Below are 72,089 nucleotides of genomic sequence, written 5' to 3'. Positions count from 1 at the left end.
CTCTTGGGCGAGGTCTCTGGGTGGAAGCCGTGCCAGATTTCTAATCTGTTTTTGGTGGTCACTTTCTCCAATTACTGACTCTACAGGGACTAACTTGCCCAAAAGTGTGTTGAGAGTAGAGGCCACGTCCACAGTCTCAGCGTCCCTCCCATCAATCTTCCCAATTAGACTAGACAAATACCGATCCGAACCCTTGACGGATTTTTCAATTGCGCTGTGGATTTCCCACGGGTTGGCGTTGCCCACATCTTTAACCCAATTATGCCAGGCAGCTCGTTTCGCAAGGAGAACCGCATGTTTGAAAGTTGCCCTGGATCTCCTGAGAGCGGCCTGGAGGGTAGCTGTCTCCTCCTCCGTACAGCATCCCCTCCTGGACAGTCCCAAGGCCCTATAGGCTCCTTTATAGGCCCCCTTTAGCGAAGTCAGCTCAGGTGACCACCACGGCGTTCTAATTTTCGTCTTTGGGTTTGATCTGCCCAGAGAAGAATTAGCCGCAGATACAACGGCCGAATTGAAAAAGTTCCCCAAATTGTCCGGATCCAGAGCAAAGAGTTAGATCAATGTTGCTCTCTCCCATTGTGTTTGAAAAGGTAAAGAACGAGCTCTGTTCGTTAACGATACAAAGGCCTTGCGCATCAATAAGGTCTTCAACGGCATCAGTCCGTGATCGTACTGAATGGTTTTTATTATTGTCAAACCAAAGAGGAGAGCGAGCGTTAAAGTCCCCTCCGATAACTACGTTACGACCTTTAAGCGCGTTTAGGGCGCGCGTCAGACTCAGGATATGTGGTTCTACCGGATTCCCCCATTTAAAGTAGACTGAGATCAGATAGATCTCAGTATCAGCAAATTTAATACATACACAGGTTTGGTACTCATTAGACAGCCCTGCCAGAAGGAGGGGGCTGATCAATGATGTATTGACCAGAACACCCGCCCCCGGCGATGAGCCGACTTCGAGTAAGGGCTAAGGTCAGAATAACTTTGTTATTCAACGGCAACCGTTTCACCATTGTTTCGAGCTTCTGGATAGATAACACTCGAAATAGTCTGGCAACATCGCAAAATGTTTGCAGTTACTCCATCTACTGCCACGGCTGTCATGCGTCACAGTCCGCACACTGCAAAGTGTGCATTTTTTTGTTATGTTATGTTGATTATCAGGTCATTTTAGATAGATTCGTGTCGAATTAATACATTGTTTCTTATTTTGAACACAATCAAATAATTCAGGGTGGATCATACAAGCATTCAAATTCATTCAACAAAATTCGACTCACTTCTCAGCTGTCAAACTCGGAATGTTTTGACGCCATCTTTGATTCGAGGAATAGCGCCTAACGTGAAGTTCGAGCACTGATTAGTCAAATCGAACTTTAACCCGAGCGTTAGCGTTATTCAGATATAGTGAAAACGAAAAAATGACTACTCCGCGGATTAGTGCTTAGTCAGAACATAATCAGAGATAGTGAAATAACCCCTTAGTCGGGCTAAATATCTGACTAGCTATCCGTTGGCTGGCTTTAAAGATCAGAATAACTTCGTTATTCAACGGCAACCGTTTCACCATTGTTTCGAGCTTCCGGATAGATAACACTCGAAATAGTCTGGCAACATCGCAAAATGTTTGCAGTTACTCCATCTACTGCCACGGCTGTCATGCGCCACAGTCCGCACACCGCGAAGTGTGCATTTTTTTGGTTATGTTATGTTGATTATCAGGTCATTTTAGATAGATTCGTGTCGAATTAATACATTGTTTCTTATTTTGAACACAATCAAATAATTCAGGATGGATCATACAAGCATTCAAATTCATTCAACAAAATTCGACTCACTTCTCAGCTGTCAAACTCGGAATGTTTTGACGCCATCTTTGATTCGAGGAATAGCGCCTAACGTGAAGTTCGAGCACTGATTAGTCAAATCGAACTTTAACCCGAGCGTTAGCGTTATTCAGATATAGTGAAAACGAAAAAATGACTAATCCGCGGATTAGTGCTTAGTCAGAACATAATCAGAGATAGTGAAATACCCCCTAAATCTGGCCAGTTCAAGAGAAGCAGTGTTCAATACTCAGCCCAACCAAAACATTTTTTTTTTTTCTTTCATAAGTGTTAAGTGCACTACAACTCCATCTATGTACAGACTACAAAAATAAACAATATTAAAATAAATTAATTCATCGAGTTTTAGTGTTATACTGACTAAAGTGATATCTTCATATCAGATTGCCTGCAAACAGGCGTCGGAGGTAAAAGTGATATTAATCTTGCCTACCAACAGGCGCTACAAAATAAATAAATACCACAGACATCAGCTGAAAACTTCTGCCAAGTGATATGCAACTACAATAAATCCTAAATGGCAGACCCCTTGTACCACTAGGTGTTAAAGATCCCTTCAAAAAATCGGGAACTACGCCAAGATCACCAATAATCCGAAGTCATAGCAGCCCAGAACTTAAGTCGCCAATACAAACCCGAGCTGAAAGCAAAAAAGTAGTGGACAAACAACAAAAGAAGGGAATTAAGACCAAACCAGCATCAAGCAAAAGACAAATGCCCGCGTCAACCAGCTTGTCCTCCGATGTACCATCTCAAATTGACATGCTAGTCGAGAAAATGGAAAAAGAAATGACAACAAAACTAGAAGCCTTTAAATTGGCGATTATAAAAAAAATTGACGATGAAAACCTAGAAAGTAGAAACTCGAGAGATTTTATCAGCAGACAATATGACAATCTTATGGCTAAAATGGAAACCATCACTAAATTGGTTGAGTCACTGAAAAATAGACTTGTCGAAAAGGACAAATAAAGTGCCTGGAAGTCAAATTGTCGGAAGTAGATCAAAGACCACAAGGTGCCTGGAATACGGTTGCTACTACCCACTCTCAGTCAAGTAGCCAATTTCCCCCCTTGCCACCTATAACCAGGAACAATGCTCTTCCTGGCCCTGCTAGACCTTCAGTTTTAGTTTTTCCAGCTGAAAATTCACAGTCCACTTCTGAAGCTACCCTAAAAACACTGAAAACTGCCACAAATCCTGCCAACCTGGGCATTCAAGTGACGGGGTTGCGTAAATTAAAAAGTGGTGGGGTGTTAATCCACCCTAGCACTTCAGCCGAAACGGAAAAATTGGCAAATCCTCCAGCGCTATCTGAAGCGGGCCTAAAAGCAACCATCTCCCCAAACCGCCTCCCTCGCATTGCTATCCACGACCTTCCTCATAATATTTCGCCCGATGAAATTATAAGTGCCGTCCATCATCAATCCTCCAACGATACAGGTCTATCTTTAGAACATTTGAAGGAGAATATGACCTTTTCTCATAAATCTGGCCCCCGCACAGGAAATTGCATCCACATTTTCAGAGTTCCTCCATCTGTGCGCCACTCGTTAATATCTCGCACTAAACTTGCCATTGACTGGCAGCTACACCGGGTAAGAGACTGGGTAGATAGTTTGAAGTGTGGCCACTGTCAATTGTATGGTCACATAGCCTCGAAGTGCCAAGCAGACTTACCAACCTGTCCTCACTGCGCCAAAGTTGGCCACAATCGAAATCGAAATCACAATCGAATCGAATCGAATCGAAATCGAAATCACAATCGAGCCACAATCGAAAAAGGAGAAATCTCCTGTATGTGCCATCTGTACTTTCTTTAGGAAACCGGCTTCCCACAACACTGGAGCTCAAGCCCCGCCCCGCCTGCCAAGCTGCAGAGAGACGTGAACTTTCTAGGACAATTTTTTTAGGATGAACCTGAACAATCATTCCGTGAAAAATTCCTTCTCGACGTACTACCAAAATGTCCGTGGCCTAAATACAAAACTAAACACTATTCACTGTAACGTCAGTGTATGTCATTATGACTTTTTATTCTTTACCGAAACATGGCTCTCTGATAATGTCGCATCTGCTAAACTTGGCCTGTTTGATTATAATATTTTTCGTAGTGACCGTTCTACTACTTCTGGGAAGTCGAAAGGAGGTGGAGTGATGATATGTGCAAACAAAAAATACCCTTGCCATATTCTAGAATCATCCAACAATGTTTGTGATCAATTATTCTTGTGTGTTCTATTTGGTACCAAAAAGCTTGTACTTGGTTGTGTTTACATTCCCCCGTCTTCCTCGTTAGAAGTCTACAAGTCACATACTGCTTTAGTTGAGCATGTATTTAGAAACGCTGGTTCATTTTTTATTTGTGGTGATTATAATTTGCCTAAAATATTGTGGCTAAATGACAATAAAGGTGTCAACACTCTCACTAGTAATCTTTCTTCACAAGCTATTGAAATTGTTAATTGTTTTGCCTATTTGAATATGTTTCAAGTAAATGCTGTCACTAACTGTTTGGGTTCTTGCCTGGATTTAATTTTCACTGGTATACAAAATGTCATAGTAAGTGAAGCTGATATCTTTTTGTTACCAATTGATAGATATCATCCAACTCTCTCGATTAACATCTCAAATTTTTTCAAACTCGCTTCATTGAAACCAAATGTCTCATATCACTACAAATTTCTCGATGGCGACTATCCAAATTTCAACAATTATCTTTCTCAGATTAACTGGTCAACATTTTTTTTAAATTCCGATATTAATGACGCTGTATATAAATTTAATGAATGTTTATCACGTGCTATTGATTTGTTTATTCCTAAGGGATTATACTGTCAACCTAACTTTCCAAATTGGTTTTGCTCGACACTTAAACAATTGATAATTGAAAAAAAAAGAAAACCCATAAGTTATTTAAAGTGACTGGAAACTTAAACTTTTATCAAAATGTGATGTTCTATCCTTCAGGATATACAGCCGTGGACTTCTTGCCACAGACTCCCAACACACCTTGGATGGAAGATACCTCTTTCAGTAATAAATAGGTTACTTGTTATTAACTGGTTTATTTAGAATATCGCGTGTACAATATAACCGCGTTGGTCAACCTTTATCGGTACTCGCTAGATTTGGTCTCTCAGTGGGATTCCAATCAAACCTAACCTAAAGCTGAGACGCCCTCTGTCGTCGGAGGCTAAAACTAAGAGCACTGCCATCTGTGTCTGAAAGCCCGAAGCTTTATACAGAACACAAAAATTCTCTCAGCTCAGGGAATTGTCCAAAATCGAATCAGCCAAGTGCTATAAATCCTTTGTTGAAGTTACAGAGACAAAACTAGTCAAAAATCCTAAACAAATTTGGCAGTTTGTTGCGCAAAATCGTGCTGATAATGATCTCCCTTCAAGTATGTATTATAATGAAACTCATGCTACTAATGGTCATGACATCGCCAACCTTTTTGCTAAACATTTCTCCTCTGTATATTCTGATGCGTCATGCACCATCCCTCCACTTAACTATGACCATAATATTGACTTAAATGATTGCCAAATATTACTTGTAGAGGTATACCAAGCCTTAAATAATCTTTCTCATAAAAAAACTTCCGGACCTGAAGGCATTCCAGAAATCTTACTAAAAGAATGTAAATATACATTATCTAACCCAATTTGTATGTTGTACAACTTATCACTATCATCTGGTCAATAATTACAAAGAAAATCACTCCTATTTTCAAAAATGTTCTGATTGAGGAACAGCATGAATTTAGATCGGCGAAATCTACAACAACTAATTTATTGTCTTTTACAAACATCATTGTTAAAGCTTTAGAAGACAACTCTCAGGCTGATGTCCTTTACACCGACTTCTCTAAAGCCTTTGACAAAGTAAATCATTCAATCCTCATAGCCAAACTTTATGCTATAGGTATTAGAAACCCTTTGTTATCATTTTTTCAATCTTACTTGAGTGATAGAAAACAAAGAGTTAAAATAAATAACTTTGAATCTTTTAACATTGATGTAATAATAATAATAATAATATTGGACAATTTTTATAGCGCCGCTTTTGTGAGTTATCACCTCAGGGGCGCTTTACGTCCGGTGTTCCCCAAGGAACCCATTTGGCACCGCTTCTTTTTAACCTTAACTAAATTAACTTAACTAAACTAAATTAACGACTTAACTAAAGTTTTTTCGCACACATGCTTCTGGCTTTTTGCTGATGATAATAAGATTCTTAAGATAATTAAATCCTTTCTTGACTGTTTACTATTTCAACTTGATATTGATTCATTTAATGATTGGTGCAAACTAAACTGCTTGGAACTTAATGTTGATAAATGCAAAGTTTTTTCCTTTTACAGAGCCAATAAACCTATTCAGTTTGAGTATAAACTAAATGGTGCTTGTCTATCAACTGTCACATCCATCAAGGACCTTGGGGTCACTCTTGATTGCAAACTCTCTTTTCGACATCGTAAATAAATCACTTAGGGGGTATTTCACTATCTCTGATTATGTTCTGACTAAGCACTAATCCGCATATTAGTCATTTTTTCGTTTTCACTATATCTGAATAACGCTAACGCTCGGGTTAAAGTTCGATTTGACTAATCAGTGCTCGAACCTCACGTTAGGAGCTATTCCTCGAATCAAAGATGGCGTCAAAACATTCCGAGTTTGACAGCGGAGAAGTGAGTCAAATTTTGTTGCGAATTATTATGGATACCGAGGTTTTTGATTTACAGAAGCAGGTGAAAGGGCGGCGATGCGAAGGCCGCGAGTTTTAAGAGCTCGAATGAATTGGAATGCTTGTATGATCCATCCTGAATTATTTGATTGTGTTCAAAATAAGAAACAATGTATTAATTCGACACGAATCTATCTAAAATGACCTGATAATCAACATAACATAACCAAAAAATGCACACTTTGCGGTGTGCGGACTGAAGCGGAAAACTGGATGACGGCGTTGACCACAGATCAATTAGCGTTGGCGCTAGCATTCCATAGACATTGCGGCAAAACATGACAGGCGTCGCAGTAGATGGGGTAACTGCAAACATTTTGCGATGTTGCCAGACTATTTCGAGTGTTATCTATCCGGAAGCTCGGCAACAATGGTGAAACGGTCGCCGTTGAATAACGAAGTTATTCTGATCTTTAAAGCCAGCCAACGGCTAGCTAGTCAGATATTTAGCCCGACATAGTGAAATACCCCCTTAAACTACTCGGGTTCATTCATAGAATTACCTCAGACTTTAAACATTTAAGAACACTTAAAACTCTATATTGTTCGTTGGTTCGCCCTCACCTAGAATATGCCAGTGTCATTTGGTCTCCTTTCTATGCTGTCCACATTAGTCACATCGAATCTGTCCAACATCGCTTCCTACGGCGAATTGCTTGGAGGTTAGGACTCGAAAGAGGCGATTACTCATATGAGGAAATTGAACAAACTTTAAACCTATCTTCTTTAGAAAAACGTAGAAAAGACTCCGATCTAATTTGCATATTTAAAATAATCAACAGTATAACCGACTCACCTGAACTGTTACAACTCATTCAATTCAACATCGTTGAATTGAATGAGTTGTAACGTCCATCACCACCCCCCACCCCCTTGCAATCACCACCAGCTAGTGATGGAAATGATCGAAATATTTATATAATCGATTTTTTTAAACCGAAACATCAAAAGAATCGAACGATCCATTCGAATGAATCGCTCGGAGTGCGGGAGCAATAGCTACGGACAGGGGCAAAAAATTTCCGTCGGGGGGGGGGGTAGGATTTGAAATAGAAAACTCGAATATCACGACTATTCCTATCGTTAAAAAAAATGTTTGCATATTCCGGTTGTAATTTATTTTCATTAGTATGGCAATATTTTTGTTAAGCAGGTACTAGCGATATTTCAATCACTAATTTTCATTCCTGGCAATGATTCCCTTGTTGTCTGCTAGCAACATTAGTATTATTCCTGTTAGCCACGAATTTCAAATATGTTTGCATATATATGCATATGCAATTAACATTTTTATAAATAATTAATAAGATTCGAATATCTACATACGTACAATTAAAATAAATTATTATACAAGTTTATTATATAAGTACAAAGAAAAATATTGTACGTTTTTGAACGAATTCTGACAGTTTGAAAACGATTGTCTCGGACTGAACATCCGAATGATTTCTGACATTACAGAGCGATTGTCTCGATTCCACTTTCGATGACATTTGAAAACGATTATTTCGGACCGTGCATTCGAATTAATTCTGACCAATCACAACGCTTGGCTGGCATCGATTATTTCTGACCAATCACAGCGACGACTTTCGATGACGTTTCAAAACGATTGTCTCGGAGTTGCATTCGAATTAATTCTGACCAATCACAACGTTTGGCTGGCATCGATTATTTCTGACCAATCACAGCGACGACTTTCGATGACGTTTCAAAACGATTGTCTCGGAGTTGCATTCGAATTAATTCTGACAATGAATCGAGATATTTCGAATGGTAAAAAAGATCGAGTAAACCATCGATGATTCATCGATTCCGCCCATCGCTACCACCAGCTAAGAGGAAAATGAAGACTAGTATTATGTCGAAGGTACTTTGTCTTATTAACATTTTATGAATATTCAAAAACCGCGAATAATGGTATATTTTTATAAATCATTGTAAATATTATAGTACAAAAAATGTATGCACATGCTCACTAATCGGAAAAACGCTGAATCTAAAAGACGGAGTTACGATAATTTCGTCTATGTTTAGAGTATTAGTGCTTCTAATTACTGTCCTAGATGCATAGTAAGTAAGCACTTGAAAAGGTTAGTATGGGTAAAGTCGCACACATATGGGATAGTGGTGAATATATTGTACAGGTGTACATTACACCTGGGAATCGATTCTCCAATCCAGGCCGTTCGAAATCGCCGCCGAAAGTACACACATTGGTCGACACTCTTATTCTCGATTCTCTTCGACCATACGCCAAACGTCAAAAGTCATTCCAGAGTGAGTTGAACCACAAATTGTTTGAGTGGAATGACTTCGTCGAGAATCGAGGCCAAGGTAAAAACCGGTAATAGGTAATACGACGCTTATACCTCATCATTAAATAATTTTATCTTAAGACGATGCACCACGTCCAGTAATATTTGGAAACAATAACACTCCTTATGTAGATGGCGATAAGGTTTAAATTCCCGCTTAACACCAGCCACCGGTTTTGATTTATGCAAGCATTGCTAAAATTGTGTTTTATTTATTTTGCGAAGTTCATTCAAAACCATTTAAATGTTTTATTACATTATTATTTTTTTTACATATTTACTCTAACATTCACTTTTACATAACTCCCTTTCAAACCATCTTCTCTTCTTTGGTAACACTTACTACGAAGCCTTCAAGCTGTTATTTGAAATAAGTATTCACATTGCTAGGTAACTAAAAGTAAATGTTCTGTGCTTGAAATGGAAAATAATTATGAAATCAATTTTTTTTCAATTACTCCATTTCAAGCACTGCCCTCACCTACCTAGCGCGATTCTATGTCAATTGGGTACCTCTGCAGATAATGTGGTGGTTGGATGTATGTCGGCATTATTATATTAATGCGGTTCGTATGGAGTACAGAGGAAATTGCTAGCTAGTTAACTCTTTACTAGTGTGGGAGAGGTATTGTCTGATAATATGCTAACCACCCGCCAGTGGTTATCAACTTAACAGAAATAATAACAAAAAAAATCTTTTTATGTTAGGTTAGGTTAGGCGTCGCCCTGTGGACCTCATCAATCCCTTGTGGGAATGAATGGAGCGGGTATTCGTTGTTCAAGTGTTCGCCGACATTTTAAGGCTCCGTTACAAGCGCTGAAAAAGAAGAAAAGGAGATAGGAGACAGGAGCGCGCTTGTGTAAAAAAATAGTATAATTAATAGGAGTAAGCGACTGTTGTGAAAATTTGTGATATAATATGTACGTACGTAAGTTGTACAAAGGAGTATAATGAGTGTGGAAATAGTAAATTCCATAATAACAGGTATGATATTAATAAGTATCTACGCTGTTACAACGTAATGAATAGCATTTTCCAAATGTAGCTTTATTATCATGAATAGTTATAAAAGTATTATAAATAAATATGTACCTATAAAACATGATAATAAGAGTATTGAAGAAGTATGTAAAAACCTTGGAGTAACAGTTGAGGAGACCCAGCGCTTTTCCGCCCCGTTATAAGTAACACACGGTTACTCCTTCAAAGCGAACTACAAAAAATCTATTTTTTTTTAAACTATACTAAATACTCGTATATGTAAAAATGACTCTAGACCCTCAAGTATCCTTGCACAGCAGGAATTAGTACTATGTATGTGTGGATGATGGATTATAATTTTACGCTAGTGAACAGTAATGAAATTTCAGCAAAAAACAAACGATATCTGTAATAACCTTAGAGTAACAATGTAGCAGGTAAAACCCGCTTCCAGTGAAAACATCAATAGTTTTATTTGAATATTATAGATGGCAGCACTTCCGTTCATATCGAGTAGGAGGAGAGAGTATGTACGATAGACGGTAGCTTAATAATTAAAATTATTCTTTAACAGTGTGAATTAATAGCAGGTAATCTGAAAAGCTAGAAGCAGATGGCGCTGGTGTGGTTGGATGTCATTTGCATGATATGACAATTGCGTGATTTAGAAGATGTGGTTTTAAGAATTTAAATGGTTGATAAATATGGTGGTTGGGGTCAAAGTCTTATTTAAAAAATAATTTATAAATATAATGCAAATGTAATTTGGAAAAGGCTGACTTGTTTTTAAATTCGGGGCTTGCGACCAAAGTAACTAAAACAGAAATAACAGAAAATTTTATTTACTAAAATGTTGAAAAGTGAGGTTAACTCAAGTTTTTAAATAATGCTTATTTATATCTATATCGCTATTCATATGGCTTTTGTTCAAATTAAACTATAATTAAGATTAGAACAGATTCCAGAGGAATCACATAGTCTGATAAAAACAAAATGTTTATTGCAAATACTAGAATTTTATATTGGTTTATATTTGTATACTTTTAAGGCAGAAACCATTTTTTCTTAACTGTTTATCGTTTAGAAACTTGTGTCCAGACGTTCTCGGGGAGTATAAAGGACAATACAACATTGAGACATTTTAATTACTACTATTATTAAACTTTTTAAATAATGGCTGACGTGACATCCAACTACACTAGCGCCAGCGGCTGATTCGAGCGTTATAGATTATCAGCCATTAATAAAAACTAGGATTTTTTTTTTTTATTTACTCTAATTTTCTCTTCTGAAGTTAAATAACAAGTGTGAAAAATGATCTATGCAAGCAATACACCTGCTTTATTTATTTTGGGTACCTATTGTGTTTAAAAAAAAACTTATTTAATATGCTGGTCCTCATCTTAAACGTGTTGACAACCCATGACCGTTCAGCATTTCGGCTTGCGTTGTTCATGAATCATGTGTGTAATTTAGTCCTATTTCAGTTCTTCTTCCGTTCACATCTCAAGAGAGGTAAGTTTCACAAACTACACTTTGTATTTATAGGTAAGACCTTGTTCGAAGACTTACGTAACCGCTTGTCACGATATTTTATTGTGTCACATATAATAATCTTAAATTGTTTTAATTACTAGTAAATAAAAATATATGTATATATTTATTAGCAATCGTGAAATCGCATGGATCAATATAATTATTCTTGTATTTTTATAATGCATTTTTTATTTGTTTTTTGATATTTTTCAAAATTAATATCATCATGGAACGATATGAGTTTCAAAATCAAGTCCCAAGATTATTTAAAATGAGGTATTTTTAAATAATAAAGAAATAGAATATTTAGTCCATGTGTAAACATCTGTATTTGCTTAAGAATGTATTTAACAGCATCCGTTTTATGGAAAACGGTTTTTCCTGCTGATTATTTATACATGGGTATCTAACACGGTAGATCGGTAAACAGATTTATCGATAATATCGATAACTTGTCGTGACTGCAGATCGCTAACCTACAAACAACAGTTCAAGTGAAATAACTGAAGAACACTGGGTTATTTCACAGAATTTGAACAGTTCATCTAATTTCAACGTTTATTTCAAGTTCTATAAAAGTTATTATTTCAATTTTGTGAAGCAATTGACCCATAATGATATAATAACAGAACTTTAAATTAACTGAACTGGAAAATTAACGTTAAAATTTTATGAATTGTTCAAATTTTGTGAAACAAAAACCGTCTTTAGTCGTTGTGAAACGTTGTTCGTTGGCGATCTGCAGTCACGCTTGGAAACGATGACAAGTTTACGACATTATTGATAAATCCTTTATCAGTCGGTCGTACTTGGTTCCCTGGACACTGCTAACTTTACAGCTTAAAGACAAATATTAAAATTAATTAATTAACGATTTGTTTTTCCGTTCCTCCTCTGGCCCCTTGCAAAGTTGAGCTTTTCAAGCAACAATAGTTTAAGTACAGGAAAAAAGTATTCTTACTATAAATAAAGTAGAGATCGACACAACTTTGCAGTCTGGGGCGTCGTCACCAATATACGGGTAAATAGCATTCGAAAAATGACGATTTAAAAATATTACTTTCGTTTGATAGTCTATCCTTTGACCGCCTGCAAAATTAACCATTATCAATCATAATAAATAATTCATTGTGATAAAAACCAAAAATTCAATATTTGAAATTTATAAGAACATACATTTTTATTATTTAATTACACAACCAATAAGTCATATTTTTAATGTGACAATATAGTAAAAGTTATGTAAGGTTTTAAAGAGAAAAAATAAATATAATCATTTGCGAAACCAAAGTCACATTCAGAGTACTCTAGAAGAGGAAAACGAAGGTGAGAAAAATATTTCAAGAAATTCAAATCTATCATTGTCATCAAATGGTCAATCAACGCCAATTTTTTTGACAGCTGAAATAACCCTGTTAAAGACGATTTGAAATCGATTTTAGCTTTTAAACGAATTGTGATTAGCAGAAGGGGACAATTATAATTTGTTAAGCTTCTCAGTTTATTTCGATTTGATAGAAAGCTAAAACGCACCTAGAATCGGTGTTTAACGGGACCTTTCAAATTTTGAAAAAACATCATTATGTTTTTTCAAAATTGCTAAATTGCGCCATTGCGCTGAACGGCCATTTGATGACTTTGTCACATGAATTTCAGATGATTTTCTGAAAAACAACGGCGCCTTATTAGTTATATACCAAATGGGAAAACCAGTGAAAATTGATGCACGAATCATTATTCTTAAGGTTTTGACATTATGGATTAAAACCAAAGGAAAACTAATGAATAATTAAGTCGCAATAAGTCCGGTATTAGGACAAAAAGAATCTAGTGTATTCAATTTCCTCTCAAGCCTCTGACAATATATTCTGTCAGAAGTTATTTGTAAAATTCTTAATATATCTGAAAACTACAAAAAATATTTCAACGACAGTGAAAATCGCTTGAAAATTTTATTATTAAAATAAACAAAATTATTGAAATGTTAAAATTTTAAATGCACACATGAAAAAAGTTAAAAAGGGCTCACCTTAAGTTTTTTCGTTTAAATACTGAACAAAAATTACTGAAAATCAAGACAATGTATTATAAATATCATTGTCACCTCATTTCATTCAGAAGTACACTGGAATATGCATCGCCTATTTGGAATCCACAATATAAACTTTACATAGATAGTATAGAACGTAACCAAAAGAAATTTATAAAATATATTACATACAAATTCAACAATAACTTTGACTGTACATGTGAAACTTTGCAGCGAAGACGAGCAGTAGCTGACTCAATATTTATACACAGAATTTTAAACAATGATATTGACTGTACTGAACTTCTGTTCCTTATTAACTTTAACATACCTTTGAGACGTACACGACATACAGTGCTATTTCACGCGATTAATTATAAAACAAATGCAGCATCTAATTCGACAATTAACCGAGCTCTTCATACTCTAAATAATATTTTTCTTAACTCTAACATTGACATTTTTTCGGATTCACTGCCCAAATTCAAACGTGGCATCATGTCAATAATTTAAACTATTCAATGCGCATACATACAGATAACACAAACAAACACTCACACATACATTACACACGTCACACACACACACACACACACACACACACACACCTATAAACTACACACGTCACCTGGTAATTAAGGAATAAACATACCATTTAGCAGACTTTACAAGGAAACATATCATTGGAACCCAACATTTAATATATTATTCCTGTATATTGTTTTATCTCTGTAAATTATGTACTGTTTTTTCTATAATATAAAATAAATAAAAAAATGTTCGTTTCATGTAAAGTTTTTATCAAATTGCAGTCAGAACCTTTGGTTTCACAGAGTTATACATCTTAATTATTCTGTGATTAACTTCTAGATTAGAATCAACGTTGTCTAGATCAAATTTCTAACCATGACAGTGAGGAAAAAAACGATTTCTATGGGACCATCTAAGATGTTTCCAAAAGCGAACATATTAGCCTGACGGGTTAACATTTATATTGTTGCCTAACAATGAATAATGAACACATTTTATAATCTCCTTAAATTTAGAATATTCGTACTCGTGTAACGATTTATTGGTTCAAATAATTTTAAAAGTAAATATTGTCAAATTTTATTCTGTAACATTAAGTTAAGCGAATTTATTCGCATGTATTCTTTTGTCTGAAATAAGACAAATAATCTTATCTACATTTTACTAAGGAAAAGTTTGTACCTCCTGATTCTGACACATTTTTTTTATCTATGTTTGTTTTTGTTGAGTATAAATATGCGATGACTGTAATTTACGAGAAGTTTATGTCAACAATGTTCTTATTATTAATGTTTTCAATTTAAGATAAGAATGTACCTACTTATAATTTTTCTGGTGTAACAATAGATATCTGCTTTTATAACTTGTTTTTAAATTTATTCGTTTACTTTCCATTTTCTAAATTTTATGTTATTGTTTTTTCTGTAATAATGTATTCCTATTTTTGATAATGTCCACTAAATGTTTTATTATTATACTGATTGAGGATATGACCTTCCAAATCATCAGCAAATAAGTGGCTTAAAGTCAATTGATAGAATGATAGAAATATGATAACCTTATTTCATATTCCAACCAGTCAGTGTACCTAATCATTTTTTTTAGATTTTCTGACAAAGTATGTTTCAAACGTTTCTCCTGCTTAAATTTATATTTGCACTTATTATCATAATTTGACCTTTGACGACGGAAACATGTTTATCGTGTCAATAACTATTTCATTCATAATTCAGAATATTAGTAAACAAACAATGAATGTTAAAAATCATTGAATGTTATCAGTCATCAAAAAAAAAAAATTAAAAAAATATGGCACAATTCTTCTAAAGATCTGCAGATTTCATGATATCAATTGAATAAGAAAAATTAACAGTAATTGTTTACTTAAAATTGTTTTAAATAAATAGATTAACAACATCAACATCAAAACTACTTACAATAATAAACCGTTATCGGTAAATCAATTAAAAAATATCATTCATCAACAAAATAAATAAACAACCAAACATGGCAGAATTCAAAAATAAACTGCTGTTTTTCAGGATATCAATAGAATAAGTATTTAAAAATTATAAGACAATTTCGCGTATTTTTTTAACGAGAATTTGAAATTTCTTATTCGAAGTATGATATAGTTATTGCAATATTCAATAATTAAATATTACAATTTTATCCTAGACTTGAATAAAATTAAATAGATGTCGCACATTAAATTGAATATGATTTTAAATACCAAGCTTATTTTTTATTCTAATTTAGGGTAGTTTTAAAAAAATATATTTTACTCCAAAGAAAATTTCCTGCGTCTTTAAAAAAGATGTTATGTTTTTTTTCTATTATTCCATTTCAGGAGTAAATAAAAAAATTTATATAAAATAACAACCAAAAAAAAAATTTTGGAAAATCTGAATATTTAATGCATGCAGCATAATCATCTCAGTTGAAACAACACCTCTGTCGTAGGTAATTCCAAGTGGTTTGCCACGTTTAGTAATTTAGCAGGGGTGCTCGGGTTCATGAGGGTGAGGCGTGTTCAGGATGCGCTTACCCACCACCTGCGTTTCGTGTCCGATCGGGAGATGTTAGTTTGGTGAGACCCTTTGATCTCTCAAACTGATCTCTCGACCCATCGCGTTGCGCCGTATTGGGAGGGATATATTCATATGTCCGTCACTCTTGGACACACCCTAGATCATACCCAACCCTCACACATTGTTCCTTCCCAGAATCCTACCCACTCCTCACACCTTTTCCTTCTTAGAACTTCTTGTGCTTCCTTTCCCTAAAAGGACCTTCCACACAGCTTCCCCATAGATGACATAGGTCTTCAGGGAATGTTGAGCTAATTTTAAAAGAAATCATTTCGAAATATCTGCCAATTTTCCTTCTCTCTCTCTCTCTCTCTTTTGCATGTTTTACCTATCTAAAATATTCATTGCCTTCATTGTAGATAATACCAATTCTCTCAATCATCAAAAGGGTTCTCCATTTTGTTTTTCTTGCATGTACCTATCATTAATTCTTTCTGCTTTATCCATACTCTTATAGGAAACTCCTAGAGAAATTCTCTTCAAAATGACTTACAAACCGATGGCGTTCGAATACCACGACTTATTAGTCGCGAAGAAAATAGTAGTCGAAGAACCAGTAATAGTTGAAGAACCGGTAATAGTTGAAGAACCATTAGAAGATGGGTAGGTACTTCTGTCAATGTTCTTTTCTAACATCGGCGCAAAGTCAACGGTGGACGCACTGATAAAGCTTTAAGACCTTTAACTCTTTTAACACTCCAGCACATTGATTTATCTTCTAAAACTAACGGTGATTGTAGCACTCTTAACAAATCTTAACCACATTGATACTCTGAAAATATAATTAAACAATTAACAATTTTTACTCCATAAATTAGGTGGTAATTGGGCCTCGATTATCGAGGAAGTCATTACACTCGAACAACGAGTGGTTCGACCCACTTGTTGTTCGAGTGGAATGACTTTTGACTTTTGGCGTATGTAAGTACATATGTACCTTTGACGAGACTTAGGAATAAGAACTTCGACCAATGTATGTACTTTCGACGACGATTACGAGTGGACTGGATTGGAGAATCGATACCCAGGTGTGGTCGTTTTCAAATATTGTGATCGATCACAATTTAATTTATTTTCTTGTTTTGGAAGCTAGTAATAATTATAACTAATTTTAAGGGTAGATTTAAACTGTTATTTTTTGTACTACAATATAAGTAACAAGCTAAGAATATAATGTGGTAAAGATGGGGAACACACATTCGCTATAATACGTTCTCATTCATACTTGGTTGTCTCTTTCATGCATTTAGATACACGTTTCTCTTGCATCCTTACATGGTTCAGGTTGTAAAAATTTATTATTAAAATCGGATCACCAACTTTTCCGAAATTCCCCTGCACCGTATCGTATCGCAAAATGTATGAGAGAAAACCAAGGCGCACAACTCATGCTGCTAGGAGGCGATAGTTTAGCATGTTGCTATCATAATGTATGGAAAATGTCAAAAGTTGGAGGTATTATTAATATCGTAGGGTATTCGCCATAGATCACATTTCTAGTTCTAGAAATTGTCTATTAAGTAAAATTTTGCTGTTAACCTCATTTTACGGCCATTAGCAATAAGATCTGTTTTTGTAACAATGATTTTTTTGTAAATATTCAATAATAATCTTCATTGAATAAAACATCTACATCCTTGACCCCATAAAATACAGCTGGAACCTCAAACTAACGATGTTTTTCATGGTTGTAATAATCCTTAATTAGTTCGAATCTCGGAATTTTTCGGAAATCTCTCTGTTAGCCGTTAACCTTTTGTAGACGACCCTAAAAACTGTATTAAATGAACAATCAATATTTTATTAATTATTTTATTTCTCAAATTTTCAGCCTGTTGCATAATTTTGTGTATAACCATTTTTTTAATATTGTCTTCACAATGGATAGTTAGTTAGAAAAACGTATTCCGTGATAGACAACATTATTTTCCGTGTATTTAATGCGTTATATACATGTGAAAACAATTACTATTTTAGAAACAAGAAAAAAGTGTCTTTCCGGTGTTTCAAAAATCTTTTCTTTAAAAGTTTTTTCAAAAACTCTTACCAAATTAAAAAAATATTTTTTTACTCCAATCGTAGAAAAATTGAAAGATTATATATTTGGGTATATTTAAAAATAACTGTAACTTCACTTTTATCTCGTTCACATAAAAAAAACAGCAAATAATTTTTGATGCGAAGTATGAATTATTTGTTTTCTATATTTTTGGTGTTTTATTAATGACATCCAGTATAAATGGCATTAATAAAATCCTAAAAATATCCAAAATTTTATTAATGACATTTATTCTGGATGTCATTAAGGCAAACTGGAAATAATTATTATTTCTCTTTCTAACGTCAAAATAACGTATTTCCGTTTGATGCAAAAAAGATAAAAATATCTTTTTAAAATATTGACGTCCGGTCATATATGACCCTAAAACGCTGGAGTGGTTAAAAGGTCATCGAATGGCCCTATTTCGTTTTTTGACAATTAAAATGTCCCCATTAAAAGCCGATTTTAGGTCCGTTTAATTTTTTGATCAAATTGCATCTTCACAATAAGCGTAACTGTCATATTGTTATGGTTGTCAGCTGATGGACAGCTAAATTTGATCCAAAATCTGCGTTTGACGAAAATCTTTTAAATGTCAGAAAAACAAAATGGTGCTGATTAACGACAGTTTCTGTGAAACACCCTAACCAAAGATTATCATTTATAAAATCACTCCATAAAATTATTCGATATTAGGCATATATCTATCGATGATTATTATAATATGACGCCTTGCACAACTTTACATCAGTCAATGTGGCCCAATTCAAGCCAATAGGTTGAACACCCATGCGCCAAAGCGATAAAAATTCATGCACTTATTACAGATACACAAAATATCAATTATACTTGCAGTTCACTGGAATTTGAACCCATAACCTCCATACCCAAATACAATGATAATATTCAGTACCGGCAGCTGTATTTACGGAAGCCGTCAATTGAATAATTATCCGTTAGATTATACAATCAAGATAATTATTGCACTTTAAACCTTCTTAGATTGGCATTATCTTCTATGATTATTTACTCGAATAACTGATAACCAGTTCAGAAACAAAATATACTCATAATCCAGCATTAGTCCGCGTGCCTTTACCGGTTTTGGTTTATCGAATTATTTGTGATTGATTATTTAAAACCGAATTTATAACATAATACATTCATCGTTCATTCGACATTTGTGTGGTTTAACATCTCAAATAAAGTGACAGGACGATTAGCAAACATGCAGCGCAGATGTTGGAGAAAACACAAACAAATTAAGAGGTATGTCAAGCTTGTGATGTTGTTTTATATAGTTATTAATGATGTACTAACGTTTCAGCTTTATTTCTTTATCTTTTAACTAACCTGTAGAGGTAATATTCAAAGGAAAGTATGCGTACAAGCCGACACTGCAGTTGCAGTGTATTAATTGTACTGCGGACACGATTTTTCGAAACTGCAAATGCAGGGGTTCGCCCCTAAAGGTTAACTAACGCCTGCTTGTAATCCGTTTTAACAGCAATTTAAACATAGCATCAAATCACGTTTTAAATATTTACAAATTTACAACTTACTAACGCCTTTTGATTTTTAAGAACTGTATACGTTGTTTTGTGACAATCACTTAGTCTTACATCTGTGATTTATATAAAAGTATCAAATTTGAAAAAGAAATGGTTTATACTTCAGTAAAAATTACTGTTACCTTTACGAGTCTCAAATGAGCATTGCATATTTTTAACTGAATTGTGAGAGTTTTCCATTTTGTTTTTTTCTGCTAGTCTCTTCAAAATCTAGTTATGCTTTTAGCACCAGAAAGCAGAGATATTTACTTAATGTGTGTTTTTTGCGTTATAAACAGTTTATTTACATTCAGACATTAACCGTTAGGAATTGTTTATAATTTTGAAAAAATAACCAAAATGATTAATTCATATTTCACGTCGCTTTAGTAACTTTAAAAATTATTATTTCTGTATTATATGAACGAGATAAAAGTGAAGTTAAAGTTATCATAAAAAATCCACAAATTTCTAAAATCGAGTTCTCTCAGTTTTTCTACTGTTAATGTGGTTAGCGTTTTAGACAACATTTTTTATATTAAAATTTTATTATTATAGAAAAAGTATTGTTTATTTCAAATGCGTACACCGGAATCATTATTTTTAGTTTCTAAAACAGTATTTGTTTTTAGGGAATGTGATAAAGTAAGATTATATAGCACATTTGAACTACACAGAACAAACGCGATGAAAGTTCTGAAGGGTTCGTACATCTGAAATTAATATTTTGAAATAGGTACGGACTATCAATAAAATTGTGAATTATCTTATATATCAGCGTTGATCGAGATTTTTAATATTCTTTGAGACATAATTCTCATCATTTCGCATGTGATAAGAAACATATTTCAAAAACTTTATCTCTGTTTGATGTATATGAAACAATGAGGGTTACACACTGATGTTGAAGCATACTTTAGGTGGGTTTTGAAGCAGGATATGTAGAGAATCTTAATTTTTTGTATATTTATGAAAACTTTACTTACTCGAAGTATATATATCCTAGCATTTTTAAAGCCTTTGACATGATATGCTCGGTGTGAGATTGAAAGAGAAACTTACTGTCTAATAGATTTCCAAGATCTCTAATTACATTAACACTATTTAAAAGATTGTTCTTAATTATAAACTGTATACAAATGTCCATTATTGTTTTGAAAATTGAAACTAGTTTAACGTCTTCCAAGTCACAGCCTGCTAAAAAAACAATACTGTACAACAGTCGATCGGAGTTCAGATATTTATTTCGATATCTGGTGATAAAAAAAAAATCTTTTTTTTTAATTCTTACGTCAAACAGTCACGAATATCACAGCCCACCTGCTATTTTATAAAAATGGTATCATTCATAGATATAACTTTAAAACAGATTAATGTTTTTTTATGTGATACCGTACATCTGCATCCCATCTGGTCGGAGCCAGTGAGACTCTGACATCCTCATATCTTCTGCGGTATGTTATGAGGCTGAATGGTCTAGGGAGGGGAAGGAGCTGTGAAAGGAGAATGTTTGGAAGTATCTGGCTATTCAGATCTGGTCAACCAATACGGTTAAAGCAATTTCAAGTAACCTTTCCATGAAGCTATGATGACTATCGATTATTCTTATGCACGCCATCCATCGAGTTTTACATAACTGTCACTTCTGCGGTGGTAGGCGTGAAGTTAATATGATCGATATGGTAATAAACATAATTAGTTTACTTAACTAACTAACCATATACGGGTGATAAGTAACGTGCTTCACTTATTTTAATCAATGATTCCTTATTATTTTGAGTGAAAAATGTAAACGAAATTTTGGAATCCGGTGATTTTATTATTTTTTTTCAACTTAAAACATAAAAATCAGTAGGTATTGGACAATTAGTATCGGGGTGACGGGTTGGTCGGTTACAGGGTTGGTTGACCAATGACTAAATGCGAAAGAAAGAAAAATTGCTAGGTTTTGAAAAAAAAAAATTTAAAATGATTAATAATGTCGGATTCCAAAATTATATTTACATCAAAATAACAACTCAAATAATATGTTCCTTAACACCCTGTAAATCGTCTCATTCTTACCTAAATACTTACTGTTATTCTGCTTCTTAATACGACCGATTCAAGCACTTATTCGATTCACTTAATCGTGTTATGTTTTCTTCCAGTTTAAAAAATTTTAATTTGAAAATTTCGGAAAGAATTTCGCCAGCAAAAAATATCCAGCTCTTTATTTGTGTGACTTTTTAGAATCAAATATTATTATATAGTTTAAACTTAAAACTGGCTTTTTAATCTGGCGTGTTTCTAATATATAAAATTATCAATAGTTAAAATATTTCACAGTTAGGAAAAAAACCTCTAAATATGTTAACGGCTGTAACGTGTTCGTTATTTTTTTTGATACTAAAAAATACAATTACAGAGTAGTGAATCTTTGACTGTCCAACTGGGAAAGTTTCGCGTTTCAGGAAAATCAATCAGTAATGTTAAATATATTTTTTGAAGATAAGATCCATGTAATAATCTGATAGTAAAATAGTTGATAAGCAATTAGTAGATTGCAGATCGAAATTCCTGTACATCTTGATTAGGAAATTAGTTGCTCACGTAACACATCTTACATAAGACCAAAAAATATATATTTTTAGTAAAGTCAGATAATTTTCAATACCCATAAGGAGAAAAATGTGTATTGCTAATTTACTGCTCCGTAATAAACGTTCGAAAAGAAATAGATGGTTTGAAAGGGAAATATATAAATTATAATGTTAGAGGGAGCGTGCTTATCAATTGCTTCCTAAAGGCTAGTTGCTTTACAGAACTGAAATAATAACAAACTTGAAAAAGTCTTTCAGAAAACTTGAAAATTAACTTTGAAGAATTGTTCAAGTTCTCGGAAACAACCCGTCCCCTACATCATACAAATTAAAAATAAAGATGAATAATGACAGATGGTATGTCAGAGTTGTTGAAAAATTATCAATAACGGTGATTTTGATGTCTCCGTGATAAAGTAAACTGAAAATTGAACCGGTTCTTTTTTCTCGAATTTCTCTATTATTTTTTTCACTTTTCATTTGCGTGCGTAGGTAGTTGGGATATAAGCCTATTTTTTCTGTGGAATGAATACGTTATTCCAGACCCCAATCAGTTTCATATTAATAAATTAATCATGCATCCGATAATTTCCAGGAAACCAACAATGGCAGACATTGTCGAAGAGATTCAAGCCGATTGTCTAGCCAAGATCCTCCAAAAGGGGGATGTAATAAAGCCTGTAGTGACAGAGGATTCCGTGAGAGCCTTGGCAGAGAGGTTGTACGGCATTTCCTGCCTGGAGCTAAAGGAACTGAACTCTTATGATGATAAGAACTTCCACATCACGGAGGATAACAACATGAAAAACCCCATCATCCCGGTGCATTGTCCTTATGGATATGTGCTGAAGATAATGAACTCGCTAGATTCGAAAAAACTGTCATTTGTCGAAGCGCAAACAGAGGCTATGATCTTTTTGAGTAAGTATAAAAAAATATTTTAATTAATGATTTTCTTATGTTTTTATCATTGCTGGACTTATTATTCTTTTCATAAACCTTCTTGAGTCCAGTATTGACAATGGGCGACACTTTAATGTCTTAGATGTTATTTATTTCAACATCTTTCTTTGTCTATTTCTATATTATGTTTGCATCCTTGTGGTACTCCTTTTTTCCTCTTTATAAGTCTTCTAGCTTTCAGATTTGACAATAGGCGTTGCTCTGATGTCTTAGATTTTGAAATCATTATGCTTACATCCTTGTTAGGTATATAATTCTTCATTCTTCTTCATAAATCTTCTGGCATCCAGTTTTGACAATAAACGTCATTCTGATACTATATTATATGTAATTCAACTTTTAGTATATTTGTTTGACGTTTTTAATACGTTTACTTCCTTTTGAGACGTATTACTCTTCTAAGCATTCGAGCGTCCAACGTTAGCAATAGACTTACATCAATCAATCAATATGTCACCAGTTCTGTCGATGATAAGGATTCTTTTCGTAAGGGGATAAATAAAAAACACCTTCCAACAACGCATGACAATTTTTTGTGGCCTTGTGCACAGTGGGGAATGAGTATTTTATTTGTGTTTTATTCTGGCATGGTAACATCCTCAAAAAGTTTTACACTTTAAACACATGACCATTACAAATAAATTAAATTTTTAATCTTATTACGGTTGAATTATCTCAAACAAACTATAATAAATATAAACTGACGATGTGAATATTTTGTTATCAACATCAATTTTGTAAAAACGTTACTTTTTTAGAAGACCAGCAAACAAAAAGTACTAAACATATCGAGATCATTTTCCAATAAAAGTAAAATAATAACAATAAGTTTATAAGAAATAATATAATAAGAGTTTATGTACATTAATAAATATTCGTATATTATGATCTGTTCAGTGATTTTTCACCAATAGGTACAAAATTTAATAGTGAACAAAATTTTACTACTAAATACCGCTTTACTAAAACTTAGTTATCATTAACTAATCATTCTTACTTGTAATATGACAATAATTGCATGTTAATTTTCAATCATCGTCAACCTACTGAAGGCGGTTTATATTTATTATAAAGACATGCCGGGCTTACCACAGGGTCACAGGATAGGGCTTGAGTTAAATTAATATGAAGTTGTTTTTTACAATGATGTTATGGCATTAATTTGTCATTTCATGTTTGTTGACATAGATTGATAGAATCTTTTTACGATGTATTAAGTCTTTATTCGTGTCTATCTAGAATCTAGACAATCGTTATAAATAGAAACCATGACATAGAAAATGCAAGTTGATAAACATGAGAAAAAAGATAAAGTTCTTATCTACGCTCGGTGTATTTATATCTTATGTGCGCCCATGAGTAAATAACAATAAATAATAAATGGTTTTCTTGTGATTGCACTGCAGTCCCTATAAAATTGCTACAGTTTATATTTATTTCAACTTTAACCCTTTCCGGTAATATCGCATTGTTACATATTTCGTCAGAAATACCTAAGCTTTGCTCTCGGCGACACGGGATATGAATAAATAAGCCATCAATTATAATCAAAATTATTTGCGTGAATTTTTAAAAATAGATGGAAATTCTAATACTATTCAATGTAGTTGTCACTTTGTGGCTATCCATTATAATTAAATGAAACATTTTAAATTTGTTTAAACAAGTATAAATATTAACGGCCGTTCCTTCCTCAAGGCAAAATATATACTAAAATAACTTGAAATGAATAATATTACAAAAACTATTAAAATTAATAATACAAATTATGTTCACCCATAATTCACTTCACTAATCCCTAGTCACGCCGCCACCCCCACTTCAGCACCGTTCGTCGTTAGTAAATAATATAGTGGTTTAAACAATGTTTCATTTAGGGATTGAGGGACCGGAAAAACTGTTATCTTGTCACTTGTTCAAAAGGTACACGTAAATGTCGCAAATGTGTTTTTTGTCAAACAAACATATTATAAACATTAAATTACGACAAAACTTCTTAAGACAGATATAACTTCTATAATAAAATTGCTAACATTCAACATTTCTTTAATTGACGGATGACCTTTGTGTCAATAAGCACTCAATAACGTTTAAAAATTGCTCAATAGGTAATAATATTTTGATCTCTGGAGATACCGAACAAACTTTATACAATATTTTGATTACCATCAAAATACGTCACGGCAAGATAAATAACATGCTACTTGTAATTATTGGATGTTTCCATTATAATTCATCGCTCAATTACACATCCGCAAACTGTATTTGAGATAAGCGTACGTGCTGTTTTAAGGTCTAGGTAATTCCCCCAAATTGGCATTATTTTTGCTATTTCGGTGCAAACCAATTAACTTACGAATCGGTCTAATTTGTTAGGTAAAATGATAACAGTCTTGTTGGTGTAAGTAGACACGTATAATCAGTGTCTCATGAGTCTGAAGATACGTACAAATGGGTAAACATAACAAGGCATAGTAGTTTTAAAAGATTTAGGTATGTAGTAATAAAGGTAAAGCAATATTTTTTCAACTTTGAAAAACTGATCTTTGTTGAAAGCATTGTTTAAAAGTTCGGAAGTTTTATTGTGAGATCGATGTATGATTTTTTTAAATTCAGAAATGAAAAAAAAAAAACCTTTCTTTTGTTATCTTAACCCAAATTTTGATGCGGGTATGATAATGAGAAGTGTGGTTTGGAAACTAGTCAACTAAAAATATACAAAAGTTCCAAAAATATCTGATAAAAGTTGTCAAAATGAAGACACACAAAAGAGATAAAGAAGTCACATGTTGTAATCTCAAAAGCCAAGAAATTAACATTCTTTCTCGCTTAGACAATTTTTTTATCAATTCAAAATTAATTTGAATTATACTTACTAATTAGGTACATTTATTAATTAAGTAAATATTAAGTTTTTTTAATTATTAAATTGTTAAGGCGATCCTATCTAACTATCTCGAAGGAAATATACCTGAGGCCAAAATTTATAACGGTATTCGGAAAATCGTACAACAAGCAAGAAGCTGGTGAATTTACGTCACATTTGGATTTGATTTTTTATTTGAGCCTTCGTTTTCGAGTAAATCGAGATCGAAGTTGGTATTTTTAGGTCAAATTTGATGGCTTAGGGTTAATATTAGATGTTTTTAAAATGCATCGAACTGGCCACAAAAGTTTGATTTAACCATTTAGTTGCCGAAAAAAATGAAAAGAAAATAGTATAATAACCAGTTTCCCGCTTGTACAATATTTCAAGGGAACCAAATTTTCAAACTAAAAACATGTACCTATTTTTTATTACTTCCTTGCCAACCTATTGTTTTTCTAAATATTAGCTAGTCGATTTCGCGTCATGAAATTTTTAAATACTACAAATAAAACAATAATATTTGCGTCAGCAAAACTGCAAATTCTTAGGAACAAAATTCTGTAATGAATTACCAGAAAATATAACATCCCAAATAATAGCTTAAAGTATTCAATACAAAATTTTTAAAAAATATGCTGAAATTTTAAATACAAAAAAAAATTAAATTAAATAATACTAAAAAAACAATAAAAATAAATGTCTTCTTAATAACTAAATAAATTAACCTTCCTTCCACACACACAAGGATAGCTTTTAACGGGAGTAGATCTATCAATTAAAAAATATAGATATGTTATTATATTTTATGCAAAATAAATAAATACATTTAATCAAAACAAAGAAGAAACACGAAACAGAAAATGAAGGTTTCCTCAAAAAAAATTAAGTCAATTGAGAAAATTACGTTATATTTTTGTTCGGTCACATATATATTTCACACTTTTCCACAAATCTAGTCCAAGGCTGCCCAACCTTTTTAACAGTTGGGCAAAATTGACGATTTAAAAGTCACTGGCGGGCCACTGACTACTGACGGTTCCTATTTTTGTTACCTTAGCTTTTCAATGTCTTGTTTTATGCAACAAACAAATAAACATATTGAAATTTTATTGTCATTTATTAAAATAATAAAATAAATAGCATCAACTGCCAAATAACGAAACAACATTTTATGTAACAAAAATCCAAATCCAAGTAATTGGTACAATCAATGTGATTTCTGACATTGTTTTTGTTTTAATAATTCTCCTATGTTAGGAGTCAGTTCAGATGTTGACAGTAGCAACCAATCAAACATATGTTGCTCAGTATTTATTTTTTACAAAATTAAGATTAGAAAAAAACTTTTCACAAACATACGTTGATCCAAAACTACTTAAAAATTGAAACGCCAGTCTTCCTTTGGCACCAATTTCCAGAAATCTCCAAATTCTTCTGAAGAAGTTTGTGACTTCGAAAATATTTTTTCTGCAAAAAGGTTTTTCAGTGCATTGTTTTTCAGTTCTTCTTCAAATAAAACTATCAATTGACGTATGTGAAGAGCTTTTGAACGTATGTAATTTATGCAGCGTACTACCGGCTCCATTATATCATTCAACTTTATGTCCTTTGCACACAACGCCTCTTGGTAGATGATGCAATGATACAACAATTTTTTCGATCCAAGTATTATTATAATTGGCGGGTATTTTGAAAATGGTTCACGCGGGCCGCTTATAATTCGTTCACGGGCCACAATGTGGCCCGCAGGCCTGGGGTTGGGCAGCCTTGATCTAGTCAATCCACACTATGCAAGTGCATTATATAAGCAAAATAAATAATAAAAAAACAATACAAGAACAACACATCAACTCATCAGAGATCAAATGGGAAAATAATTCACCGACTCCAGATATTTTCATATCATAGGGTTCGGCTCGGTAGAACTCCTAACAGGGACTATAAATCCTACTGATCGCTCAACATAAATATTTGAAAAATCTTTCGTAATCCTAAATGTATTTAAAATGATTGATTTTTGCATTTTTATATTTAAATTTTTTGATAGATCTAATACGCCTAAATTTTTAATGAGAGAGCTAGGTATAATTTTTGTTCGGTTACATTATTATTCCAATTATTATTAGCAGTGATATGTTTACTTGGCACACAAAACCAGTGCATTTAAATAATCCTAATTTATGTTCGGTTTGTTTTTCAAGCAAAAACAGCTGTCTTTTCAGGCATGGCACGGAAAAATAGGGTAAATATGAAAGTACCTCGTTAAAGATAACATTGTTAAATAAATATTATTTTTACTGTAGATAATTACCAAAAATAAAATAGATAACTCGAATTCCTAAATAAATACATAACATAATGCGCATGTTATTTGGTACCATCCAATTTTAATTTTTCTAATAAGAAAACCTTTCGATGTGTCAAAAATAGCAACCCATATTTGAACAATGCAGCTAATTATAAATATTTTATTAGGTATGCACTAGTGCAGACCCGTGGACAATTACGTGGATAATCAGATTGTACGATTAATAATTTTTGATAATTCGAATGACAGTGCTGCGTATACCGTATATTTTAATACCAATATTTTTACGGCTTATGTTTGGTATTATTAGGTATTTTTCAAAAATTCATAAAGTTCTGTACTCAGTATTTTTTAATGTGATACTCCATAGTCCCTCTGGCTCCGGACACTTGAACTCTAATCTTGTGTGATATTCAATACTTAATTAAACTGTAAAAATCACACACTTCTTCAAACACGGCAAACTTATTTTGTGGCACCGTTTTAATTAAGGCGATGCACTACGTCATTTAATATTTTAAATTGAACCGCTATCAATAACAACCCTTACGTAGATGGCGATAAGGTTTAAATTCCCGCTTAACAACATCCGCCTGTTTTGATTTATGCAAGAAAAAAACATGGCCAAAAGGTGCTTTTTATTTTATTATGTGGATGTTCAGGCATAAATATTTTATTTTTTTCGATCATTTTATAAATAACTTAATTTTCCACATTATACAATAAAATTATAACCGAAAACGGGTTCGAAAGTAGGAGATTACGAACTTTAAAGTAGTTTTCATAGGCCTTATACATTATTTTTTTGTGGCCTTATAAAAAGACTTATCTAAAAAATACTCGATTATTTCAAAGGCCAAGATGTATTCTACTCGCAGTATTTAATTGAAGCATCTGAAACATTTCTAGACGACCAAATTTTCAAACCAAAAACACATGATTTTGCATTACTACGTATGGCATCGCCTTAAAAAGAATAAATCACTTAGTTTTAACCTCTTTTATTGTTTGGATACAACCGACATGTCTCGTGAGCAATGCTCACCTCTTCAGTATTTACTTTAAACGATACTTTTTTTAGTTAGTATTTTGTAGCCGAATAGTTTTTTTTCGTTCTGTTCATATGAAAATTTTCAGGAAATCATTTTCACAGACAAACTGATATTTTCAGAAAATGGCCATATAAAAATTCGAATTTTCGAAAAAAAACACGTTTTCGGCTACAATAACATCAAAAATTGCATTAGTTGCACTCTAGTACACCCCAAAATCACGAGCCGCCATTGGGACAAGCTGTTTCGCAGAAATTCACTTGCGACAAAGTCATCAAATTTCCATTCAGCGCCATCTTGATTTTTTGTCATTTGAAAGGTCTCCGAACGCCGATTCTAGATACGTGTTTTTTACTGTTTTTTACTTAAATACATCTATTTTTATTAATAGATGTATTTAAAAATACAAATAGTTTTTTTGGTTTGACTGAGGATTGAATCTTCTTCCCCAGGGACTGAAGTCAACCGCAAACAACTAAGCCAGATCCCGATTGGGTAGGACCGACGTTTATTTCGTATTACTGTAAACTCATCAAATTTCAGATAAATGCGTATATTTCCGCGTGTGTAAGCGGAATTTTCACAAAAAGTTTAGAGCAGAGGTTCCCAAAGTAGTCTATATAGACCCCCAGGGGTCGATATCAGCTTGCTGGGGGTCTATGTCAGCAAAAAATAAATTTGGGGGTCCACGAGATTCAAATGGGGGGACATACGAGCAGACCCCCATTTACCTTAAATCAACATTTAGGAGTTCCGTAAATGGCACAATACACTTAACACAAATAACACAGTTTACGTAATACTAATAATAGACTGAGAAATTACTTATTTGATATTTGTATTTTTATACTTCGTAAAGTTGTTTATTGAGGTATATAAATAAAATTATACGTTCCTTTTCTCGTCAGTATTAATATAATGAATCAAAACATTGCACATCGGAAGCCGCGAATTTTCCTAAATTCCCATCTTGTTTTTGAAAAACGTCCAGGGTAATAATGACGTTCAACATTTAAATGTACTTCACACAGACTTCAAAACTAAGTTTGAGGACATTTAGACTGTGGAAGTGGAATTTTGAAGAATCGGATATCATATGACAAGAAGAACTGATCGGAATAAGCGCTAACAAAGAACTTAAGGGGCACTTCTGTAGGGCCAGCTACAGAAAGAAATTCCCGTTGCTTATCCTGCTCCATTTTCATTTGGTGTAATACCTCACAAGGGCGCCCCTGTCTGCACAAAGTAAAGACAGAAGAACTATACCACCACCCGGTTGTTGGACAGGTAAGGGAAGGGTATCTTCTTACGAAAAAGAGAAATGATTATCACATGCGACGTTAATAATTTTAGGAAAATTCAATAGTCGGCAGGCAGGGGGTCTACGGAAAAAAATATATTTGGCAAGTGGTCTACGGGGCAAAAAAGTTTGGGAACCTCTGTTTAGAGAATGTATTGCAATCGACAACAAGTCAATCAGCAGAGTTTCAGCTCGATTGGATGTCGGAAAGTGGGTTATTTTCCACTTCCAAGATTTGCATTCATTCATTACGGATAACAAAATAGAAATTGATTTATTCAAGTAACTTATGTTAATCGAGAAATGATTCGAAAATTTACATCTATTTTTTGTGAAAAACATGTTTTTTATTCACCCCATTACACCATTTATTCCGTAATATTATTTGTTTCGGCTATTTTCATACTGCGTATGCAAATGAATTTTGAACACACGTCTGTCGCATCGCTCACGAGTTTTTCATTAGCACAATACCTAATCTTCTATGCAAATATTGCCACGGACCAACATACTTAGCGACTGTGCCTGTCACAACCAACTTGTTATTTTGTATTCAGCCTACTTAGATACAGTTACAGAATACGTCTTCATAAATCGTCTGATAATTTCTACGGCAGTAAATAATGTTTCTTTTTAAGTAGGTAACATGTTTTGTAATACCCAAATTACCCAAACAACACACTCCACATAAAAAAATATATTATTTGATTTTTTCATGGCTTTTATGAACATCTGATGCAAAGCAACATTAAAAAATAAACACTTTGCAATGCAAGATGGAAAAATATAATGTAAGATATTAGGTAGATCCGAAAACATTACTTTTTCATTTAATTAAATTTTAATAGATGTGTAAATGAAATCCTCAACACGGGAGATCCCAGTGAGGCTAGTGCCATTATCTCTACTTATAACAAAAAAATGAAGTAATATGGGAAGTATTATTATTATTATTATTATTATGTACTAGCTGTACCCCTGTGAGTTCATTGAACCAGAATTACGCTGGATGCACTGTCAACCGAAATTAGTATTTTTGTAACAAATGTAAGAATGGTGGCATAAATTCATAAGGGTATTTTTACTAAAATATATTTTTTTAATTTTAGGATATTACGTACATTTTACCGAAATTATGTTAAAATTAAGTATAATTCAAAGGTATTTTCATTTTGACTAGAACATTCTTTTCAGAAGTCAAATAACATGTTTGAACCATGCTGTATGCAGGCAATACAACTGTGTTCGTGTCAACTCTGACAATACCCATAATAAATACGAGAAACGTTATTTTTACATAGAGAATATTTTTTTATCTTTTTTGCAAAACAATTATAATTTTAAAAAGTCTAGCTTTGTTTCTGACATTATCTCTGCAGGTAAATTTAGAAGATGAAACATTGGAGTGAAGTGTTAATTCCCTTTGAATTTCGGATTATGTTAGTTGATTTGTACTTACTTTATCATTTGATGTCTGGTTTTCCAGAGTTTATATTTAAATCATACTTCGCTTTTTTTTTATTTGGTAGAATATTTTTTACATTTTAAGTTTTCCGGTAATGTAGGTCTCACTGGGTGGCTTGCCCGTGCTGAGGCCTTCATTTTATAATATGAAAATATAATCTACATAATACATTTAAAGAGAAAATAATACATATAATAATGCTTTGTACCACCCTAACTTTTCCTTCATATTAAAATTTGAAAGTAAATTATAATTTAATATAATATTGGAATTTTTCATTGAATTGGAATCAATTATTGATTTATTTGTAGGCAGTCACGATGTAGGATGCCCCAAGCCGATTAGAGATGTATATGGCCACTATTTCTCATTGGAGAAACTGGAAGGGAAAAGTCACGTGGTGAGACTCCTCGAATATCAGCCTGGAGAGATTCTCGCCGCAGTTCCCAAGACTGACTTCCTATTCTACCAAATGGGGGAGTACATTGCTAAACTGGATAGACTACTAAAGGTAAGAAACATCAATAATTTATACAACATCCTCATTGGCTGAGAGAATCCAGAGGTTGCGGGCTCAAAACCCGGCATACGTAAATTTTATTTGTTTAATTTGTGTTATTTCACATTTACATTATGGTATATTTGCGGCACGTTGTGGTAGATACTTTTAGTATCACCCTGATGAAAGACCACCATTCACAATCACAATGGTTTTACACCCTTTTGGTGACCAGATTTGAATAGCCAAGTACCTACTACCCCAACTTCCTCTACCAAGTCTATCCCCCCCCCCTCCCTACTACCATCAGCCTCACAACAAAGCCCAATTGGGGATGCCATAGTCTCACTGGCTGCAGACGGTTGGGGCAGTTTCGACTCTTGTGCGGAATTCAAATAAAAAAATACAGTGTGTGGCAAGCCTACGCACGACGGAAGTGAAACTTTTAGCATTCTTCTCTTTCTCTTTTCATTTCATATTATTATTATTCAGAATGCTGTACATTATAGTTTTAAAAAGCATAAATTTATTTATAGGCGTGTTGTTAACAAATGAACGTTTAACTAGATTCCAAATATTGACATATTTATAAGTAGCATGTGATAAAAAAAATAAAAGTTATAAAAATATGCGATTCGAACCCGGGTCCTGCATAACGAGTGTCGAACGCTCTGCCTCTAGACCGCGAGGAGAGGTATCTCGCGCGACGAGAACCGCGTATACAACGTGTACTCCTCAATTGACTTGTCCCGCGCTTATTTTTATAACGGAGTTTGTATATGATATTATATTACGATACAAAATTCGCATCCTTCAATCGATCGTTTCAAACAGAATTAGAAGGTTCGATCGCAAAAATTTTAAAAATAAATTACTCAATAAAAAAATATAAATGTGCATTTTTGACAACAATCATGTAGTTATCTTCTTATATGTATGCCTGACAAAGTCGCAGCACGAGAGCATTTTATCACTTTTCCTCGTATTAAAAAATCACAAAAAGAAAAAAAATTATTTAAAGCGGGGATCGAACCTCGGTTCTTCACGACGAGAGTCGGGCGCTCTGCCTCTAGACCGCGAAGCTGAGTTTGGAGAGTGACCTAAACTAGGTATATAATATTAACTAGGCTCCTATAGCGAAATGATCACAGTTTTTCGTGACGGTCATGAGTCGGTTTTACTCCGGTCCTCGAAAATGCATAACGCGCGTAAAGAAGTTCCACTTCAAAAATACATTTTCTTTGGTCAATTTCGGGTTAAGAATGCATAGGTGCGGGCTTGGGTGAGAAATTTAACAATCTAGAAGTAACTAACTAACTAACCATCAGAGATATAGGCACCTCCACACAACTCTATCTTGGCAAACACTCCTTGCTTCATTCACATTCACACACTGTCTCATATATACTGCTATGTTATTCTAACCCTTGACTTTACCCGTCTCAAGTATTTAATTCACTTGATCGTGCCATATCTTACTCGGGCGTCCCTGACTTTTGCTACCATTCACTTATATTTTCCTCACACTCCTTCCTTCGTTATTCACTCTTCATGCCCAAACCATCTAAGCGTAGGTTTCTTAATCTTGTTAACTACACTTTTTTCAGTCTCGCATTATTTCTGAATCTCCACTAACACATGTATATTGCGTATTCTTTCGCTCTCGTTTAGAATGAACAAAGTACCTATGTATGCAGAATGAGTTGATGATGAATGTAAGTAAGTCCAAAGTCTTAGACGGTTTGGGCGTGAAGAGTGAATGAACAAATATATGAGAATTTATTGTGATGCTTAAGTTAACGGTAGAAGAAAACATGTAACGAAATAGTGAATCAAATACAGGGTTTTTCAATAAGAGGTGTTATTTTAATATTCAATCGTAAAAGATCAATGGTTTCGTTGCTTCTGTGGCACGTAGCACCGTCTTGTTGAAAGAAAACGTTGTCCAGATCAATACCATCCAATTCCGGCCATGAAAAATCATTAATCATCTCTCGATAGCGCAATCCATTCACCATAACTGTTGCTCCAGCCTCATTTTCGAAAAAGTACGGTCCAATGACTCCACCGGACCATAAACCGCACCAAACAGTCACACGTTGAGAATAAAGAGGCTTTTCAACAATAACTCTTGGGTTTTCCGAGCCCCAGATGCGACAATTTTGCTTGTTGACGAAGCCACCGAGGTGGAAATGGGCCTCATCACTCAAGATGATTTGCATTTGATTCACTCAAGTAAATTTTAATAATTTCAATGCGTTGTTGAAGCGTGTATCGTTCCAGTTTTATTAATGGCGTAGTTTCTACTTGTCAAATGTCAAAAAATGACAGCTTCAAAAGTAACATCTACCGAAATAGCGGACTATTCAAAATAACACCTCTTATTGGAAAACCCTTTACTCACTTCGTTTACCACGTGCATTATTTCATTGATTCCATCATGTCAATTAAACATGTCTATTTTTAAAAAAATACTCCTTTACATAGTACAAAACCCTAGAAATAACAATCAATACGCATATTAGAAACACTAGATCTCAGGGTCAAAAACATATCCAACAAGCTATGGACAACATTTGGACAAAAAAGCTTTCTATACAATTGTACTAAACTCTACAACAAAATCCCATTCTTATTAAAAAAAAACACAACACTATTATATCATTTGAAACTCAAATAAAAAGCTGGATACAAAATATTGGGAGATCAGAAATAATAAAAAACATACTAACACCAAATACAAACTGAATCAGAAACCACTCAACCGCACTAAAAAAACAATATGTAATAATAATATTTATAAGTCTTTCAGTAACTCCTTATTATTTATACAATTAAATTTTAATATGTAAATGAAATCCTCAGCGCGGGTGATCCTAGTTAGAATATCATAATCTCTACTTGTAACAAAAAAGAAGATAATAAAACATGCATTGTTATTATAATTATAGAGTAAATTCTACCACTCGGGTTGCGAGAACCACAAAACGATCTGGATGCTGGAAAATGTGATGGAATTGGAAAAGTTCAAGAACGAAGTAACGGATCTCGGCATGTTGAGGATCATCGAAGAGGTACTCGAGGAATTCGAGAAAGTGGTGATGCCAAATGTCAAGACACTGGAGCGAGGACTGTTGCACGGAGACTTTAATGAACAAAATATCCTTGTTAGCCATAATAAGGATCCTTTATAGTAAGAACAATCCACTTTGCTTTCTTATTATATATGTATATTTGATCATATTATGTTTGTTTCACCGAAATGCCGATAAAAAGGAAACTTTGTTAGAGCTTGGTTTGCCAATCTACCGCCAGGGAGCGGAAGCGCTGCTTTCAAAGCTCAATGAGTAAAAAAGAAAATTTCAGTAACATTACTCCAATCCAAACGTCTCCTTCAACGGAAGCAATCTTCCCAACATGCCTTCCGATGATATGCTTGGTGTAACTTTAAGTGACCAGTTCAGGTACGGGGGTTCCACCGAAGCCAGAGTCTAGTAAGTTAGCCTCTCGGAACCTGGGCGTACTTTGCAGGGCCCGCAGATACTTTAATAGTACACAACTACTGAAACCTTGACTCTGCAGAAATGGGTGATCTGTTTGATAGATTCCTCTATCTTAACAAATCTGCAAACAAAATTGCAATCTTTAGCGGTATTACAATCGAAGATGCTCCCAGGAACTTACGTCATCGATTCATTCGGCACCGATGCATAGTCAAGAAACACGTACATGAGAACGGGTCACTTTTACGACTCGTTCTCGAGTTCAACAGCTCGGCTGTGGAATTATTTTCCCTAGTACTTTTACGTTAATTCTTCCTGGAGTTAACGTTAACGACTAAAGATTCAGAGGAAAACCAGTTGACAACATTGCACAAACAATGATAAATGTCATTTTGGTTGAAATGGAGTTATAGATAGAACATCAACGAGAAACTACAGAATCTCTATTATAAGTACTAACTTTGGTTGTGCCTCTGTCTGTACTTCAGTTTAATGAACTCAAGAACTTTTGCTTTAAATCCAAGGTTCATAGAATCCAGAAAAGCAATAAAGTAATAAAATGTATTTAATTGTCATTTTTAAAAAAATCGGCATAATGCCCTGGAAATGCTGGGGACTTCAGCTATGTATATATTATATACCTATGTAAAGGAGAGTGGCCTGGTATGGCATGTGACTTTGTTTTTATGAATAATAATATGATTTGCATTTGATTCACTCAAGTAAATTTTAATAATTTCAATGCGTTGTTGAAGCGTGTATCGTTCCAGTTTTATTAATGGCGTAGTTTCTACTTGTCAAATGTCAAAAAATGACAGCTTCAAAAGTAACATCTACCGAAATAGCGGACTATTCAAAATAACACCTAAAATAATTATTCAGATGATTCGTTTCGTGATAATAGTGGAACATATTTCAATGAGATATCATTACGCAATAGCACCTCTGGACTGTCCTGTGATTTTTCATCATAATATATTATATAGCTCTAAATGAAAAATACTTGGAGCAAGGGATGAGTTTGTGAATTTGAGAAGCATACCAACGAGTGATGTGACTGATAGGGAAAATTAAAGATTGAATTCAGGAAAATACAAACCCTTTACTGCCGGCTTTATATACGAGAGTGAGTTTCTTTTTGATAAAATCCTGAGAAAGAAAATATCCCTGTTGGAAAGTGCTTATGTAGGGTACCTTCACGTGCACGTTTTGCAACCATTAAGTCAATCAGTCCTATGGGATCATAACTAAGAGCTTCAACAGTGTGGCTAACCACAATGTGGAAAATTTTTGCCGGTTTCTGAATGCGGTAGTCATAAAAAACAAGTTGTCCAACCAGCATCCAAAATGGAGCACTAACAACAACCTTGATGTACGACAGTGATTCATGTAACTGACATATGAAGTATGAAAGTTAACTGAATGATGTAGAAATGAGATCCCTACGGAGAATGTGTGATAAAACCATGTATGTACCAATGAAGAATTGACAAAGAATGCAAAGTGTAAGGGTAGTGAGTATATTTATTTTATTTTAGTTATTTGTATGTTTAAGTTGGTGGTGAAGATTTTTGAATACCAGTATGTACAACTATAATGTCCAATATTTTGATATGAATTTATATAATTATCATGATATTTTTGAACCCTGAAATAAACAATGAGCGTACGCCAACGCAGTGGCAGTGCTGTGGCCCAGTGGCGCTGAAATAGTTAAACATATATAGAAGTTTTTCTAAGAACTACACTTCTTTATGTGTATGTTATGCTTACAGTGGTTTCAAATTACTTCAACTGGTAGGTAGTGGTTCAATCACTGTGCGTTATGGGAATTATTGTGTAATTATGAGCAATCTTTTTCTCACAATTATTACAGAAACAAACTGCACCTTATGTGGATCAAAGAACTTGTCTATACTTATATTTATCACCAGATATTGGACTGCACCTCGAAAAAAATTCGGAAACAGACTGCGCCTTGCCAGAATAAAAGATTTTTATTTTGAACAGACAATTGAAAAAGTCAATTTTTATATTCAAAATTAAATTATGTCTGAAAATGGTACGCTACGAAGATTTTACGTTAAAAAAACTGAAAAAGATAATTCAAAAGATGTTTTTGTGGCAATGTGGCAGTTTGGAGTCTTCTGCGGGAAAAACACGCAAAATATTCTAAAAGTATGCTAAAGACAAAATCCTAGGTGCGCCACTGGTCACGGTCCATCCTTTCTGCCCACTCGTTAAACCAACTAATGTACTTTGTTTGTTCCGCAGTGTTGACGACTGGAGAATCAGCGGAGTGATAGACTTTGGAGATATGCAAGTCTCGTGCTACGTGTTTGAGTTGGCCATCACGATGGCGTATGCCATGATGGTGGGCAAGGATCTCAGAACAGCCGGACTCGTGCTAGCCGGATACTCTACCGTCAGGATTGTTCCGCCAGAAGAGCTACAGCTCCTACGGGTAAACAAATGATTGTTGTATTACTACATAGTTCAACATGTTTTCTTTATGAATTCAACTTATTAAACACGTGTTCTTAAAACGCAGGCTACAGGCTCATGCCAAACCGATTTGTGTCAGGAAGTCCGTGTGTATGGTCGGTAAGACTGTAGTTTGCCCAATTCGAAAAGCGTAGCCTGCATTATCATTGATATGCAAAAAATTTTGTGAGTACAAACCAATATTCAACTTTTTATGATGGCAACATCCACCGAAATGTGGTTTGAGCAAACCTACTGTTATGAAGCGGTGTTAAGTCTTATTTAAAAGTAATTATTTAAAACACCTCTTCAGAACAAGTACCATTCATAGCATTAATTTTGATTAAAATTATAGAGAGCACGGTCTGGCAACAAATAGACCGCCGGGCAGTCTATTGTTTGTTTCCGTTTCCTTTCGCTGGGTACTCTGGAATTGTTACACGAGCGGGACGGCCGTGTAATGATCGCACAGTCAATTAGATTATAATTCATTTTTACCCTGGATGGGCGATCGTATTAAAAAAGTGTACATCAGTATTCCTGATGCGGGTTATTCGGTTCTTTTTTACAAAAACCAAGTCGGTGCAGGCTCTATTAAATAAACGTCCGTATAATGGATGACCGTGTGTGTGTTCGTGAAGATCACAAATAATGTTCTACTGAAGTTTATATACGCGATCCCTTGCAAATCGTTATTCCGCGGACTCCGGGAAATGAAGCATTCACCTCAAGTGGCGCGATACAAGCCGTATTTTTCTTAATAAGATACGGATAATAAAATCACAAGCCCGGACGGCACCCGCTCAAGTAATCTGCCGATCAGCTCAATGGATGGATTCGCTCCATTAATGTTACATAAACGATAGACCCGATACGCTCCAGAACCGCTTATCAGCCACCTTGTCGGAGACGCTGGACCCGTCTCCTGGACCAAAGCCCTGATGGTGCCAGCTCGATCTGTCTGGGACAGACCACCGCCGGCCGTATGGAAGCTCCCCGCTCACTTTCCGTAATTAAGTGGTTAATCAGTTTTAGATAGAATTAAGAACCAATTTTTGATCCCTGGGGGTAAGTGCCGAGTCATAATATGTAACATGTTTACTTAAATATATTCTCCATGTTTTATAATGTGCAAAAACAAAACTACTGCTTTCATTCCACTACAATCAGTAGAACCTGTAATCCTTTGTGTGCCCATGCCTTGGCGACAGTTTCATGCTCTGCCCATCCCGAACATTACTCGAGGACCGAGTATTGGCGCGCAGAAAATCTGCAAAGTTCGGGATGGCATTTAATATAAAATATGGCCGGTAACAATTGGCGCCTCAACGTGTTTTGGCTCGTGGTGATTGCATGTTGTGCTGATTTTGGTGAAATGTTTCATGATTAATTGACATAATATTGTATCACATATGTCAAGTGATTTGAATATTGTTTCATAACCTCAAATACACTCAGTATTCTTGTAACGATAATTCATAATTTGCGTTATTCTATGGTAAAATCTTGCGTAAACTTTCATCTTTCATGAAATCTATGATTTATCTATGCTTTTGTAGCTGTCAAATTTTATGTCAACACTAATTGGTAAACAAGATGATTATATGGGAGGTTATGTCAAACTGTCTAATTCATAATTATTTACGATTATTTTACGATGTCATTCACTTGTTTGATCAAGGCATATTTGCGTTTTATAATATTATTAGATTTTTACGCTAATATACATAATATTAAAAACATTTATGTCGGCGTTCTACAATACAAATTGTAAGTCCACATTACAATCGATATGCGTTTTAATTACTCGTAAGTCAACAAACACTCAATATTATTTATATACATACCTACGTCATTTTTTTTCGCCCAAATTAAATGATATCTTTGATTGACAATTACATTAGGCCGACGTTTAATAACGTTTCACAATATAATAGGGTGGTCCATTTTTCGCAATTCTCATTAGGGTGGAGCATATTTTTTTTAACAATTTTTTTTTGTTTTTTTTCACAATTGTACAATAGAAGTTGAGCTAATATTACGTCTAATGATACTACAGCCGTCAATGAAGAGTTTCTTTTGTTTTATAAACAAAAAAAATTAAATATTTATTTTTCTCTTCTTTTACTTCTTTCTTTCTATCTGAACATCAAAGAACGTAATCATGTCTTCACCAATACCAATACCAAATATCAATGGGGCTTCGAAGGAGGTTCTCATTAAAGAACTTAAAGACAGGAATATTGATCCATCGTCGACTTCTCATGAGTTACGTTTACAGGCGCGCGCTTATAATAAAGAGATTAAAATACCTGCTATAAGTGAAGTGAATTCTGAATCATCGGATTCTGAATTAGACGACACAACCATTAAGAAAGCCCACATAATTAAACAAACCAAGATTATTTATAGGGACTCACACTCAAATAACGTAGACGGTTGGAAACTGAAATATGACGGAAAAAGTAGTGTAAGGGAATTCTTACTATTAATTGAGGAGAAATGTAGGACAAAAAATTTTAACCAGGATCATCTTGTACGCGTTTTTCCTGATCTTTTAGAAGGTTTAGCACTCCTGTGGTTCAGGTCTATTTACACTCAGGATTTGAAATGGGACGATCTTTCAAAACTTTTGATAAGACAATTTGAAGCAAACGACCTTCAAACAGATCTTAAGGTAAAACTATTTAACATGACACAACCTAAAGGTATGTCAGTGCTAGAATTCACTCTCAGAATGAAATCATTAAACAATATGCTTGAAGCTAAACTACCGGAATTAGAACTTTTGCGGTTGGCAAAAAAAGCTTTATTGCCTATGTATACAAATTTACTAGTCTCAAGAGATATATCGACATTCGAGCAATTGACTACTCATGCAGGCAACTTGGAATCTTATGCATCACTGTCGGATGATTTCGTATCTTTCAACGTTTCTCAACCAAAAGTAGACTTACCTGTCACTAATAAACCGGAGAAATTTGATAGTACTGCTAGACAAACACCTAATTTTAATAATAATAATATGCATAGACACCAAGGTTATAACCAAAATCAGTACAGAAAACCAAATAACAACAATTATTCCAACAACTATACTAAAGTTAGTCTTGGAAACAGAGATAATAATTATAAATACAATAAACCGTCTTCTTCTACTTCTAACACATATACAAAAACTGCACACGAAAATTCTAGAACGTTTTACAATAAACCATTCTGTTCATATTGTAAACTATCGGGACACGTTATAGAAGATTGCAGGAAGAAAAATTCAAGGTCTAACAATCCTAAAGTGGGAGCTATCAATGACAAAGCTCATAAAAAGTCAAAAAACTAGGTCGGAGTCTCTCTTGCTACAAGCCGTCCTTGGCGCAGAGGAAAAGCGAGTGGGAGAGTTGGCTCCGAATAGTTGATAAATTTCTTTCATCCCCATCAACCGGAACAGTGGGCCCGCTGCCACGGGAGATGGCTATTGAAAATGATAACCGTCCTTATACTTATGTACATATTATAAATAATTTCTACAGTGGAATGCTAGACAGCGGCGCTTCATTGTCATGTCTAGGAGGCAATAGTTATAAAATTTTTAAGGAATTAGGTATTAAGTTAGTTAAAGTTAAGTTTAGTGTTTATACAGCGGACGGTTCAAACCAACCAGTCTTAGGGACAATGTCATTGCCGGTCACGTATAAATCATCCACAAAGGAAATTCTTTTCTACGTCATCCCGACATTGTCGCCTTCAATTATTCTAGGAGTTAACTTTTGGAAGGAGTTCCACATCGCACCGGAACTGTTTTCGAAAGCTACTCTTCCTGTTTCGGAAGGAAATATTAGTGGGTTGCGGGCTATTCGGCCAGCCTCATCCCTAACTATTGAAGAGAACAGGGAACTCTCTAAAATAGTTAAAAAATTCGAGTCAATTTCTTTTGAAAAAAAGGGGTTAGGTCTAACACACTTAGTTAAACACAAAATAATTACAACAGGACCACCCATCAAACAGCGGTATTACCCTCTTTCACCCGCACGGCAGAAACAATTAGAAACAGAAGTTGATGAAATGCTAAAATTAGGGGTTATTCAACCTTCTCGTTCACCATGGTCCAGTCCAGTAATAATTGTAACAAAAAAAGACGGAACAGCTAGATTCTGCCTTGATTCTCGAAAAATTAATAACGTCACGGTACGTGATAGTTACCCTCTTCCCTATATTGCGCGTATCCTAGATAAACTGGGCGGTGCCAGATATGTTTCCTCGATTGACCTCTCCAAGGCATTTTGGCAAATAGCCTTGGACAAAAAATCATGTGAAAAGACAGCATTTGTTGTTCCTGGGCGGGGCCTCTTTGAGTTCACTCGCATGCCGTTTGGTTTGAAAAATGCTCCTAGCGAATTACAAAGACTAGCGGATGCATTGTTTGGACCTGATTTCGATGATAATGTTTTTTGCTATTTAGATGACCTTATATTAGTATCGGAAGACTTGAAATCACATTTAAACTTGTTAAATCGGGTGTACGAACGTCTACGAGACGCGGGTCTCACCATTAACTTAAAAAAGTCAGAATTTTGTAAAGCCGAGCTTAAATACTTGGGCTATATGGTGGATTCCCAGGGACTTCGCACTGATCCAAGTAAGATAGATAGTATTAAAGATTTTCCTATACCGAAAAATGCTAAACAAATTCGGGCATTTGTTGGCCTGTGCGGTTACTTTAGACGGTTTATCAAGGGATTTTCAAGCATTGCAGCTCCTTTAACAAGTATTACTGGTTCAAATAAGGGAATTAGTAATTTTAAATGGTCACCGGAAGCTGAATCCGCATTTATTGCACTAAAGCAAGCACTTACTTCTGCCCCAGTCTTAAGTTGTCCAGATTTTTCGAAACCCTTCGCTATACACTGTGACGCAAGCTCCGTAGGCATTGGGGGGGTATTAATTCAAACTATAGATGGACAGGAGCACCCTATTGCTTATTTTTCGAGATGCTTAAACGTTCACGAACGTAATTATGGAATAACTGAGCGCGAACTTTTAGCCGTACTAGACTCCGTTACACACTTTAGACCATACATTGAAGGAACTCATTTTACAGTTGTAACCGACCACTCAAGCCTAAAATGGTTAGGTTCTCTGTCCAACCCCAGCGGTCGTCTCGCGCGTTGGAGTTCACGCCTATCCCAATTCTCGTTTGACGTAATCCATCGTAAAGGTACTCAACACATAGTCCCAGATGTCCTTTCGCGAATGGATCTTGCCGAAATCTCCATTATAGATTCAGGAAATATTCAAGATGAGTGGTATCAAAATATTTGGAAGGGTTGTCAAGAATTTCCCCAACGTTTTCAGAACTTCCAAATTCGGGAAAACGAACTATTTCGTCACACGAAAACTCGTTTAGCACTGTGTGAAGACACTGCGTGGAAAAAAGTAATTCCTCAAGAAAAAAGATTAGACATTTTAAGTAGTGTTCACGAGTCTATTCGATCTTGTCACCCCGGCGTTTTTAAAACTTATAAAAAAGCACAATTACGGTATTTTTGGCCAAATATGTACAGAGACATTAAACAATTTGTAAATCGCTGTACGGTCTGTAAGGCCCACAAAATCAGTACGGCCTCACCTAACGGTATTTCATCACATCCAAAAAAAGTTACACGTCCAATGCAAATGTTATCGTTGGATTTGGTAGGTCCATTACCGAGAAGTTACTCTGGTTTTACCGTTATTTTATCCTGTGTCGATGTTTTTTCAAAGTTTACCTGGCTGTTCCCGTTGCGCAAAGGTACCGCGCGAAGCATTGTGAAGAGTTTAGAAGAAAGTATCTTTCTTGTACATGGCGTACCGCGCACCATTGTTTGTGATAACGGCCGTCAGTTTGTATCCAAAGAATTTAAGGACTTATTAAATAATTATAATATACCTCCTCCGTTTTATAACTCTTATTATACCCCTCAAAATAATGTGGTAGAGAGATATAACCAAACTTTGGGCACCGCATTATCGATATTAGTTGAATCAGACCACCGTAATTGGTCAAAATTTTTACCACAAATACAATCAGCTATGAACAATTCCGTAAATTGCGCTACGGGTTTTACACCTTATTTTCTAATGCATGGTCGGGAGCAAATATTAGACGGTGATTTGCATCGTAACCCTATAGCTGATACGGAATCTAATTCACAAAATTGTACTAGTCAGAGAATCTACGCACAAAAATTAGAAGAACTGTCATCAGTTTATGAGCAAGTCTCAGATGCTTTACTAAAAGCTTATCAAAAAGGAGCAAACCATTATAACCTGCGGAGAAAACATGTTAGTTTTCAAGTCGGAGACAGGGTTTGGCGTAGAAATTTCGTCCAATCAAACGCTTTAAATTACTTTGCACAGAAACTAGCTCCACGCTTTGTGCAAAATATAGTCGTGAAGAAAAAATCAGACTTAATCTATACATTAGCAGACCTCAAAGGTAAGGAAACTGGTAACTTTCACGTGAAAGACATCGTCAAGTCAGAAAATATACCGGATTAATATGTTTCTGATAGTGCTTTGGTGGGTCTGGCCACCCTACCAAGTACTCTCAATTAATTAATATTTCAAATATTTTTCAATGCACGGGAGCACAAAGCGGCTTGATCACCCGAGTTGGAGCGACCCAGCATTATGACAGTCCTTAGTCCTGTCCTAGTTAATTTTCTTTTAGAAAATATAGAAATTTCGTAAAATGGTTAGTATAATCGGTAAATAATAGAAAGAAACATAATAAATTTAGTATAACACTCTAGTATCCTACTCGAGTTTGTTACACGACAATGATGTTGTTCAGATAAGCTTATAAGACAATAATTAAAAAAAAAAAAAAAAAAAAAAACGACGTGAAATATGGCTTTGACTAAACAAGTGAAAGTTAGGTAGCATGGGATATATAAACTGCCCAAATCTTGGAATGCACGGTGATACTTTCCCACTATCCCCGTATATTCTAGGTTTCTTAATATATACTTATGTGCATATTGTATACGTTCGCCCGTTACTTAGAAAGTGAAGATGTACCGGTCCAGTACATCTTTGTTTTCTAAGCAGTTTTAAAAATTTTATTATTAAGAATTGAATTTTACCAAATATATTTTTGTTTACTTTATTATAATTATCTTGTCATGTTTGGAAATGGTATACTTATGTTAGTACTCTTGATATTTTGTTTAATAATTTCATAGTAATTAATGATACAATTATAAGAGCTGGTTCAGCATATGTCTTTTCCTTAAATTCCTTCTATAACTTTAGTTATATTTAGTAAAAGTAAGTTTTATCTATAAATTAGTACAATAATACAATTTTCTACCAATTGCACCATTTACAACAATGGATGTATACAATTTTCGACCAATGGCTCCATTTACAACAATGGATGTATACAATCTTCGACCAATGACTCCATTTACAACAATGGATGTATACTACTACTAATTGCACCACATCTATAAGATTGGTTGTTGACAGTTCCACTCGATTAAACCACCTTACACACCTGCGTGTGTGTAAAGGTTAAAAGTTTTTTCTACTATTACGAAATAATGCTTTCCAAGGATGATTATTTTGTCTTATTGTATAAATTCTCTTCGAAAGACTTACCCAATAACCAGGTCAGGTAGAGTAGATAGAATTTCTTCGAAGTGTGTTTTATCTCCAACGGAGAAGTAGACTCAGTGAAAAGTGAGGGTTGGTTTACCTCCCTAAAAAAAAAAGTGTTGCCTGAGTGGCTTATCGCCCTATTAAAGGGCCAGTGAAGCTTTAACGCTTAAGTTGTTTAGATGTGTTGAGAAGAACAATAATATTTTTTTATATACCTACAGGTTTACCTACAATTTTGTTTAAGAATGTTTTCCGTCACAGATGTAACGCTAACGGCAGTCTTCGACAATCGTCAATTTATCATCACCCGGTATTCCGATACTGTGGGTGCTTGCAGACTCCGTTCACGTAATATCTTCTAAAATTTGTAATTAAGTTACATTAATCTTAAGTTATCTTTAAGTTCTAGAATGGATGAATCGCAGGCTCAACCATCCGGCTGCACGCTCGATGGGTGCGATTGAAGCTGCGGCACACCCATTCATCATAAGTTTTGCTATCCAAATCGTAGATTTTGTCTTATTCCTTACTTATCTTACAAATTATGATGCTCATGTATAATTGTTGATTGTTTTTTTTAGAAACCCAGAGGATCTTTTCAAGCTTAGTTATTGCAGTTGTAGTTTTTTTTAGAGTTGTATTAATGTTTGGGGACAAACATTTGTGTGGCGCGGGGGGTAATGTTATGAAGCGGTGTTAAGTCTTATTTAAAAGTAATTATTTAAAACACCTCTTCAGAACAAGTACCATTCATAGCATTAATTTTGATTAAAATTATAGAGAGCACGGTCTGGCAACAAATAGACCGCCGGGCAGTCTATTGTTTGTTTCCGTTTCCTTTCGCTGGGTACTCTGGAATTGTTACACGAGCGGGACGGCCGTGTAATGATCGCACAGTCAATTAGATTATAATTCATTTTTACCCTGGATGGGCGATCGTATTAAAAAAGTGTACATCAGTATTCCTGATGCGGGTTATTCGGTTCTTTTTTACAAAAACCAAGTCGGTGCAGGCTCTATTAAATAAACGTCCGTATAATGGATGACCGTGTGTGTGTTCGTGAAGATCACAAATAATGTTCTACTGAAGTTTATATACGCGATCCCTTGCAAATCGTTATTCCGCGGACTCCGGGAAATGAAGCATTCACCTCAAGTGGCGCGATACAAGCCGTATTTTTCTTAATAAGATACGGATAATAAAATCACAAGCCCGGACGGCACCCGCTCAAGTAATCTGCCGATCAGCTCAATGGATGGATTCGCTCCATTAATGTTACATAAACGATAGACCCGATACGCTCCAGAACCGCTTATCAGCCACCTTGTCGGAGACGCTGGACCCGTCTCCTGGACCAAAGCCCTGATGGTGCCAGCTCGATCTGTCTGGGACAGACCACCGCCGGCCGTATGGAAGCTCCCCGCTCACTTTCCGTAATTAAGTGGTTAATCAGTTTTAGATAGAATTAAGAACCAATTTTTGATCCCTGGGGGTAAGTGCCGAGTCATAATATGTAACATGTTTACTTAAATATATTCTCCATGTTTTATAATGTGCAAAAACAAAACTACTGCTTTCATTCCACTACAATCAGTAGAACCTGTAATCCTTTGTGTGCCCATGCCTTGGCGACAGTTTCATGCTCTGCCCATCCCGAACATTACTCGAGGACCGAGTATTGGCGCGCAGAAAATCTGCAAAGTTCGGGATGGCATTTAATATAAAATATGGCCGGTAACACTACTTGGTGATTTTTTTTTCGGCCAAGTATTAGATGTTATTCGATTCAAGTTGTCCATTGTGGGCGGATGTGTAAAAGAATGTGGTGAAGTGTGTAAAGTGCTCTCATGTATTCCCAGCTCCAATCGTTTAATTGCTGGTATTAGAATGTGATTTAAAATGATTTTCTACGTTTAGTTTTGGTGCAGATTTCAATTACCGGATACCAAGAACTATTGACCTTAGCCCAGTCGCGCGTCGTCTTTATTAATATTAATGGAATTATTGCGAAAATCTTATTAAGATTAATTTAGATGATGTGCATCAATCTAGGCACCTACACGTCTACTATTTCTGAGAAAGTATTGCCAACTGCATGCGATCTCGCTATCTCGAAGCTAGTATCTACGTGACTCAGTCCCGATATTGTTGTTGCAATTCGAGTATTTGCAGTTGGTGTATTATCGGTAGGGGAACGTAAATTTCGTTTTTACGAAAGAGATGCGATAATAGCGAAATCTGCATTTTATTTGCGATAAAAGAAAAATTTGGAAATTAAATACTTTCGCACCTTTTAACGTTACGTGCTTTCAAATGTTGATCAGATCAGAAAAATTACAACTCTGTTCAAAACAGACAGAGACGGCACGAGTTGTTGCGTAGATGAGGAGCGAGCGTATAGCAGGATCTTGTTTTGGCAGGCGCGAGTCAATTGCGCCTTAAAATTCGAGTTCAGACCAGCTATTTAGCTAAGAAGTAGTGTAGGTTGCAGGATCGTGTTTTGGCAGGCGCGAGTCAATTGCGCCTTAAAATTCGAGTTCTGGTTTGCTGCTTAGCTAAGAAGTAGTGTATATTGCAGGATCGTGTTTTGGTATGCGCGAGTCAATTGCGCCTTAAAATTTGTGTTCTGGTTTGCTGCTTAGCTAAGAAGTAGTGTATATTGCAGGATCGTGTTTTGGTATGAGCGAGTCGATTGGGCCTTAAAATTCGAGTTCTGGTTTGCTGCTTAGCTAAGAAGAAGTGTATATTGCAGGATCGTGTTTTGGTATGCGCGAGTCAATTGCGCCATAAAATTCGAGTTCTGGTTTGCTGCTTAGCTAAGAAGTAGTGAATATTGAAGGATCGTGTTTTGGTATGCGCGAGTCAATTGCGCCTTAAAATTCGAGTTCTGGTTTGCTGCTTAGCTAAGAAGTAGTGTATATTTCAGGATCGTGTTTTGGTATGCGCGAGTCAATTGCGCCTTAAAATTCGAGTTCAGACCAGCTGCTTAGCTAGGAAGTAGTGTAGGTTGCAGGATCGTGTTTTGGCAGGCGCGAGTCAATTGCGCCTTAAAATTCGAGTTCTGGTTTGCTGCTTAGCTAAGAAGTATTGTATATTGCAGGATCGTGTTTTGGTATGCGCGAGTCAATTGCGCCTTAAAATTCGAGTTCTGGTTTGCTGCTTAGCTAAGAAGTAGTGTATATTGCAGGATCGTGTTTTGGTATGCGCGAGTCAATTGCGCCTTAAAATTCGAGTTCTGCTTTGCTGCTTAGCTAAGAAGAAGTGTATATTGCAGGATCGTGTTTTGGTATGCGCGAGTCAATTGCGCCTTAAAATTCGAGTTCAGACCAGTTGCTTAGCAAGGAAGTAGTGTATATTGCAGGATCGTGTTTTGGTATGCGCGAGTCAATTGCGCCTTAAAATTCGAGTTCAGACCAGCTGCTTAGCTAGGAAGTAGTGTAGGTTGCAGGATCGTGTTTTGGCAGGCGCGAGTCAATTGCGCCTTTAAATTCGAATTCTGGTTTGCTGCTAAGCTAAGAAGAAGTGTATATTGCAGGATCGTGTTTTGGTATGCGCGAGTCAATTGCGCCTTAAAATTCGAGTTCTGGTTTGCTTCTTAGCTAAGAAGTAGTGTATATTGCAGGATCGTGTTTTGGTATGCGCGAGTCAATTGCGCCTTAAAATTTGAGTTCTGGTTTGCTGCTTAGCTAAGAAAAAGTGTATATTGCAGGATCGTGTTTTGGCAGGCGCGAGTCAATTGCGCCTTAAAATTCGAGTTCTGGTTTGCTGCTTAACTAAGAAGTAGTGTATATTGCAGGATCGTGTTTTGGTATGCGCGAGTCAATTGCGCCTTAAAATTCGAGTTCTGGTTTGCTGCTTAGCTAAGAAGTAGTGTATATTGCAGGATCGTGTTTAAGTATGCGCGAGTCAATTGCGCCTAAAAATTCGAGTTCTGGTTTGCTGCTTAGCTAAGAAGTTGTGTATATTGCCGGATCGTGTTTTGGTATGCGTGAGTCAATTGCGCCTTAAAATTTGAGTTCTGGTTTGCTGCTTAGCTAAGAAGTAGTGTATATTTCAGAATCGTGTTTTGGTATGCGCGAGTCAATTGCGCCTTAAAAATTCGAGTTCAGACCAGCTACTTAATTAGGAAGTAGTGTAGGTTGCAGGATCGTGTTTTGGCAGGCGCGAGTTAATTGCGCCTTAAAATTCGAGTTCTGGTTTGCTGCTTAACTAAGAAGAAGTGTATATTGCAGGATCGTGTTTTGGTATGCGCGAGTCAATTGCGCCTTAAAATTCGAGTTCTGGTTTGCTGCTTAGCTAAGAAGTAGTGTATATTGCAGGATCGTGTTTTGGTATGCGCGAGTCAATTGCGCCTTAAAATTCGAGTTCTGGTTTGCTGCTTAGCTAAGAAGTAGTGTATATTGCAGGATCGTGTCAAAACATGCGCAAACAAACTCGCGCATACCAAAATGCGCGAGTCAATTGCGCCTTAAAATTCCAGTTCAGACCAGCTGCTTAGCTAGGAAGTAGTGTAGGTTGCCGGATCGTGTTTTGGCAGGCGCGAGTCAATTGCGCCTTAAAATTCGAGTTCTGGTTTGCTGCTTAACTAAGAAGTAGTGTATATTGCAGGATCGTGTTTGGTATGCGCGAGTCAATTGCGCCTTAAAATTCGAGTTCTGGTTTGCTGCTAAGCTAAGAAGTAGTGTATATTGCAGGATCGTGTTTTGGTATGCGCGAGTCAATTGCGCCTTAAAATTCCAGTTCAGACCAGCTGCTTAGCTAGGAAGTAGTGTGGGTTGCAGGATCGTGTTTTGGCAGGCGCGAGTCGATTGCGCCTTAATATTAGAGTTCTGGTTTGCTGCTTAGCTAAGAAGTAGTAAATATTGCAGGATCGTGTTGTGATATGCGCGAGTCAATTGCGCCTTAAAATTCGAGTTCTGGTTTGCTGCTTAGCTAAGAAGTAGTAAATATTGAAGGTTCGTGTTTTGATATGCGCGAGTCAATTGCGCCTATAAATTCGAGTTCTGGTTTGCTGCTTAGCTAAGAAGTAGTGTATATTGCAGAATCGTGTTTTGGTATGCGCGAGTCAATTGCGCCTTAAAATTCGAGTTCAGACCAGCTGCTTAGCTAGGAAGTAGTGTAGGTTGCAGGATCGTGTTTTGGCAGGCGCGAGTCAATTGCGCCTTAAAATTCGAGTTCTGGTTTGCTGCTTAGCTAAGAAGTAGTGTATATTTCAGGATCGTGTTTTGGTATGCGCGAGTCAATTGCGCCTTAAAATTCGAGTTCAGACCAGCTGCTTAGCTAGGAAGTAGTGTAGGTTGCAGGATCGTGTTTTGGCACGCGCGAGTCAATTGCGCCTTAAAATTCGAGTTCTGGTTTGCTGCTTAGCTAAGAAGTAGTGTATATTGCAGGATCGTGTTTTGGTATGCGCGAGTCAATTGCGCCTTAAAATTCGAGTTCAGACCAGCTGCTTAGCTAGGAAGTAGTGTAGGTTGCAGGATCGTGTTTTGGCAGGCGCGAGTCAATTGCGCCTTAAAATTCGAGTTCTGGTTTGCTGCTTAGCTAAGAAGTAGTGTATATTTCAGGATCGTGTTTTGGTATGCGCGAGTCAATTGCGCCTTAAAATTCGAGTTCAGACCAGCTGCTTAGCTAGGAAGTAGTGTAGGTTGCAGGATCGTGTTTTGGCACGCGCGAGTCAATTGCGCCTTAAAATTCGAATTCTGGTTTGCTGCTTAGCTAAGAAGTAGTGTATATTGCAGGATCGTGTTTTGGTATGCGCGAGTCAATTGCGCCTTAAAATTCGAGTTCTGGTTTGCTGCTTAGCTAAGAAGTAGTGAATATTGAAGGTTCGTGTTTTGATATGCGCGAGTCAATTGCGCCTATAAATTCGAGTTCTGGTTTGCTGCTTAGCTAAGAAGTAGTGTATATTGCAGAATCGTGTTTTGGTATGCGCGAGTCAATTGCGCCTTAAAATTCGAGTTCAGACCAGCTGCTTAGCTAGGAAGTAGTGTAGGTTGCAGGATCGTGTTTTGGCAGGCGCGAGTCAATTGCGCCTTAAAATTCGAGTTCTGGTTTGCTGCTTAGCTAAGAAGTAGTGTATATTGCAGGATCGTGTTTTGGTATGCGCGAGTCAATTGCGCCTTAAAATTCGAGTTCTGGTTTGCTGCTTAGCTAAGAAGTAGTGTATATTTCAGGATCGTGTTTTGGTATGCGCGAGTCAATTGCGCCTTAAAATTCGAGTTCAGACCAGCTGCTTAGCTAGGAAGTAGTGTAGGTTGCAGGATCGTGTTTTGGCAGGCGCGAGTCAATTGCGCCTTAAAATTCGAGTTCTGGTTTGCTGCTTAGCTAAGAAGTAGTGTATATTGCAGGATCGTGTTTTGGTATGCGCGAGTCAATTGCGCCTTAAAATTCGAGTTCTGGTTTGCTGCTTAGCTAAGAAGAAGTGTATATTGCAGGATCGTGTTTTGATATGCGCGAGTCAATTGCGCCTTAAAATTCGAGTTCTGGTTTGCTGCTTAGCTAGGAAGTAGTGTGGGTTGCAGGATCGTGTTTTGGCAGGCGCAAGTCAATTGCGCCTTAAAATTCGAGTTGTGGTTTGCTGCTTAGCTAAGAAGTAGTGTATATTGCAGGATCGTGTTTTGGTATGCGCGAGTCAATTGCGCCTTAAAATTCGAGTTCTGGTTCGCTGCTTAGCTAAGAAGAAGTGAATATTGAAGGTTCGTGTTTTGGTATGCGCGAGTCAATTGCGCCTATAAATTCGAATTCTGGTTTGCTGCTTAGCTAAGAAGTAGTGTATATTGCAGAATCGTGTTTTGGTATGCGCGAGTCAATTGCGCCTTAAAATTCGAGTTCTGGTTTGCTGCTTAGCTAAAAAGTAGTGAATATTGAAGGTTCGTGTTTTGATATGCGCGAGTCAATTGCGCCTTAAAATTCGAGTTCTGGTTTGCTGCTTAGCTAAGAAGTAGTGTATATTGCAGAATCGTGTTTTGGTATGCGCGAGTCAATTGCGCCTTAAAATTCGAGTTCTGGTTTGCTGCTTAGCTAAAAAGTAGTGTATATTGCAGGATCGTGTTTTGGTATGCTCGAGTCAAATGCGCCTTAAAATTTGAGTTCTGGTTTGCTGCTTAACTAAGAAGTAGTGTATATTGCAGGATCGTGTTTTGGTATGCGCGAGTCAATTGCGCCTTAAAATTCGAGTTCTGGTTTGCTGCTTAGCTAAGAAGTAGGGTATATTGCAGGATCGTGTTTAAGTATGCGCGAGTCAATTGCGCCTACAAATTCGAGTTCTGGTTTGCTGCTTAGCTAAGAAGTTGTGTATATTGCCGGATCGTGTTTTGGTATGCGCGAGTCAATTGCGCCTTAAAATTCGAGTTCTGGTTTGCTGCTTAGCTAAGAAGTAGTGTATATTGCAGGATCGTGTTTTGGTATGCGCGAGTCAATTGTGCCTTAAAATTCGAGTTCTGGTTTGCTGCTTAGCTAAGAAGTAGTGTATATTGCAGGATCGTGTTTTGGTATGCGCGAGTCAATTGCGCCTTAAAATTCCAGCTCAGACCAGCTGCTTAGCTAGGAAGTAGTGTAGGTTGCAGGATCGTGTTTTGGCAGGCGCGAGTCAATCGCGCCTTAAAATTCGAGTTCTGGTTTGCTGCTTAACTAAGAAGTAGTGTATATTGCAGGATCGTGTTTTGGTATGCGCGAGTCAATTGCGCCTTAAAATTCGAGTTCTGGTTTGCTGCTTAGCTAAGAAGTAGTGTATATTGCAGGATCGTGTTTTGGTATGCGCGAGTAAATTGCTCCTTAAAATTCGAGTTCAGACCAGCTGCTTAGCTAGGAAGTAGTGTAGGTTGCAGGATCGTGTTTTGGCAGGCGCGAGTCGATTGCGCCTTAAAATTCGAGTTCTGGTTTGCTGCTTAGCTAAGAAGTAGTGTATATTGCAGAATCGTGTTTTGGTATGCGCGAGTCAATTGCGCCTTAAAATTTGAGTTCTGGTTTGCTGCTTAACTAAGAAGAAGTGTATATTGCAGGATCGTGTTTTGGTATGCGCGAGTCAATTGCGCCTTAAAATTCGAGTTCTGGTTTGCTGCTTAGCTAAGAAGTAGTGTATATTGCAGGATCGTGTTTTGGTATGCGCGAGTCAATTGTGCCTTAAAATTTGAGTTCTGGTTTGCTGCTTAGCTAAGAAGAAGTGTATATTGCAAGATCGTGTTTTGGTATGCGCGAGTCAATTGCGCCTTAAAATTCGAGTTCTGGTTTGCTGCTTAACTAAGAAGTAGTGTATATTGCAGGATCGTGTTTGGTATGCGCGAGTCAATTGCGCCTTAAAATTCGAGTTCTGGTTTGCTGCTTAGCTAAGAAGTAGTGTATATTGCAGGATCGTGTTTTGGTATGCGCGAGTCGATTGCGCCTTAATATTAGAGTTCTGGTTTGCTGCTTAGCTAAGAAGAGGTGTATATTGCAGGATCGTGTTTTGATATGCGCGAGTCAATTGCGCCTTAAAATTCGAGTTCTGGTTTGCTGCTTAGCTAAGAAGTAGTGAATATTGAAGGTTCGTGTTTTGATATGCGCGAGTCAATTGCGCCTATAAATTCGAGTTCTGGTTTGCTGCTTAGCTAAGAAGTAGTGTATATTGCAGAATCGTGTTTTGGTATGCGCGAGTCAATTGCGCCTTAAAATTCGAGTTCTGGTTTGCTGCTTAGCTAAAAAGTAGTGTATATTGCAGGATCGTGTATTGGTATGCGCGAGTCAATTGCGCCTTAAAATTCGAGTTCTGGTTTGCTGCTTAGCTAAGAAGTAGTGTATATTTCAGAATCGTGTTTTGGTATGCGCGAGTCAATTGCGCCTTAAAATTTGAGTTCTGGTTTGCTGCTTAACTAAGAAGTAGTGTATATTGCAGGATCGTTTTTTGGTATGCGCGAGTCAATTGCGCCTTAAAATTCGAGTTCTGGTTTGCTGCTTAGCTAAGAAGTAGTGTATATTGCAGGATCGTGTTTAGGTATGCGCGAGTCAATTGCGCCTACAAATTCGAGTTCTGGTTTGCTGCTTAACTAAGAAGTTGTGTATATTGCCGGATCGTGTTTTGGTATGCGCGAGTCAATTGCGCCTTAAAATTCGAGTTCTGGTTTGCTGCTTAGCTAAGAAGTAGTGTATATTGCAGGATCGTGTTTTGGTATGCGCGAGTCAATTGTGCCTTAAAATTCGAGTTTTGGTTTGCTGCTTAGCTAAGAAGTAGTGTATATTGCAGGATCGTGTTTTGGTATGCGCGAGTCAATTGCGCCTTAAAATTCCAGCTCAGACCAGCTGCTTAGCTAGGAAGTAGTGTAGGTTGCAGGATCGTGTTTTGGCAGGCGCGAGTCAATCGCGCCTTAAAATTCGAGTTCTGGTTTGCTGCTTAACTAAGAAGAAGTGTATATTGCAGGATCGTGTTTTGGTATGCGCGAGTCAATTGCGCCTTAAAATTCGAGTTCTGGTTTGCTGCTTAGCTAAGAAGTAGTGTATATTGCAGGATCGTGTTTTGGTATGCGCGAGTCAATTGCGCCTTAAAATTCGAGTTCTGGTTTGCTGCTTAGCTAAGAAGTAGTGTATATTGCAGGATCGTGTCAAAACATGCGCAAACAAACTCGCGCATACCAAAATGCGCGAGTCAATTGCGCCTTAAAATTCCAGTTCAGACCAGCTGCTTAGCTAGGAAGTAGTGTAGGTTGCCGGATCGTGTTTTGGCAGGCGCGAGTCAATTGCGCCTTAAAATTCGAGTTCTGGTTTGCTGCTTAACTAAGAAGTAGTGTATATTGCAGGATCGTGTTTGGTATGCGCGAGTCAATTGCGCCTTAAAATTCGAGTTCTGGTTTGCTGCTAAGCTAAGAAGTAGTGTATATTGCAGGATCGTGTTTTGGTATGCGCGAGTCAATTGCGCCTTAAAATTCCAGTTCAGACCAGCTGCTTAGCTAGGAAGTAGTGTGGGTTGCAGGATCGTGTTTTGGCAGGCGCGAGTCGATTGCGCCTTAATATTAGAGTTCTGGTTTGCTGCTTAGCTAAGAAGTAGTAAATATTGCAGGATCGTGTTTTGATATGCGCGAGTCAATTGCGCCTTAAAATTCGAGTTCTGGTTTGCTGCTTAGCTAAGAAGTAGTAAATATTGAAGGTTCGTGTTTTGATATGCGCGAGTCAATTGCGCCTATAAATTCGAGTTCTGGTTTGCTGCTTAGCTAAGAAGTAGTGTATATTGCAGAATCGTGTTTTGGTATGCGCGAGTCAATTGCGCCTTAAAATTCGAGTTCAGACCAGCTGCTTAGCTAGGAAGTAGTGTAGGTTGCAGGATCGTGTTTTGGCAGGCGCGAGTCAATTGCGCCTTAAAATTCGAGTTCTGGTTTGCTGCTTAGCTAAGAAGTAGTGTATATTTCAGGATCGTGTTTTGGTATGCGCGAGTCAATTGCGCCTTAAAATTCGAGTTCAGACCAGCTGCTTAGCTAGGAAGTAGTGTAGGTTGCAGGATCGTGTTTTGGCACGCGCGAGTCAATTGCGCCTTAAAATTCGAGTTCTGGTTTGCTGCTTAGCTAAGAAGTAGTGTATATTGCAGGATCGTGTTTTGGTATGCGCGAGTCAATTGCGCCTTAAAATTCGAGTTCAGACCAGCTGCTTAGCTAGGAAGTAGTGTAGGTTGCAGGATCGTGTTTTGGCAGGCGCGAGTCAATTGCGCCTTAAAATTCGAGTTCTGGTTTGCTGCTTAGCTAAGAAGTAGTGTATATTTCAGGATCGTGTTTTGGTATGCGCGAGTCAATTGCGCCTTAAAATTCGAGTTCAGACCAGCTGCTTAGCTAGGAAGTAGTGTAGGTTGCAGGATCGTGTTTTGGCACGCGCGAGTCAATTGCGCCTTAAAATTCGAATTCTGGTTTGCTGCTTAGCTAAGAAGTAGTGTATATTGCAGGATCGTGTTTTGGTATGCGCGAGTCAATTGCGCCTTAAAATTCGAGTTCTGGTTTGCTGCTTAGCTAAGAAGTAGTGAATATTGAAGGTTCGTGTTTTGATATGCGCGAGTCAATTGCGCCTATAAATTCGAGTTCTGGTTTGCTGCTTAGCTAAGAAGTAGTGTATATTGCAGAATCGTGTTTTGGTATGCGCGAGTCAATTGCGCCTTAAAATTCGAGTTCAGACCAGCTGCTTAGCTAGGAAGTAGTGTAGGTTGCAGGATCGTGTTTTGGCAGGCGCGAGTCAATTGCGCCTTAAAATTCGAGTTCTGGTTTGCTGCTTAGCTAAGAAGTAGTGTATATTGCAGGATCGTGTTTTGGTATGCGCGAGTCAATTGCGCCTTAAAATTCGAGTTCTGGTTTGCTGCTTAGCTAAGAAGTAGTGTATATTTCAGGATCGTGTTTTGGTATGCGCGAGTCAATTGCGCCTTAAAATTCGAGTTCAGACCAGCTGCTTAGCTAGGAAGTAGTGTAGGTTGCAGGATCGTGTTTTGGCAGGCGCGAGTCAATTGCGCCTTAAAATTCGAGTTCTGGTTTGCTGCTTAGCTAAGAAGTAGTGTATATTGCAGGATCGTGTTTTGGTATGCGCGAGTCAATTGCGCCTTAAAATTCGAGTTCTGGTTTGCTGCTTAGCTAAGAAGAAGTGTATATTGCAGGATCGTGTTTTGATATGCGCGAGTCAATTGCGCCTTAAAATTCGAGTTCTGGTTTGCTGCTTAGCTAGGAAGTAGTGTGGGTTGCAGGATCGTGTTTTGGCAGGCGCAAGTCAATTGCGCCTTAAAATTCGAGTTGTGGTTTGCTGCTTAGCTAAGAAGTAGTGTATATTGCAGGATCGTGTTTTGGTATGCGCGAGTCAATTGCGCCTTAAAATTCGAGTTCTGGTTCGCTGCTTAGCTAAGAAGAAGTGAATATTGAAGGTTCGTGTTTTGGTATGCGCGAGTCAATTGCGCCTATAAATTCGAATTCTGGTTTGCTGCTTAGCTAAGAAGTAGTGTATATTGCAGGATCGTGTTTTGGTATGCGCGAGTCAATTGCGCCTTAAAATTCGAGTTCTGGTTTGCTGCTTAGCTAAGAAGTAGTGAATATTGAAGGTTCGTGTTTTGATATGCGCGAGTCAATTGCGCCTATAAATTCGAGTTCTGGTTTGCTGCTTAGCTAAGAAGTAGTGTATATTGCAGAATCGTGTTTTGGTATGCGCGAGTCAATTGCGCCTTAAAATTCGAGTTCTGGTTTGCTGCTTAGCTAAAAAGTAGTGTATATTGCAGGATCGTGTTTTGGTATGCTCGAGTCAATTGCGCCTTAAAATTTGAGTTCTGGTTTGCTGCTTAACTAAGAAGTAGTGTATATTGCAGGATCGTGTTTTGGTATGCGCGAGTCAATTGCGCCTTAAAATTCGAGTTCTGGTTTGCTGCTTAGCTAAGAAGTAGGGTATATTGCAGGATCGTGTTTAAGTATGCGCGAGTCAATTGCGCCTACAAATTCGAGTTCTGGTTTGCTGCTTAGCTAAGAAGTTGTGTATATTGCCGGATCGTGTTTTGGTATGCGCGAGTCAATTGCGCCTTAAAATTCGAGTTCTGGTTTGCTGCTTAGCTAAGAAGTAGTGTATATTGCAGGATCGTGTTTTGGTATGCGCGAGTCAATTGTGCCTTAAAATTCGAGTTCTGGTTTGCTGCTTAGCTAAGAAGTAGTGTATATTGCAGGATCGTGTTTTGGTATGCGCGAGTCAATTGCGCCTTAAAATTCCAGCTCAGACCAGCTGCTTAGCTAGGAAGTAGTGTAGGTTGCAGGATCGTGTTTTGGCAGGCGCGAGTCAATCGCGCCTTAAAATTCGAGTTCTGGTTTGCTGCTTAACTAAGAAGTAGTGTATATTGCAGGATCGTGTTTTGGTATGCGCGAGTCAATTGCGCCTTAAAATTCGAGTTCTGGTTTGCTGCTTAGCTAAGAAGTAGTGTATATTGCAGGATCGTGTTTTGGTATGCGCGAGTAAATTGCTCCTTAAAATTCGAGTTCAGACCAGCTGCTTAGCTAGGAAGTAGTGTAGGTTGCAGGATCGTGTTTTGGCAGGCGCGAGTCGATTGCGCCTTAAAATTCGAGTTCTGGTTTGCTGCTTAGCTAAGAAGTAGTGTATATTGCAGAATCGTGTTTTGGTATGCGCGAGTCAATTGCGCCTTAAAATTTGAGTTCTGGTTTGCTGCTTAACTAAGAAGAAGTGTATATTGCAGGATCGTGTTTTGGTATGCGCGAGTCAATTGCGCCTTAAAATTCGAGTTCTGGTTTGCTGCTTAGCTAAGAAGTAGTGTATATTGCAGGATCGTGTTTTGGTATGCGCGAGTCAATTGTGCCTTAAAATTTGAGTTCTGGTTTGCTGCTTAGCTAAGAAGAAGTGTATATTGCAAGATCGTGTTTTGGTATGCGCGAGTCAATTGCGCCTTAAAATTCGAGTTCTGGTTTGCTGCTTAACTAAGAAGTAGTGTATATTGCAGGATCGTGTTTGGTATGCGCGAGTCAATTGCGCCTTAAAATTCGAGTTCTGGTTTGCTGCTTAGCTAAGAAGTAGTGTATATTGCAGGATCGTGTTTTGGTATGCGCGAGTCGATTGCGCCTTAATATTAGAGTTCTGGTTTGCTGCTTAGCTAAGAAGAGGTGTATATTGCAGGATCGTGTTTTGATATGCGCGAGTCAATTGCGCCTTAAAATTCGAGTTCTGGTTTGCTGCTTAGCTAAGAAGTAGTGAATATTGAAGGTTCGTGTTTTGATATGCGCGAGTCAATTGCGCCTATAAATTCGAGTTCTGGTTTGCTGCTTAGCTAAGAAGTAGTGTATATTGCAGAATCGTGTTTTGGTATGCGCGAGTCAATTGCGCCTTAAAATTCGAGTTCTGGTTTGCTGCTTAGCTAAAAAGTAGTGTATATTGCAGGATCGTGTATTGGTATGCGCGAGTCAATTGCGCCTTAAAATTCGAGTTCTGGTTTGCTGCTTAGCTAAGAAGTAGTGTATATTTCAGAATCGTGTTTTGGTATGCGCGAGTCAATTGCGCCTTAAAATTTGAGTTCTGGTTTGCTGCTTAACTAAGAAGTAGTGTATATTGCAGGATCGTTTTTTGGTATGCGCGAGTCAATTGCGCCTTAAAATTCGAGTTCTGGTTTGCTGCTTAGCTAAGAAGTAGTGTATATTGCAGGATCGTGTTTAGGTATGCGCGAGTCAATTGCGCCTACAAATTCGAGTTCTGGTTTGCTGCTTAACTAAGAAGTTGTGTATATTGCCGGATCGTGTTTTGGTATGCGCGAGTCAATTGCGCCTTAAAATTCGAGTTCTGGTTTGCTGCTTAGCTAAGAAGTAGTGTATATTGCAGGATCGTGTTTTGGTATGCGCGAGTCAATTGTGCCTTAAAATTCGAGTTTTGGTTTGCTGCTTAGCTAAGAAGTAGTGTATATTGCAGGATCGTGTTTTGGTATGCGCGAGTCAATTGCGCCTTAAAATTCCAGCTCAGACCAGCTGCTTAGCTAGGAAGTAGTGTAGGTTGCAGGATCGTGTTTTGGCAGGCGCGAGTCAATCGCGCCTTAAAATTCGAGTTCTGGTTTGCTGCTTAACTAAGAAGTAGTGTATATTGCAGGATCGTGTTTTGGTATGCGCGAGTCAATTGCGCCTTAAAATTCGAGTTCTGGTTTGCTGCTTAGCTAAGAAGTAGTGTATATTGCAGGATCGTGTTTTGGTATGCGCGAGTAAATTGCTCCTTAAAATTCGAGTTCAGACCAGCTGCTTAGCTAGGAAGTAGTGTAGGTTGCAGGATCGTGTTTTGGCAGGCGCAAGTCGATTGCGCCTTAAAATTCGAGTTCTGGTTTGCTGCTTAGCTAAGAAGTAGTGTATATTGCAGAATCGTGTTTTGGTATGCGCGAGTCAATTGCGCCTTAAAATTTGAGTTCTGGTTTGCTGCTTAACTAAGAAGAAGTGTATATTGCAGGATCGTGTTTTGGTATGCGCGAGTCAATTGCGCCTTAAAATTCGAGTTCTGGTTTGCTGCTTAGCTAAAAAGTAGTGTATATTGCAGGATCGTGTATTGGTATGCGCGAGTCAATTGCGCCTTAAAATTCGAGTTCTGGTTTGCTGCTTAGCTAAGAAGTAGTGTATATTTCAGAATCGTGTTTTGGTATGCGCGAGTCAATTGCGCCTTAAAATTTGAGTTCTGGTTTGCTGCTTAACTAAGAAGTAGTGTATATTGCAGGATCGTGTTTTGGTATGCGCGAGTCAATTGCGCCTTAAAATTCGAGTTCTGGTTTGCTGCTTAGCTAAGAAGTAGTGTATATTGCAGAATCGTGTTTTGGTATGCGCGAGTCAATTGCGCCTTAAAATTTGAGTTCTGGTTTGCTGCTTAGCTTTGAAAAAGTGTGTATTGCAGGATCGTGTTTTGGCAGGCGCGAGTCAATTGCGCCTTAAAATTCGAGTTCTGGTTTGCTGCTTAACTAAGAAGTAGTGTATATTGCAGGATCGTGTTTTGGTATGCGCGAGTCAATTGCGCCTTAAAATTCGAGTTCTGGTTTGCTGCTTAGCTAAGAAGCAGTGTTTATTGCAGGATCGTGTTTTGGTATGCGCGAGTCAATTGCGCCTTAAAATTCGAGTTCAGACCAGCTGCTTAGCTAGGAAGTAGTGTAGGTTGCAGGATCGTGTTTTGGCAGGCGCGAGTCAATTGCGCCTTAAAATTCGAGTTCGATAATATTATAAAGCCCTTTTAAAGTACCAAATCAGTTTGTCATTATCACAGATGCCAATAATAAATTGTTATATAGGTACTGCGTATTCTAATTTTTACACGTCTTGTTTGTCATTAACTTTGTTGTTTATCGTTTACTATGATTAATCAATTGCAGTCAGGGACGGCTTTCCACAAGTCATAGATACCAATGCATTTGTTTATTACCTATTTACTTAAATATTTACCAGTCTGAAGATGCCTGTTGCAGGGTAAAACCAAAATTGGCCAAAGCAAATTATAAGTCTTGTTTAGGGTTCGCAGATACTTCAATATTGACCAGCTGCTAACTCAGTACAAATATCAAGTACCTCTGATCTGAAGCTCCAAAGTACTTCATAAACCTTCTCGATTCTATGCAAAGTCCGTCTGATCTATTGGTAACATACCAATAGCCATCTCTTATGCACAGAAGCTATTTAGGCATGCTGAGTTTGTTCTACAGGTATTTCAGTGAAATCTGCTCTAAGGAGCTATTAACATTGATCCCCTGTGCACCGGTGCACGTACACAAAACTCGACAGACACACGCAGAACACTTGTTCACAGTAGATGCTTTATGAGAACGGGTCATTTCTTTGACTCGTTTTTGTGTAAGTGGGCTCTTAACTGGAACGTGCTACCTGTGTCTGTTTTCCTCTTCCATGTTTTCCGGATAAGTTCAAGACCCGCATTAATAAATCCCTTTCCACATCCCCTACCCTAAACCGCCTCACAACTCTGCCCAACCTGGTGGCGATATATATATTTTTTTTAAAGCGGAGACTGTTTGAACTCGTAGTTCCCGTGAGCACTTAGGCCATAGGCCCATTGTGCTACCTCCCATTTTACCTCAATCATTTAACAACAACCCAGTCCCTTTAGTAAAGTTCACCAGGGTTGTCATTGGGTATGTGGCTATGTCTTCTGGTTCTACTGTATGTCTCCCCAGGTATCTGAACCTAGTTCCCACCAGGGCAGGACATTGGCACCATAGTTACCCATAGTACCCATTTCATACAAGATTGCCAGCTCGGTCTTTGAACAATTTACTACCAGTACTGTACCTACCTACTATTATTTCGTACCTAATAAGTACATTTTTATTTTTATATCTTATTTTTTCGCGAGTCAATTGCGCCTTAAAATTTGAGTTCTGGTTTGCTGCTTAGCTAAGAAGTAGTGTATATTGCAGGATCGTGTTTTGGTATGCGCGAGTAAATTGCTCCTTAAAATTCGAGTTCAGACCAGCTGCTTAGCTAGGAAGTAGTGTAGGTTGCAGGATCGTGTTTTGGCAGGCGCGAGTCGATTGCGCCTTAAAATTCGAGTTCTCGTTTGCTGCTTAGCTAAGAAGTAGTGTATATTGCAGAATCGTGTTTTGGTATGCGCGAGTCAATTGCGCCTTAAAATTTGAGTTCTGGTTTGCTGCTTAGCTAAGAAGTAGTGTATATTGCAAGATCGTGTATTGGTATGCGCGAGTCAATTGCGCCTTAAAATTCGAGTTCTGGTTTGCTGCTTAGCTAAGAAGTAGTGTATATTTCAGAATCGTGTTTTGGTATGCGCGAGTCAATTGCGCCTTAAAATTTGAGTTCTGGTTTGCTGCTTAACTAAGAAGTAGTGTATATTGCAGGATCGTGTTTTGGTATGCGCGAGTCAATTGCGCCTTAAAATTCGAGTTCTGGTTTGCTGCTTAGCTAAGAAGTAGTGTATATTGCAGGATCGTGTTTAAGTATGCGCGAGTCAATTGCGCCTACAAATTCGAGTTCTGGTTTGCTGCTTAGCTAAGAAGTTGTGTATATTGCCGGATCGTGTTTTGGTATGCGCGAGTCAATTGCGCCTTAAAATTCGAGTTCTGGTTTGCTGCTTAGCTAAGAAGTAGTGTATATTGCAGGATCGTGTTTTGGTATGCGCGAGTCAATTGTGCCTTAAAATTCGAGTTCTGGTTTGCTGCTTAGCTAAGAAGTAGTGTATATTGCAGGATCGTGTTTTGGTATGCGCGAGTCAATTGCGCCTTAAAATTCCAGCTCAGACCAGCTGCTTAGCTAGGAAGTAGTGTAGGTTGCAGGATCGTGTTTTGGCAGGCGCGAGTCAATCGCGCCTTAAAATTCGAGTTCTGGTTTGCTGCTTAACTAAGAAGTAGTGTATATTGCAGGATCGTGTTTTGGTATGCGCGAGTCAATTGCGCCTTAAAATTCGAGTTCTGGTTTGCTGCTTAGCTAAGAAGTAGTGTATATTGCAGAATCGTGTTTTGGTATGCGCGAGTCAATTGCGCCTTAAAATTTGAGTTCTGGTTTGCTGCTTAGCTTTGAAAAAGTGTATATTGCAGGATCGTGTTTTGGCAGGCGCGAGTCAATTGCGCCTTAAAATTCGAGTTCTGGTTTGCTGCTTAACTAAGAAGTAGTGTATATTGCAGGATCGTGTTTTGGTATGCGCGAGTCAATTGCGCCTTAAAATTCGAGTTCTGGTTTGCTGCTTAGCTAAGAAGTAGTGTATATTGCAGGATCGTGTTTAAGTATGCGCGAGTCAATTGCGCCTAAAAATTCGAGTTCTGGTTTGCTGCTTAGCTAAGAAGTTGTGTATATTGCCGGATCGTGTTTTGGTATGCGTGAGTCAATTGCGCCTTAAAATTTGAGTTCTGGTTTGCTGCTTAGCTAAGAAGTAGTGTATATTTCAGAATCGTGTTTTGGTATGCGCGAGTCAATTGCGCCTTAAAATTCGAGTTCAGACCAGCTACTTAATTAGGAAGTAGTGTAGGTTGCAGGATCGTGTTTTGGCAGGCGCGAGTTAATTGCGCCTTAAAATTCGAGTTCTGGTTTGCTGCTTAACTAAGAAGAAGTGTATATTGCAGGATCGTGTTTTGGTATGCGCGAGTCAATTGCGCCTTAAAATTCGAGTTCAGACCAGCTGCTTAGCTAGGAAGTAGTGTGGGTTGCAGGATCGTGTTTTGGCAGGCGCGAGTCGATTGCGCCTTAATATTAGAGTTCTGGTTTGCTGCTTAGCTAAGAAGAAGTGTATATTGCAGGATCGTGTTTTGATATGCGCGAGTCAATTGCGCCTTAAAATTCGAGTTCTGGTTTGCTGCTTAGCTAGGAAGTAGTGTGGGTTGCAGGATCGTGTTTTGGCAGGCGCGAGTCAATTGCGCCTTAAAATTCGAGTTCTGGTTTGCTGCTTAGCTAAGAAGTAGTGTATATTGCAGGATCGTGTTTTGGTATGCGCGAGTCAATTGCGCCTTAAAATTCGAGTTCTGATTCGCTGCTTAGCTAAGAAGAAGTGTATATTGCAGGATCGTGTTTTGGTATGCGCGAGTCAATTGCGCCTTAAAATTCGAGTTCTGGTTTGCTGCTTAGCTAGAAGTAGTGTATATTGCAGGATCGTGTTTAAGTATGCGCGAGTCAATTGCGCCTAAAAATTCGAGTTCTGGTTTGCTGCTTAGCTAAGAAGTTGTGTATATTGCCGGATCGTGTTTTGGTATGCGTGAGTCAATTGCGCCTTAAAATTTGAGTTCTGGTTTGCTGCTTAGCTAAGAAGTAGTGTATATTTCAGAATCGTGTTTTGGTATGCGCGAGTCAATTGCGCCTTAAAATTCGAGTTCAGACCAGCTGCTTAGCTCTGAAGTAGTGTAGGTTGCAGAATCGTGTTTTGGCAGGCGCGAGTCAATTGCGCCTTAAAATTCGAGTTCTGGTTTGCTGCTTAGCTAAGAAGTAGTGTATATTGCAGGATCGTGTTTTGGTATGCGCGAGTCAATTGCGCCTTAAAATTCGAGTTCTGGTTTGCTGCTTAGCTAAGAAGCAGTGTTTATTGCAGGATCGTGTTTTGGTATGCGCGAGTCAATTGCGCCTTAAAATTCGAGTTCAGACCAGCTGCTTAGCTAGGAAGTAGTGTAGGTTGCAGGATCGTGTTTTGGCAGGCGCGAGTCAATTGCGCCTTAAAATTCGAGTTCGATAATATTATAAAGCCCTTTTAAAGTACCAAATCAGTTTGTCATTAGCACAGATGCCAATAATAAATTGTTATATAGGTACTGCGTATTCTAATTTTTACACGTCTTGTTTGTCATTAACTTTGTTGTTTATCGTTTACTATGATTAATCAATTGCAGTCAGGGACGGCTTTCCACAAGTCATAGATACCAATGCATTTGTTTATTACCTATTTACTTAAATATTTACCAGTCTGAAGATGCCTGTTGCAGGGTAAAACCAAAATTGGCCAAAGCAAATTATAAGTCTTGTTTAGGGTTCGCAGATACTTCAATATTGACCAGCTGCTAACTCAGTACAAATATCAAGTACCTCTGATCTGAAGCTCCAAAGTACTTCATAAACCTTCTCGATTCTATGCAAAGTCCGTCTGATCTATTGGTAACATACCAATAGCCATCTCTTATGCACAGAAGCTATTTAGGCATGCTGAGTTTGTTCTACAGGTATTTCAGTGAAATCTGCTCTAAGGAGCTATTAACATTGATCCCCTGTGCACCGGTGCACGTACACAAAACTCGACAGACACACGCAGAACACTTGTTCACAGTAGATGCTTTATGAGAACGGGTCATTTCTTTGACTCGTTTTTGTGTAAGTGGGCTCTTAACTGGAACGTGCTACCTGTGTCTGTTTTCCTCTTCCATGTTTTCCGGATAAGTTCAAGACCCGCATTAATAAATCCCTTTCCACATCCCCTACCCTAAACCGCCTCACAACTCTGCCCAACCTGGTGGCGATACATATATATATATATATATATATATATATTTTAAAGCGGAGACTGTTTGAACTCGTAGTTCCCGTGAGCACTTAGGCCATAGGCCCATTGTGCTACCTCCCATTTTACCTTAATCCTTTAACAACAACCCAGTCCCTTTAGTAAAGTTCACCAGGGTTGTCATTGGGTATGTGGCTATGTCTTCTGGTTCTACTGTATGTCTCCCCAGGTATCTGAACCTAGTTCCCACCAGGGCAGGACATTGGCACCATAGTTACCCATAGTACCCATTTCATACAAGATTGCCAGCTCGGTCTTTGAACAATTTACTACCAGTACTGTACCTACCTACTATTATTTCGTACCTAATAAGTACATTTTTATTTTTATATCTTATTTTTTCTAAGTTTAATAACTATTATATTATTTAAGTTATATTTTTTTTATTTTTTAGTTTGTAATCAAATTTCTTATTTTCTTAATTATATAGTGTTATCAAATTTATCATCTAGTTTTATAGCTATTTGTTAATTTTTAGCAACATCAACTAGTGAAATTTTACAACCTATAAACCATAATGACTCACAACACTCCCCAACTCAAACACGAGAAATAATTTCTCAATTGAGTTGGGCAATTTTTTGTTAAAAATTTATAATTTTTTCGCAATCAGCCTTGAAATATCTACATCTGTAAATTATTGTAATGTGTTTATATATTCAATAAAAAAATTTAAAAAATAGGTGAATTGGAGTCTCTTTACATTTCCTGCATCTATTGGTGTTTTCCACTCCCAATATCTGCATATGTCTCCTGAGATGGCAGTATCCTGTTAGTAGTCCTACCAGTTCCCTCAGCGAGTTTCTGTCCATATCGAGTAGTTTCTTGGTTCATCTAGGTTCTGGTCCTTTTATGAGTACTTTGGATTGTCTCATTCCAGGTGCCCTCTCCCATTTCTACCAGTTCCCCTGTCTTTACACTCTTTTAATCAAAAATAATTCTTATTATAAATGTATTAAACCGTTAATTATTATCAGTTTCAAAATTAGAAATAACTAAACAATTTTTCCCACTTCAGGTCTGCATAGCGGCTAGATTCTGCCAGAGCTACGTGATGGGTGCCTACACCAGCGCGCAGGATCCCACCAACACCTATCTCCTGACCAGCAAACTGGCCATCGAGCAGTTACTTCCCATGCTATGGAATGAGTCCAATGAGGATGTGGCCGAACTCTGGAAGGGGGTGGCCGATGACTATCTCACCAAGAGCGATAAATAAACTATCGATCACATATTTTATTTTAATTTTGCAGAGCGTTTGGTGGATGAATTTGAAACCTATAAGAAAAGAAGATGTTTTTTTTATTAAACAATATTGTTCATGACAGCTAAAATCCATCTTTTAACCTTTACAATGCTGGCCTTTTTAATGAAATCTGTCCCATCAAGCTGCATGTTTTGACAAATGTATAATTTTTAGTGAAACTTCATTGATCAACTTGATGGATCACACATGCAACAGCCACATAGAAAAGGTTAAAACTATTAAAGGGAAGAAGAATATTTTGATGTGATGAAAATGGTTTCACGACGAAGAAAAGTTATAAACATAAAACAATTAAAAACAAACCTAACCTAACCTTACCTATTGTCACTGTAAGAGTGCAATTAGTCAAAGATTTCTGCTTCAGCATCTTTTTTTATCAATCAGTATTGTTTACAACATCTAAAATCCATCTTTGAAAGTTCTAATCTAATCTAATCTCACTCGAATAAACCTCATAACATCTTAAATAATAGTAGTTACCGTAGATAACAGAAACAGAGGAGATATGGCATGGAAGTGTGCCGACTGTCACCGAGCTACGGCTTAACTGCGTGGACTAACAAAGCGGCGGAACCAAAGAAAGTTATGCATTTGGGGTGTAGGTAGAAACAAAAGCGGGTCGACGCTGTTCGTATAAGCCAGCAGCAGTAGTATCGGTGAACAATGTTGGTGACACGCATGGTTCATGACCCATCTCTCTTATTACTATTATCATCTATGACTGTACCTAATATTTATTATGTCCAATGAAAAAACTTGACCAATTTAATCATTCTAGCTCTATACTACCAGGCTTTGCTCTAGTTTTAACTGTTTATTTTTTCTGTTCTTCCGTCGTAAGCAAAAAGGCAGCAAGGTATTGGCAACTTACATTCATTCATCTTTTTTCGATTTTATCATTTGAATGATATATTTATGTAATGTGGGAATTTGTTTTATATTTTAAGAGTTAAAGTGATTTTTCAAAGCTCTATAGCTTGTGATGTAAGTGATGTTTTACACTAAATATAGCTGTGATGACCTAGAAATTCCGACACAGAAAAAACTGTTTGAATTTCATGACGCCAGAGATCACCATTCAAATGGTTTTCTGTGCTTCTGAAACAAGCAAACAGATTTTCTGCTTGTAACTGTCAAATAATAATACCAAACACCACATTATAAGATTATTTCTTTCGGTTTATCGATGTCCACCAAATGCTTTGTACAAAATACTTGAATACCTACTCAAAAAGAACAAGGACTAGTAGAATAGATAATTCCCAATGGTCCTTGAAACAAGCAATTATTATTATTACTATTAAAATGTATAGAATTAACTGTAACTACATTATAAAATACCTGCTTTTTATTTTGCATATCCTTTTTCTATCCCCCTTTTGAACACAACGTTCACGCTTAATTAACTTTTCCCACCAGAGGGGGGTAATACACTTCCCCATCCCCCGTTTTGTGCGACATCCAAGTTGTTTTTTACATCTCATAATATATAATTTAGGTAATACTAGAAAAAACTATTTTGTAATCAATCTTCACTTTAAAAAAATATATGCCGTTACTTTTTTTTAACAGATAAATAGTATAGGTATATTAAATTCTGATGAAATTACTGTCCCCCTCGCATTTTTTTAACTCCTTTCTGCAAACAAGCTGCAAATGTGGTCATAAAGGGTACATTTGCTGGAAAGGGCTACAACAAAACGATTTTGAGATACTCTCAATTTACTGTTTTGAATTACTTGGTTAAAACGGTAGATAGTAACTAATATCTGAATGTTATTAGAAGGGGCAAAATAATATTAAGACAAACAATTGCTCCGTGATATTTATGGGGGACTGTAGTGACCCCTCTTACGGTGATAGGTGATTTTTACCTTCAGGTACGTAAAGGTTAAGAAACTATCTTGCATCCAGGGCAATACGTGCCAGGATGTGATTTGGCCTCCTCCACAAATTCCAAGCCTTCCTCTTCCCCATTCCCTTCCCATCCCCACACCTTTTAGCATCACAACATACCCCAATCGGAGATGCCAAAGTCCAACTGGCTTCGGGAGTAGTTAGGACCCTTGTGCAGTTTTCACATTAAAACATAAATTTTAAAAATTCTCCTCACTGGCTTCAGTCCTCAGGCCTTCCCCTCCAAACCTAACCTTCTTTTACGCAATCTATCCATCTCTTCCTTGGTCTGCCTTTGGGTTGCTTCCAATGGGGCACCAATTTTATCATGATTTTCAGTGTCCTGTCATCAGTACTGGCACTAATAAAAACCTCAAGAGTCCTGTATCAAGTGTTAGGTATTATCAGGACCTTGGCTTCTTGGAACCTTGACAGCACAGGACCGGCCCTGCCTGTCAACAACCATTCTTTTCACATCTTGCCCTGCATACATTCTAGTCCAAATGAGTTCCAAATCATTTTTTTAAAGAGAAAGATGTGACTGACAATATTTCATCGATTTTACTTCAAATATAGATTAATTGAAAGACTAAAACCCCGTATAATAGTCATTCAGTATCCTCACTATATACAACATTCCTCGCTCAAATTTAAGCAAGCTAAATCAGCCACTCAAGCCTTGATAAGCCGCAGAATAGTTCCTTTTTTGGAAGCCAAGGCAATCACATGACAAATTTTGCATCTACGTAAAATTGCATACTTCCATATCAAAGAAAAATTTACATAAATTGCCTGATTTTACCAGTATGGACTGTTATGTTCATCGAGCGATGAGGAAAGTCGAAGTTATTAATTGATAATCATTCTAAATCAGTCTGGTGAGGTGAGGTTATAAGATAGGTTTTAAAAGTTTCAACATCAGGACAGTTTGTTTTCAGCGGTTAATTTGTCATAATTTCGTGACGAGTTTTTTTTTTCGTAATTTGTCATAACTCCAGCAAAAAAAATACTATTTAAAATAATTGATTCTGAATGTTACAGTAAATAAACGACAGATTGTTTTTGAAAAGTTATTTATTTCAATAACATTTGGCTTAACCTAGTAGGAATAATCTCGCTATAAATTTAGGGGTGTACATAAGACTATAATGGCACTTGTTATGCAATTTAGTTATTATATTTACATAGATATAATACATAAACCTTCTACGAGGAGGGAATCGAATGCTCATCAGTGGATTGCCGTAATTTTTTTTTCAAGTTTTCACTTTTCTAAAGCAAAAAGGAACGTAAAATTTTTTAAACAAATATTGCGAAAATACAACATAGAAATCTCGGCACGCCCCTGGTGAGAATAGTAATACAAATAAATCAACTAAGCCCTAATCACAGATAATCTGAAGTGCTAATACAGTCCAAACATTAAATGAACCAGGCAAATAGTATTTCCCTCGTGAAAGATTACCTTTCGGAATCAAAATGTTGCTTGAAATGACTTTAACCGTGCTTAGGTAACCAGATCAGAATGGCCAAATACATCTCAACCTTCCCCTCTCAATCACCATTCATTCCTCACTCCCTTTTACCGCGATTGGGGGACAGTTGGGAGTTGCATTATTCATTATTCACATAAAAAGGTAACTACTAAATATGGACAGAAACTCACTGGGCGAGCAGGTACGACTATCAACACCGCCGCCTCTGGAGGCACATACAGCAGTTGGTAGTGGAAAATACCAATAGCTATGGGAAATGTGATAAAGAAAAGCCCATTCATCTATGGTATCAATGTACTATCTTGACGTCTTGATGGAAAGAAAGCTCAGATATCTGAGGGGCGATTCCAGTTGTACGAAGAAGTCTTTAATTTTAAGGTTAAGAACAAATCTTTATCCTACGTAGAACCGAAATCGCTCCCTCTTGGAAGTAGAATACTATGTTGGGGAACCAGGAGACCTAAAGAATACCCTGGTGAACTTCAAAAAGGGGCTGGACTACTGCCGAAAGAGAAACACGAGAGATGGGCTTATGGCCCGAGTTCTCACGGGAGCTATGCAGTCCCTCTTCATACACAGATATGAAGAGATGAAGTGAGAGAATTTATGTTAAACATGGGCTAGGCCAATAATTATGACTAAGAAAACTTTTTTGGCATG

At 36.8% G+C, this 72,089-nt stretch overlaps 1 protein-coding gene across 2 annotated transcripts; it reads left to right on the top strand.

Annotated features, from left to right (window-relative positions):
- Positions 1–11,375: 11,375 nt before the first annotated feature.
- Positions 11,376–68,090, top strand: LOC149412040 (hydroxylysine kinase). 2 transcript variants are annotated; one of them, XM_089646554.1, is made up of 7 exons: positions 11,393–11,417; positions 16,546–16,691; positions 22,857–23,182; positions 32,530–32,729; positions 35,669–35,910; positions 38,495–38,684; positions 67,789–68,090. In XM_089646554.1, exons 2-7 carry the CDS (start codon positions 16,573–16,575, stop codon positions 67,987–67,989), a joined length of 1,278 nt encoding a protein of 425 aa, XP_089502680.1. In that variant the 5' UTR covers positions 11,393–11,417; positions 16,546–16,572; the 3' UTR covers positions 67,990–68,090. The 2 variants fall into 2 exon arrangements, with proteins under 2 accessions (XP_089502681.1, XP_089502680.1); XM_089646555.1 differs by lacking the exon at positions 16,546–16,691 and having other exon boundaries at positions 11,376–11,417.
- The last annotated feature ends 3,999 nt before the right edge of the window (positions 68,091–72,089 follow it).

This window comes from Hesperophylax consimilis, chromosome 24 (assembly GCF_061612785.1).
Source record: "Hesperophylax consimilis isolate HC1 chromosome 24, BYU_Hcon_1.0, whole genome shotgun sequence".
Classification (NCBI taxonomy): Eukaryota; Metazoa; Arthropoda; class Insecta; order Trichoptera; family Limnephilidae; genus Hesperophylax; species Hesperophylax consimilis.
Note: the sequence above shows the minus strand (reverse complement) of the source record. Positions and strands in the feature narration are given on the sequence as shown.

Coding starts and splice junctions, on each gene's coding strand:
- LOC149412040 (XM_089646554.1), top strand. CDS start 16,573: ATGACTTACAAACCGATGGCGTTCGAATACCACGACTTATTAGTCGCG. Junction 16,692..22,856: donor GAAGAACCATTAGAAGATGG/GTAGGTACTTCT, acceptor GATAATTTCCAG/GAAACCAACAATGGCAGACA. Junction 32,730..35,668: donor AACTGGATAGACTACTAAAG/GTAAGAAACATC, acceptor TTATAATTATAG/AGTAAATTCTACCACTCGGG.